The sequence below is a fragment of the Triticum urartu genome, chromosome 3A (assembly GCF_056163025.1).
Source record: "Triticum urartu cultivar PI428250 chromosome 3A, HENAU_Tu73, whole genome shotgun sequence".
Lineage (NCBI taxonomy): Eukaryota > Viridiplantae > Streptophyta > Magnoliopsida > Poales > Poaceae > Triticum > Triticum urartu.
In genome coordinates this window covers 29,888,554-29,960,642 of record NC_141875.1, presented here as the reverse complement: position 1 = coordinate 29,960,642, position 72,089 = coordinate 29,888,554, and the positions used below count along the sequence as shown (strand labels likewise).

General features: G+C 45.0%; 1 pseudogene; it reads right to left on the bottom strand.

Moving 5' to 3' along the window:
* Positions 1 to 32,433: 32,433 nt before the first annotated feature.
* On the bottom strand, positions 32,434 to 59,816 carry LOC147978177 (uncharacterized; annotated as a pseudogene).
* Positions 59,817 to 72,089: the final 12,273 nt, after the last annotated feature.

The window sequence follows — 72,089 nt, the reverse complement described above, 5'->3', positions numbered from 1 at the left end:
GCAGCAGCAGAACGCAGCAAGCAACAACAGCTGAGCAGAAGCGGCATGGGCAGCACGCGCAGTAGAGCAGTAGCGCGAGCAGTAGGCGGTCGCGGGCGCCCGGGGGTGAGGCACAGTAGCCGCGGCCATGCGTAGGAGCAGCCAGCAGCAACAACAACACGTACGCATACGCGAAAGCGGCGCTCCGGCCATGGCGACGGATCGAATGGCAAATGAAGGGAATCGGAGGAGATGCTCACTGCGAACTCTATGGTGACGTCGGGGAGGCCGGGGACGGTCCGGAGCTGTGGCAAACGATGGCGGAGGACGGCAATGTACGCGGTGAAGACATCGGCGATGGCGGGCGTACGGGCCGCCTTGGCTCGATTTGGTGCACGTGGAACACGAAGACGGCAGCTGCGGATCTCCTGGACGTCTTCCCGCGCGAGGGAGACGACGGTGGCCGCAGTAACAACGACGACGAACGTAGTCACCGCATCGAGCCCGAGCTCCATTTCGAGAAAAAGAGGAGAGGGGCGAAGGGGGATCGAGAGGGGATTGGACAAGCACATGCTAGGGTTTCGGTTGGGCGTATTTATAGGCCAAGGGAGGGCACGTGGAGGCCATCCATGGCCATGGCGGCTTGGATGCTCGCCACGCCCTACCTCTGCCCCTGTAGCGTGAGGTAGAGGATGGCCTAGGTGGGTTGGGCTGCACTCTCGCCACTAGGGCCCAGTGTAGCAGTAGGCCTCTAGTTCTTTTATTTTTCGTTGTTATTTTTCTATTTTGTAAGTTGTACACTGTTCTGCATTAAGTAGAGCCATCAATTAATTTTTGTAAAAAGTATAACTTGTCTTAATAAATAATATGCCATATTTAGCACTGCCATAAAAAGTATGAACCTTATTTGATTTCATTTGAATTTTTTTTAAATAGAAAATATTTATTTTGGGGCTGTTTGATCCAGATTAAAATATTTTAATGGCATTTTAATAAGTAAAATAATGTTGGTTTATTCATGAACATTAGTTAGCGAATTTGCGCAACATAGTGAACATTTTTGTTTTACCGTTTGAAGAAATAATAACTTAAATTTATTTTAATTTGAATTTGAATTCGGTTTAGAACAACGTGAGGTTTAGCAAAAATAATTGCGATGACATGGAACCATTAGGGTGTGATTACTGTAGCTTAGTTACTGGGGTGTTACAAATCTCCTTCACTACAGGAAATCTCGTCCCGAGATTTAAGAGGTAGTGTAAGGGGGAAAGGTTTGGTTACGAAATTCTATCGAGTCTTCTCGGTCTCGGCTTCTTTTCTTGAAGGGGTCGATCTGTTAAGTGGATGTCTTCATTTCTCTACTTCAAGTCATCATGATGAAGCCGGGATCCTTTCTTCAGGATCTCCATTGTACTTACGAAAAGACAAGGGGTAAGACTTGGGAAGGGTGAAGCTGAATACATGTTAGGTACCTTGGGGCTATCTCCATGGACGAGCCATAGAGGCATCTCTCGAGTTGATATTCAAGAAGGTCCTCGAGAGAAAGGTAATAAGGTGCAGTATGATGTCTCAAGCGGATAGGCAACCGTTCGTTGCCTGAAATAGAGTGGAAGGGGTTCATAGTGATTGGAATAAGTATTGTGTCTGATACCAGAATTGGTGATCTCTCATAAGGTGGCTCATGAATTACATACAAAGCCACACGTGAGGAATAACTTTGGAAACAAGGGTGTACAGGGGAGTCAGGTTTCGATCCTGTGGACTTGTGGGTTATGGGCCCACCATGTGGGTTAAAAGTAGGAGGAGCGGTGACATCTTGCATGGTCATGATAGCAAGGCATGTCAGAGGGTAGCCTGTCAGTTATGTCAGCAACAACGTCGGTACCAAGGGCGAGGGACGAAGAGAACCATTTTCCTGCTCGTTGAACGAGGCGGACCAATAGGCAAATTTCTCGTCCATCGGTGGCTACCGGATTGTCATCAACAATAGTAACAGAGTCTGGCCGACAGAATTGTACACCGAGGTGTTTACATAAGCAGGAGAATATTATTGCTTAGATCATATAGATCACAAGAAAGGTTAAACCAAACAATGGAAAGGAAAATATGATTATAAGATTAAACAGAACAATGGAAAGGAAAATGTGTTTAAACACATATTTCAAGGGTATATCCTTCCCAAGGACAAGCAGAGCATGATATCCATGACAGGACACAATGTAGAAAAAAAAACTCCTTAGGTAAGGGGAGAGAAATTTCATGACATTACCCATACAACGGCGTATGGATAATTGAGCAGGAAACATTTAGAATTGGGCTTCAAATGTTCTTGTTGAAAATCGGAGTACCATAGACATGCTTCGAGATAGCGTTGGCATGGTCTTCGAGCAAAGGACAGACTTGGATATACAGAGGATTCATCAGGAACCACTTATAGAATATGTCTTACAATTTCCTCATGGAAGAATGGTTAACCTTGCTAAAATGGAAACTATAACAGTAGGTCCTCTGGCTAGTTGTGCTAGGCACGACATCACCTTACCGGGTTATACTAAGACCAATGTTGTAACTCTTGGAAATATGTTCCAACCATCATATCTGGCCGAGAGCCAGATCTGATTGATGTCAGGATACCTCAGACTCAGTATGCGTGAGACGAAAAAGGTGCAACACAAATTGACGAGATGGCATTTCAAGATTCTCCGGAAATGAACTATGGAAGCATGTTCCGAAACAAGAGTTCATCATCAAACCAAGGGGAGGGTGAGGAGGTGGCTGATGGACTCGGTGAGAATTCATTGAGACCTCCAAAAAGATGGATTTCCTCAATCATGTGAACAGGGAGATAACATTTGTTAGATCAAAATGATATAATGATGTATGCCCGAGGGAAACATACGCAAATAAACATTGATCGAAAAGTGCATAACAAAACATGGACTAAGTAGCACGATCAATGTTAGGATGACGAGTCAATAACCAACATATGAAGAAAGAAACTATCATTCTTAACTTACAAGAAATAGGGTTGCTAGAAGTTTTGAATTCACACATCTTAGTCCATTCGTCGGCATTCCGGTATTAAACAACACGGGGACCAAGAAGGAATGGTGATGGTGAAAAGTAGCACTTGTATCAAGAATTCTCAAGAGGTGGTGAAATTCTCATGACATTCCTGACATAAAAGATGGTAATACTCCAAGGTAAAGAAGAACAATTGCTGGATAGCAAGGAACTCAAAGTATAACACAAAACACGAACAAGTTTGTGTTGAACGGAAGGCAATAAAGTGGTCGATGATAACACAAATCATCGAGGGCAAATGATGGTATTTCTCATCAAGAATTAGATAGATATCTTGGAAGACCTCAGAATTTTGATGATGATCACAACACAGTTGTCGAGAGGTTTCAAGAAGATGTAACCGATCGACGATGACATCAAGTCAACAAAATGATGAAGCGAAAAATTATTCGAACCACGAGTATGACACAAACTCGAAATCAAGCTTGTTGTTCAAGGAGAAATGATATGACGAGGAAAATGTACGTAAGCTTAGCTCATCATCAAAAGTGGTGCTCCGGTAGCACAGTTAAATTCAGCACGACAAGGATATAGCCAAGCAGGCTAGCAATGACGTGATCGAGTTCAAACTCATAAGTAATGAAGGTTACCAAGATTTGTTTAATCGCGGTGCGGACTTCACTCAGTTATCGGTGTCTTTGAGTGTTTAATAACTCAGAGCCCGTGAAAATTGGAATCAGGGAGAATGTAGAACTTGATGAAGAACTCATAAGAAGTATGCAGTTCCATGATAATCTCGAGATACCATGGGGTAAGACTCGACGACAGATCATAGTAGAGGTTGGACTAGGGTAATGCTCTGCAGAAGACAAGTGCTCATACTTGCACGAGAAATGGAATCAAGGAGAAACATGGTCAGAACCATGTCCACAGATACAAGATGAACTTATAACAAGGGGATAATTATTTTAAGAGAAGCTTCCATGATAAGGTATACATCGTGTCCATGGGCATGAACACAAGGTTCAAGGTCGACTCCCACTTGTTCAATGCATAACCTTTCATTCACCTCTCATATTTCGAAAATGACAATAGTTGTCGAATTTTTTTACCCGGTGCAATACCAGATAAGTATGACCCGTGAAATCTTTCGGGTTCACACGGATTAGGGAAGACATAGGTTCAACCCATCAGGGCATCTTAGGAACATATACCACAAACGTCGGAGTAAATAATACAAGCCCGAAAGTAGAGCATGGTTCACAAAGCAGAGAATACAATTTACCAAAGGTAATATTTACATATGGAAAGGCTCACAAGGTTATTCAACATGAAGGACACGGTCGGTTAAAATACGATAAAGGTTCTGGTGGTCCACAAGGGATCTGATGTGAGCATCGGTACTCAACCAGAGGAAGAAAGAATGCAAGGAGGTCAGATTATAGAAACAACTGACTAACTTGAAGCTCAAATGCAAAGGAATTATGAATTCCAAGACAAGGGATCAGAAGCAATGCTCTGATTAGGGATGGATAAGTTTAGTAGCCTTAGGGGTACAATCGATGACAATTTGATTGGTCAAAATCCAGCTCATCCTTAAAATGATGCCTGAGACGAAAGGATAAATTCTAGGATCTGATTGAGGATTGCGAGCATTCGCAGCATATTGAATCAATGGACTCAAAATCATAGTGACAAGGGATGCCAATAAGACTACTATACTTACGAGATTAACCATAATGCAAGCAAGCAAGCAAGAATTTCAAGAGCAATAAGCTGCTAAGGATTTTTGAAAGATCGAATAGTATTTTGAAGACCTTAGTGAAACACATGAACAAGTAAGGATGAGAGATACTTGGTAAGTGTGAGGTATTATCCGTAGGGGTATTGAGGTGGCAAGGAACTGCAAGGCAGTAGGCACAAGTATTCTTGGAACAATAGAGAGAAATTCGGGGTATCTTGTAATAACAAAATCAACGGGGAATGATTGTCTGAATGGCAAGTGTATGTAGTTATCTATAGGGTTTGATGATGGAAGGGAATTGCAAACACAATGATCAAAAGCTCTAAGGATAACATCGGAGAGTAACTTCTGAATCTACTGGTGCAGCAGGCGATCATCTGTAATAAGGGGGCTCTCCGGAAGGAAGTAATTACAAGAACCTAGAGTTACAGTTAGCAAATTCGTTTAACCCGAGTAGAAGAGAGTTCAGAGTTCCAGAGTAAAGATCGAGGAGTAAAAGATCGTAATACCACCAAAATGGCGATGTGGGCCCGTAAGGCACACAGCCATGTCAGTAAAAGTTTTGTAATGTCTAGACTCGACTTCGGCCAAGGAGTGTGGAAGGGGGATTCCTACAGGCAGTCAGCTCTGATACCAACTTGTGACGCCCCTGTTTCAATCGTACACTAATCATACACGCAAACATGTACGATCAAGATCAGGGACGCACGAGAAGATATCACAACACAACTCTACAAATAAAATAAGTCATACAAGCATCATATTACAAGCCAGGGGCCTCTAGGGCTCGAATACAAGAGCTCGATCATAGACGAGTCAGCGGAAGCAACAATATCTGAGTACAGACATGAGTTAAACAAGTTTGCCTTAAGAAGGCTAGCACAAACTGGGATACATATCGAAAGAGGCGCAAGCCTCCTGCCTGGGATCCTCCTAAACTACTCCTGGTCGTCGTTAGCGGGCTGCACGTAGTAGTAGGGACCTCCCGAGTAGTAGTAGTCGTCATTGACAATGGCGTCTGGCTCCTGGGCTCCATCGTCTGGTCGTAGCAATCGGGTATAGAAGGGGGGAAAGAGGGAGCAAAGCAACCGTGAGTACTCATCCAAAGTACTCGGAAGCAAGGTGCTACATTACATATGTATGCATTGGTATCAAATGGAAAAGGGGTATCATATATGGACCGAACTACAGAATGCCGGAATAAGAAGGGGATAGCTAGTCCTTTCGAAGACTACGCTTCTGGTAACCTCCATCTTGCAGCAGGAGAACAGAGTAGATGGTAAGTTCACCAAGTAACATCACATAGCATAATCCTAACCGATGATCCTCCCCTCGTCGCCCTGTGAGAGAGCGATCACCGGTTGTATCTGGCACTTGGAAGGGTGTGTTTTATTAAGTATCTGGTTCTAGTTGTCATAAGGTCAAGGTACAACTCCAGGTCGTCCTGTTACCGAAGATCACAGCTATTCGAATAGATTAACTTCCCTGCAGGGGTGCACCACATTTCCCAACACGCTCGATCCCCTTTGTCTGGACACACGTTTCTGGGTCATGCCCGGCCTCGGAAGATCAACACGTCGCAGCCCTACCTAGGCACAACAGAGAGGTCAGCACGCCGGTCTAAATCCTATGCGCGCTGGGGTCTGGGTCCATCGCCCATTACACACCTGCACGTTGCGTACGCGACCGGTGAGCAGACCTAGCAACCTCCATTACAAAGGAAGTTGCGCTACGCGGTCAAACCCGGCGCGCGTCGCTCAGTCGCTAACGTCACGAAGGCTTCGGCTGATACCACGACGTCGAGTGCCCATAACTGTTCCCGCGTAGTTGGTTAGTGCGTAAAGGCCAGTAGCCAGACTCAGATCAAATACCAAGATTTCATTGAGCGTGTTATCTTGAAGTCACTGCGAATGCTGACCAGGGCCAGGCCCACCTCTCTCCTAGGTGGTCTCAACCTGCCCTGTTGCTTCGCCGCAAAGTAACATTCGGGGGCCGTCGGGAACCCAGGCCCAAGTCTACCGGGATGGAGCCACCTCCCCCTTCAGCCCCCATCTCCGAACATTATCATAAGTAAAGTAACAGTATAAAGTATATATCATATGCCCGTGATCACCTCCCGTAGTGATCACGGCCCAGTAGTATAGCATGGCAGATGGACAAGAGTGTAGGGCCACTAATGAAGTACTAGCAACCTATACTAGGCATGTAGGATTGCAAGTAAGGTATCAACAGTGGTAGCAACAATGACAGGCTATGCATCAGGATAGGATTAACGGAAAGCAGTAATATGCTACACTACTCTAATGCAAGCAGTATAGAGAAGAGTAGGCAATATCTGGTGATCAAGGGGGGGGGGGGCTTGCCTGGTTGCTCTGGCAAGAGAGAGGGGTCGTCAACACTGTAGTCGTACTGGGTAGCAGTGGCGTTGGTCTCGGTGTCTAGCGAGAGAAGAGGGGGGAGAAACAATAAATATTAAGCAAACAAATGAATAGCGATGCATGACATGACAAGTAGCGGTGCTAGGGGTGCCCTAACGCGGTATGAGGTGGTACCGGTGAAGGGAGGAAACATCAGGGAAAATATCCCCGGTGTTTCGCGTTTCCGGACAGATGAACCGAAGGGGGAAAGTTGCGTGTTCACTATGTTAGGAATGTGTGGCGGACGAACGGGCTGCATATCCTGGTTCGTCCCGAAATTCTGAGCAACTTCCATGTACAAAGTTTTTTCATCTGAGCTACGGATTATTTTATACTATTTTTCAAATTTTAATACATTTTCTGAAATTAATTTAATTCGAAAATGAAAATAAAAATGCCCAGTCAGCAGTTGACTGAGTCAACATTTGACTGGTCGAGGGGCGCTGGGGTCCCACCTGTCACTGACTAGGACTACCCAGTCAGCAAGTTTGACTGGTCAAAAGACCAGTGGGACCCATTTGTCAGTGAGACATTTGATTAACATATTGGTTTTGTTTTTCTTTTGAAGTAAACTAACTGGTTGTGGGCCCTGCTGCCAGTGACTAATTAATGGGGTTGTTGGATAGTACTAATTGGGGTTAGCCCCTAACTGATTTTGGGCTAGCATGGTGGCACATCCAGCCGTGAGGCTCTGCACACACTCACACATATAGCACACGCCCATACTCGGCCATGGCCTTGGTCATGGCAAACCGCAAGCAGCAACACAGCGGCAAGATGCAGGAGAGCAGAGAGTAGCGGCAACGCATAGCAGCAGCAGCGCCTTGCAGTAGCACTAGCAGGCCGAGCAGCTGCAGCGGCACAGCAGCAACAGCAGGCGCAGCAGCAGCAGAACGCAGCAAGCAACAACAGCTGAGCAGCAGCGGCATGGGCAGCACGCGCAGTAGAGCAGTAGCGCGAGCAGTAGGCGGTCGCGGGCACGCGTGGGGTGAGGCACAGTAGCCGCGGCCATGCGTAGGAGCAGCCAGCAGCAACAACAACACGTACGCATACGCGAAAGCGGCGGTCCGGCCATGGCGACGGATCGAATGTCAAATGAAGGGAATCGGAGGAGATGCTCACTACGAATGGTGAGGCCGGGGAGGCCGGGGACGGTCCGGAGCTGTGGCAAACGATGGCGGAGGACGGCGATGTACGCGGTGGAGACATCGGCTTTGGCGGGCGTACGGGCTGCCTTGGCTCGATTTGGTGCACGTGGAACACGAAGACGGCAGCTGCGGATCTCCTGGACGTCTTCCCGCGTGAGGGCGACGACGGTGGCCGCGGTAACGACGACGACGAACGTAGTCACCGCATCGAGCCCGAGCTCGATTTCGAGAAAAAGAGGAGAGGGGCGAAGGGGGATCGAGAGGGGATTGGACGAGCACATGCTAGGGTTTCGGTTGGGCGTATTTATAGGCCAAGGGAGGGCACGTGGAGGCCATCCATGGCCATGGCGGCTTGGATGCTCGCCACGCCCTACCTCTGCCCCTGTAGCGTGAGGTAGAGGATGGCCTAGGTGGGTTGGGCTGCACTCTCGCCACTAGGGCCCAGTGTAGCAGTAGGCCTCTAGTTCTTTTATTTTTCGTTGTTATTTTTCTATTTTGTAAGTTGTACACTCTTCTGCATTAAGTAGAGCCACCAATTAATTTTTGTAAAAAGTATAACTTGTGTTAATAAATAATATGCCATATTTAGCACTGCCATAAAAAGTATGAACCTTATTTGATTTCATTTGAATTTTTTTTAAATAGAAAATATTTATTTTGGGGCAGTTTGATCCAGATTAAAATATTTTAATGGCATTTTAATAAGTAAAATAATGTTGGTTTATTCACGAACATTAGTTAGCGAATTTGCGCAACATAGTGAACATTTTTGTTTTACCGTTTGAAGAAATAATAACTTAAATTTATTTTAATTTGAATTTGAATTCAGTTTAGAACAAAGTGAGGTTTAGCAAAAATAATTGCGATGACATGGAACAATTAGGGTGTGATTACTGTAGCTTAGTTACCGGGGTGTTACAATTCTCTTGGGGTGGCCCTGAGGATACAAATGTTCCTGAGTCATTTTACCTCCTCTAGTCATCATTCTAACAACATTATCATTCTTCTTATTATTTAATTCATTGAGCAAATCATTCTGAGCTTTAAGCACTTGTTTTACTTGAGTGGTAACCATAGAAGCATGTTTATTAATAAGTTTAAGTTCACCTTTAAATCTAGACATATAATCACTCAAGTGTTTAAGCATATTAGCATTATGTTTCAATTGTCTACCAGCATAAGCGTTGAAGTTTTCTTGTTTAACAATAAAATTATCAAACTCATCTAAGCATTGGCTAGCAGACTTTTAACGAGGAATATCTCCTTCATCAAATCTATAGAGAGAATTTACCTTTACTACCTGTGCCGGGTTATCAAGACCATGTATTTCTTCAATAGGTGGTAAATTCTTAACATTTTCAGCTTTAATACATTTTTCTTTCATAGATTTCTTTGCCTCTTTGCATATCTTCAAGACTGAGAAATAGAACACCCTTTTCTTCGGAGTTGGCTTAGGAGTTGGTTCAGGAAGTGTCCAATCATTTTCATTACTAAACATATTATTCAATAGCAATTCAGCTTGATCAATAGTTATTTCCCTGAAAACACAACCAACACAACTATTCAGGTGGTCTCTGGAAGCATCAGTTAGTCCATTATAAAAGATATCAAGTTTTTCATTTTTCTTGAGAGGATGATCAGGTAAAGCATTGAGTAATTGAAGAAGCCTCCCCCAAGCTTGTGGGAAACTCTCTTCTTCAATTTGAACAAAATTATATATTTCCCTTAAAGCAGCTTGTTTCTTATGAGCGGGCAAATATTTAGCAGAGAAGTAATAAATCATATCCCGGGACTACGCACACAACCAGGATAAAGAGAATTAAACCATGTTTTAGCATCACTCTTTAATGAGAACCGAAACAACTTAAGGATAAAGTAATAGCGAGTTTTCTCATCATGAGTAAACAGGGTGGCTATATCATTTAATTTAGTAAGATGTGCCACAACAGTTTCAGACTCATAGCCATAAAAAGGATCAGATTCAACCAAAGTAATTAACTCAGGATCGAAAGAGAAATCATAATCCTTGTAAGTAATAAAGATAGGTGAAGTAGCAAAAGCAGGGTCATGTTTCATTCTAGCATCCAAAGACTTTTCTTTAAGCTTAGCTAACAGTTTCTTAAGATCAGATCTATCATTGCAAGCTAAGAAGTCTCTAGCAGTTTCTTCATCCATAACATAACCCTCAGCCACAACAGGCAATTCATATCTACGGGGGAGAATCTTCATCATCACTTTCATCAATATTATCAGTTTCAATAATTTCATTCTCTCTAACCCTAGGAAGTTGTTCATCAAGAAATTCACCTAGTGACACAGTAGTATCAAGCATAGAAGTAGTTTCATCATAAGCATCATGCATAGCAGAAGTGGCATCATCAATAACATGTGTAGGTGTCTCAAGTTTACTCAAAACAGAAGGTGAATCAAGTGTAGAGCTAGATGGCAGTTTCTTACCTCCCCTCGTAGTTGAGGGCAAAATCTTGGTTCTTTGATCTTTCAAGTTCTTCACAGTGACCATCAGATATAAATACCAAGTGACTCAAAGAATAGAGCGATGCTCCCTGACAACGGCTCCAGAAAATAGTCTTGATAACCCACAAGTATAGGGGATCACAACAGTTTTCGAGGGTAGAGTATTCAACCCACATTTTTTTATTCAACACAAGGGGAGACAAAGAATATTCTCAAGTATTAGCAGCTGAGTTGTCAATTCAACCACACCTGGAAACTTAATATCTGTAGCGAAGTATTTAGTAGAAAAGTAATATGATAGTAGTGGTAATGGTGGCAAAAGTAATATTTTTGGTTTTATAGTGATTGTAACAGTAGCAACGAAAAAGTAAATAAGCGAAGAACAATATATGAAAAGCTCGTAGGCAATGGATCAGTGATGGATAATTATGTTGGATGTGATTCCTCATGCAATAGTTTTAACATAGGGTGACACAGAACGAGCTCCAGTTCATCAATGTAATGTAGGCATGTATTCTGAATATAGTCATATGTGCTTATGGAAAAGAACTTGCATGACATCTTTTGTCCTACCCTCCCGTGGCAGCAGGGTCCTATTGGAAACTAAGGGATATTAAGGCCTCCTTTTAATAGAGTACCGGACCAAAGCATTAGCACACAGTGAATACATGAACTCCTCAAACTACCGCCATCACCGGTAAGTATCCCGATTATTGTCACTTCGGGGTTAATGGATCATAACACATAATAGGTGACTATAGACTTGCAAGATAGGATCAAGACCTCACATATATTCATGAAAACATAATAGGTTCATATCTGAAATCATGGCACTCGGGCCCTAGTGACAAGCATTAAGCATAGCAAAGTCATAGCAACATCAATCTCAGACCATAGTGGATACTAGGGATCCAACCCTAACAAAACTAACTCGATTACATGATAAATCTCATCCAACCCATCACCATCCAGCAAGCCTACGATGGAATTACTCACGCACGGCGGTGAGCATCATGAAATTGGTGATGGAGGAAGGTGGATGATGACGATGGCGATGGATTCTCCTCTCCGGAGCCCCGAACGGACTCCAGATCTGCCCTCCCGAGAGAGATTAGGGCTTGGCGGCGGCTCCGTATCGTAAAACGTGATGAATCCTTCTATCCTATTTTTTTCTCCCCGAACTCGAATATATGGACTCAAGATGGACGTTAGTGCAGCATCAGGGGGCCCACGAGGTAGGGGTGCGTTCCCAGGGGGGTAGGCGCGCCCCCCACCCTCATGGACAGGGAGTGGGCCCCTGACGTGGATTCTTCTACCAGTATTTTTTATATCTGCGGGAGGTGGTGTAGCACCCTCAGGTCATTGAGATGCATGAGGGGTGCTCCACCTTCATGATGTGCCCTGTCCTAAGGGGACGGTAACCGTGGAGGCTAGGCTCGAAGTTATGGAGCAAGATATCTTCCGGTGCAAGGGGATGGTGGAGCGTGGACTCAATACCAATCAACTCATGATCACGGATGTCTCCCGTGATCTCAAGGTGGATGGCAAGCCAATGAAGGACATCATCTTCACCCTCAACCAGCAAATTAACTTTCTCCAAAGCCAGATCTATGATCTTCAAAACCAAGTCTTTGAATATGAGGCGAGGTTTAAAGGTATGAGTTTGGCTGCTAGTTGCAGGACCAGTGAGACTCACTCCTCTTCTTACGATGGTGGACCACTGCCATGGAAATCCGAGGACAATATCTCTTATTCTTCACCACCACTACCTTGTTCATCACCACCACCATCTTCTTCACCACCAAAGGAGAACTAAGTATCGGGTATGAGCACTCCCCTTGGCTTCCGCCAAGCTTGAGGAAGGTGCCCGTTATCGTATCATCCCACTATCTTTTTGTTTTTACTTACCTTAGTTCGATCTTTTTGCATTAGATGAAATAAAGTTTAGTTCGATCATTTCTTCTTTCAGATTTTTCTTAGTGATCTATCCTTGTAATCGTGTGCGAGTTATATAATAAAGTTTAGTTTGAGTTCTTGATTTCTTTACTTTCATATGGCAATTAAAGGAAATAAATAAGAAAGAAAGAAAAGTAGAAAGGAAATAAATGAAAGAAAGGAAATAAATCAATTAGATCATACGTACTAATCCTATGGTTGGTGATAGCACCATATAAGGAAATGTATAAGTAGGAAATTTTATTAGAGATTGACAAACATAGCATTAGTCAATGTTGCAACTCATGAAAGAATTAATAAGGGAAGAGAAGATTCACATATAAATATACTATCCTAGAAATCTTTTGTGATTGTGAGCCCTCGTCAAAATATTATATGCCAAAATTGTTGACGCTGGACAAGGAAGACAACTTAATGGCTTAAGTTTGTTTATATTCACATAGAAGTCATATTGTCATAGATCCTTCAACAAGTGGTTCTTGCCCCTATCTTTGCTAGACAAAAATTCCGCACTAAGTAGAGATACTACTTGCGCATCCAAAAACCCTTAAACCCAAATCTTATTTTTCAAGTGTCCACCATACCTACCTAGGGATGGAGCAAGATCCCTCAAGTAAGTTTTCATCGGTGCAAAAAGGCAATAAAAATTGCTACTAAATGTGTGAGATTGTTTATTGTAAGAGATAATTGAGCGTTGCACGAACTTGGATGACAAAGAATAAATTGACAGACTGCATAATAAAGGTTGCCATCTTAAGGGGTAATATAACGTGACATTCTATTGCACTAAGGGATTGAGCATACAAACAAATAAGCGCATGGCAACCTCTGCTTCTCTCTGCGAAGGGCCTATCTTTTACTTTTATGTATTTACTTTTATGCAAAGAGTCAAAGTTTTCTTTCTATTCCTTTTAATTTTTCTCCTTTGGCAAGCATCATGTGGTGAGGAAAGATCTAGGCACATATGTCCAGTTGAATATAGATAGCATGAGTTATTATTGTTGACACCACCCTTGAGGTGAATATGTTGGGAGGCGAAACTATAAGCCCCTATCTTTCTATGTGTTCGGTTGAAACGTTTTGCTCATGTGTACACGGTGAGTGTTAACAATCATAGAAGACTATATGATGTTTGAGTATGTGGACTTGCCTAAGGCTCTGACACGTGACTCTTCCTGAAAATATGATGAATTGTAGTTGCAAAGTTGACTGAGAACAAAGTTTGTTGGTTTCTAATAGAGTTTTTGCTTTATACTTCGATTGTGTGATGAACTGTTATTTATTCATGGGAAGTGTATGATAAAAGTTCTATCATAAAAGTATTATGTTTAAATTTGTTGTTTTTATAATAATCAACATGATGCTTCTATGTCCGTATTTTGTTTTTATAGACACCTCTCTCTCAAATCATGTGTACGTGTTTTTTTGATTTCGGTTTTCACTTGAGGACAAGCGAGGTCTAAGCTTGGGGGAGTTGATACGTCCATTTTGCATCATGTTTTCTTACTGTTATTTATAATGTCTTCATTCATAATAATGCTTTTTGGAGTAATTCTAATGCCTTTCTCTCATAATTTGCAAGGTACACACCAAGAGGGAGAATTTCGGCAGCTGGAAATCTAGACCTGAAAAAGCTACATAAGACTACCTATTCTGCACAACTCCAAACGAGTTGAAACTTATCAGAGATTTTTTATGGAATATATAGGAATTATTGGAGCAAATAACTACCAGAGGGGGCCCACTAGGTGGGCACAACCCACCTGGGTGCGCCAGGGAGCCCAGGCACGCCCTGGTGGGTTGTGCCCTCCTCCGCCCACCTCCGGTGCCCATCTTCTGGTATATTAGTCATTTTTACCTAGAAAATAATAGGAGGACTTTCGGGACGGAGCGCCGTCGTCTCGTGGCAGAACTTGGGCAGGAGCAATTTTGCCTTCCCGCGGAGCGATTCTGCCGGGGGAACTTCCCTCCCAAAGGGGGAAATTATTGTCATCATCATCACCAACAACTCTCCCATCTTGGGGAGGGAAATCTCCATCAACATCTTCAACAACCCCATCTCATCTCAAACCCTAGTTCATATCTTGTGTTCAATCTTGTTACCGGAACTATAGATTGGTGCTTGTGGGTCACTAGTAGTGTTGATTACATCTGGTAGTTGATTACTATATGGTTTATTTGGTGGGAGATTATATGTTCAGATACATTATGCTATTAAATACTCCTCTGATCATGAGCATGTTTATCATTTGTGAGTAGTTACTTTTGTTCTTGAGGTCACGGGAGAAATCATGTTGCAAGTAATCATGTGAATTTGATATGTGTTCGATACTTTGATAGTATGTATGTTGTTATTCCCTTAGTGTTGTCATGTGAACGTCGACTACATGACACTTCACCATATTTGGGCCTAAGGGAATGCATTGTGGAGTAGCAAAGACGATGTGTTGCGAGAGTGACAGAAGCTTAAACCCTAGTTTATGCGCTATTTCATAAGGGACCGGTTGTATCCATGAGTTTAATGCCATGGCTAGAATTTATTCTTAATACTTTTATCGTAGTTGCGGATGCTTGCGGGAGGGTTAATCATAAGTAGGAGGTTTGTTCAAGTAAGAACAGCATCTAAGCACCAGTCCACCCACATATCCAATTATCAAAGTAGCGAACACGAATTAAACCAACCTGATGAAAGTGACTAGATGAAATTCCCGTGCACCCTCAAGAATGCTTTGCTTATCATAAGACACCGTTTTGGCCTGTCCTTTTCCTCAAAAGGATTGGGCTACCTTGCTTCATACTTGTTACTACCATCGTTCCTTGCTCATTACAAATTATCTTGCTATCAAATTACTCGGCTACTTACAATTTCAGCGGATATTACCTTACTGAAAACTACTTGTCATTTCCTTCTGCTCCACATTGGGTTCGAAACTCTTACTTATTGAGAAGATCTACAATTGATCCCCTATACTTGTGGGTCATCAAGGCTATTTTCTGGCTCCATTGCCGGGGAGTGAAGCGCCTTTGGTATGTGGAATTTGGTAAGGAAACATTTATATAGTGTGCTGAAATTTGTTGTTACTTGTTACTATGGAAAACAATCGTTTGAGGGGTTTGTTCGGGGTATCTTCTCCTCGTCTGGAACCACAATTAGCTACCTGTCAACCTACTGCACCTACTGAAAATATTGAATATGAAATTCCTTTGGGTTTGATTGAACAACTGCTAGCTAATCCTTATGCAGGAGATGGAACCGAACATCGTGATATATATGCACTTGATATATGTATAACAAATTTGTGGATTGTTTAACCTTGCAGGTTTACCCGAAGATGAAGTTATGAAAAAGGTTTTCCCTTTATCTTTGAAGCGAAAAGCATTGACATGGTATAGGATATGCGATGATATTGGATAATGGAATTGGAATCGTTTGAAATTGGAGTTCCACCAATAATGTTATCCTATTCATCTAGTTCATCGTGATTGGAATTATATATAATTTTTGGCCTCGTGAAGGAGGAAGTATCGCTCTAGCTTGAGGAAGGCTTAAGTCAATGATATATTCATGCTCTAATCATGAGCTCTCAAGAAAAAATATTATACAGAACTTTTATGCTCTGCTTTCTCGTAATGATCAAACCATGCTTGATACTTCTTGTGTTGGTTCTTTTATGAAGAAGACTATTGAATTCTGGTGGGATCTTTTGGAAAGAGTTAAACGTAACTCTAAAGATTGGGAACTCGACGCAGGTAAAGAGTCGGGTATTAAGCTTTAGTATGATTGTGTTAAATCTTTTATGAATACCGATGGTTTTCAAAAGTTTAGCACTAAATATGGACTTGACTCTTAGATGGTAGCCTCCTTTTGTGAATCATTTGCTACTCATGTTGAACTCCCTAAAGAGAAGTGGTTTAAATATCACCCACCTATTAATGAACAAATTAAATAACCGGTACCAGTTAAAGAAGAAACTATAGTTTATAATGTTGATCCAGTTGTACCTTCTGCTTATATTGAGAAACAACCTTTTCCTGTTAGGATAAAGGAACATGCTAAAGTTTCAACTGTGGTTAACAAAACCTATATTAGAACACCTAAACTTGACGACCAAATTAAAGTTGAACCTAGCATTGCTATGGTTAAAGATCTCTTGGAAGAAGATATGGATGGGCATGCTATTTATTTCTGTGAAGAAAGCTGCTAGAATTGCCAAACTTGATAAAACGGATAAACATACACCTGTTGTGGGCATGCCTGTCATCTCAGTTAAAGTAGGAGATCACTGTTATCATGGTTTATGTGACACGAGTGATAGTGTGAGTGCTATTCCTTACACTTTATATCACGAAATTATGAAAGACATAGCACCTGTTGAGTTAGAAGAAATAGATGTTACTATTAAACTTTCTAATAGAGACACCAAATCACCTTCTGGGATTGTTAGAGATGTTGAATTCTTGTGTGGGAAAATTAAATACCCTACTAATTTTCTTGTTCTTGGTTCACCACAATATGACTTTTGTCCCATTATCTTTGGTAGACCTTTCTTGAGCATAGTTAATGCTAAGATAGATTGTAAGAAACAAACTGTGGGTGTTAGTTTTGGTGATGAGTCACATGAGTTTAATTTTCCATGTTTAGTAGAAATCTTCATGAAAAATAATTGCCTAGTAAGTATGAATTAATTGTTCTTGCTTCTATTGATGTGCCACCTACTGATCCTTTAGAATAATATTTGCTAGACCATGAAAATGATTTAAATATGCATGAACGAAATGAAATTGATAAGATTTTCTTTGAACAACGTCCTCTTCTTAAACACAATTTGCCTATTGATACTCTAGGAGGTCCACCTCCACCTAAGGATGATCCTGTGTTTGAATTAAAACAGTTGCCAGACACTTTGAAATATGCTTATCTTGATGAAAAGAAAATGTATCCTGTTATTATCAGTGCTAACCTTTCAGAACAGAAGAAGAAAGATTATTGAAAGTTTTAAGGAAGCACCGAGCTGCTAATGGATATACTCTTGATGATTTAAAGGGAATTAGTCCCACTCTATGTCAACGCAAAATTAATATGGAACCTTATGCTAAACCTCTTGTTGATCACCAACGTTGGTTAAATCCGAAGATGAAAGAGGTGGTAAGAACGGAAATATTAAAACTTTTGGAAGTAGCTATAATCTATCCTATAGCAGATAGTACATGGGTAAGTCTTGTTCATTGTGTCCCTAAGAAAGGAGGTATAACTGTTGTTCCTAATGATAAGAATGAACCTATTCCACAAAGAACTATTACAGGCTATAGAATGGTAATTGATTTTAGAAAATTAAATAAAGAAACTATAAAATATCATTACCTTCTGCATTTTATTGATCAAATGCTTGAAAGATTATCTAAGCACACACTTTTGCTTCCTTGATGGATACTCAGGCTTTTCACAAATACCTGTTTCTCAACCTAATCAAGAAAAGAGCACTTTTACTTGTCCTTTTGGAACTTATGCTTAGAGACGTATGCCTTTTGGTTTATGTAATACACCTGCTACCTTTCAAAGATGTATGACTGCTATATTCTCAGGTTTTTGTGAAAAGATTGTTGAGGTTTTCATGGATGACCTTTCTATTTATGGGAAGTATTTTGATGTTTGTTTAAGCAATCTTGATCGAGTTTTGCAGAGATGTGAACAAACAAATCTTGTCTTGAATTGGGAGAAGTGCCACTTTATGGTTAATGAAGGCATTGTCTTGGGTTATAAAATTTCTGAAATAGGTATTGAAGTGAAGAAAGCTAAGGTTGATGCAATTGAGAAAATGCCATGTCCTAATTAAGGACATTAAAGGTATTCATAGTTTCCTAGGTCATGCTAGTTTCTATAGGAGATTTATCAAAGACTTCTCTAAAATTTCTAGGCCTCTTACTAATCTTTTCCAAAGGGATATTCCTTTTGTTTTTGATGATGATTGTTTAGAAGCCTTTGAAACACTCAAGAAAGCCTTAATTTCTCCACCTATTGTTCAACCAACTGATTGGAAACTGCCTTTTGAAATTATGTGTGATGCTAGTGATTATGTTGTTGGTGTTGTTCTAGGACAAAGAGTTGATAAGAAATTGAATGTTATTCATTATGCTAGCAAAACTCTAGAGAGTTCTCAAAGAAATTATGCTACTACTGAAAAAGAATTATTAGCAGTGGTGTTTGCTTATGATAAATTTAGACCTTATATTGTTGATTCCAAAGTAACTGTTCACACAGAGCATGCTGCTATTAAATATCTTATGGAAAAGGAAGATGCTAAACCTAGACTTGTTCGTTGGGTTCTCTTATTACAAGAATTTGATTTAAATATCATTGATAGAAAAGTAGCTGAGAGCCCTGTAGCTGATAACTTGTCTAGGCTTGAAAATGTGCTTGATGACCCACTACCTATTGATGATAGCTTTCCTGATGAGTAGTTAGCTGCAATAAATGTCTCTCATAGTTATGCTTTGTATGCTGACTATGCTAATTAGGTTGTTGCTAAATATTTACCACCTAGCTTTACATACCAACAAAAGGAAAAATTATTCTATCATTTAAGACAATACTTTTGGGATGACACACATCTTTATAAAGAAGGTGTAGATGGTATTATTAGACATAGTGTACCTGAGCATGAACAGGGACAAATCCTACGGAAATGTTACTCTGAAGCTTATGGAGGGCATCATGCTAAAGATAGAACTGCTCATAAGGTATTGCAGTCTAGATTTTTTTGGCCTACTCTCTTCAAGGATGCTCGTAAGAATGTCTTATCTTGTGATGAATATCAAAGAATAGGTAATATCGATAAGCATCAAGAAATGCCTATGAACTTGCTGTTGAACCATTTGATGTTTGGGGATTTGATTACATGGGACCTTTTCCTTCCTCGAATGGGTATACAAATATTTTGGTTGTTGTTTATTATGTTACTAAATGGGTAGAAGCTATGCCAACCAGTAGTGTTGATCACAACACCTCTATTAAAATGCTTAAGGATGTTATTTTCCCAAGGTTTGGAGTCCTTAGGTATTTAATGACTGATGGTGGTTCACACTTTATTCATCGTGCTTTTCGTAAAATGCTTGCCAAGTATGATATTAACCATAGAATTGCATCACCTTATCATCCTCAGTCTAGTGGTCAAGTTGAACTTAGAAATAGAGAAATAAAATTAATTTTGCAAAAGACTATCAATAGGTCGAGGAAGAATTGGTCTAAGAAATTAGATGATGCACTTTGGGCTTATATAATAGCATATAAAAATCCTATGGGTATGTCTCCTTATAAAATGGTTTATGGAAAAGCTTGTCATTCGCCTCTTGAGTTAGAACATAAAGAATTTTGGGAAGTTAAAGAACTCAACTATGATTTCAAACTTGCTAGGGAAAAGAAGTTATTTGATATAAGCTCATTAGATGAATGGAAAACCCAAGCTTATGAAAATGCAAAATTATTCAAAGAGAAAGTTAAAAGTAGCATGACAAAAGAATCGAAAAGCGTGAGTTTAATGTCGGAGAATATATTCTTTTGTACAACTCTCGTTTTAGATTCTTTGCAGGAAAGCTTCTCTCAAAATGGGAAGGCCCATATGTCATCGAGGAGGTCTACCAGTCTGGAGCCATCAAAATAAATAATTCTGTAGGTACTAACCCGAAGGTTGTCAATGGGCAATGGATAAAGCATTATATCTCAGGTACACCAATTAATATTCAAAGTAATATTATCCAAACTCTGACACCCGAAGAACACATAAAAGAGTCCTTAAAGAACACTCCGAAATCATGAAAATAAGGAGGTACGTGATACGGTAAGTAAACAGACTCCAAAAATCCGCAAAAATATTTATTATCAATTTTGGAATATTTTAGAATTTTGAAAATAAAGGAACTTCCAGGAAGCGTCCCCTGATGTGCACAAGACACCAGGGCGCGCCAGGCTTGCCTGCCACGCCCAGGTGGGTTGTGCCCACCTGGGACACCTTCCAAACTCTGTTTTTCTACAACTTTCTTGTCCTCCAAGATAAAAAAAATCTATATATACTTCCCGAACCTATTAACCACCGTATCTCAGAGAAATCACATGATCTCTTTTTCTTGCTGTTTTTTGTCAGATCCCATCCACCATGGCTACCTCAAGCTCCTCCAAGGACAAGTTCTTCAAGAACGTCATCAACCCATATCCACGGGAGGTGGTGCAGCACCCTCAGGTCATTGAGATGCATGAGGGGTGCTTCACCTTCGCGATGTGCCCCGTCCCAAGGGGACGGGACCATGGAGGCTGGGCTGGAAGTTATGGAGCAAGACGTCTTCCGGTGTAAGGGGATGGTGGAGCGTGGACTCCATGCCAATCACCTCATGATGACGGACGTCTCCCGTTATTTCAAGGTGGATGGAAAGCCCATGAAGGACATCATCTTCACCCTCAACGAGCAAATTAACTTTCTCCAAAGCCAGATCTATGATCTTCAAAACCAAGTCTTTGAATATGAGTCGAGGTTTAAAGGTATGAGTTTGGCTGCTAGTTGCCGGACCCGTGAGATTCACTCCTCCTCTTACAATGGTGGACCACTGCCATGGAAATCCGAGGACAAGATCTCTTCTTCTTCACCACCACTACCTTATTCACCACCACCATCATCTTCTTCACCACCAAAGGAGAACCAAGTATCAGCTATGGGCATTCCCCTTGGCTTCCGCCAAGCTTGGGGGAGATGCCCCGGTATCGTATCATCCCACTATATTTTTTCTTTTTCTTATCTTAGTTCGATCTTTTTGCTTTAGATGAAATAAAGTTTAGTTCGATCCTTTCTTCTTTGAGAGTTTTCTTAGTGATCTATCCTTGTACTCGTGTCAAAGTTATATAATAAAGTTTGGTTTGAGCTTTTGCTTTCGTTACTTTCATGTTGCAATTAAAGAAAAGAAATAAGAAAGAAAGAAAAAGAGAGATAAAATAAAAGAAAGAATGGAAATAAATAAATAAGATCATATACTAATCCTATGGTAGGTGATAGCACCACGTAAGGAAAAGTACACGTAGGAAATTTTATTAGAGATTGACAAACATAGCATTGGTCAATGTTGCAACTCATGAAAGAATTAATAAGGTAAAAGAAGATTCACATATAAATATACTATCCTAGAAATCTTTTGTGATTGTGAGCCCTCGTCAAAATATTATATGCCAAAATTGTTGACGCTGGACAAGGAAGACAACTTAATGGTTTAAGTTTGTTTATATTCACATAGAAGTCATATTGTTATAGATCCTTCAACATGTGGTGCTTACTGTCGGTGTCAAAACCGGAAGATCTCGGGTAGGGGGTCCCGAACTATGCGTCTAGGATCGATGGTAACAGGAGACGGGGGACACGATGTTTACCCAGGTTCGGGCCCTCTCTACGGAGGTAATACCCAACATCCTTCTTGATTGATCTTGATGAATATGAGTGTTACAATAGTTGATCTACCACCATGGAGGTAACTCCTAAAAGCCTCTCCTGTATGACTATGGTAATGAGTATCTCCTTTCCAGACTAACCCCTCTGGTTTATATAGACACCGGTGGAGAATCAAGGGTTACATAGAGTCGGTTATATAAGAAGGAATCTTCATAGTTGGTCACCAAGCTTGCCCTCCACGCCAAGTAGAATCCAATCCGGACACGGGTACGGTCTTCGGCTGGTACGTCTGTGTAGTATCTACTTTTCCAAACACTTTTGCCCTTGTTTTGGATTCTAACTTGCATGATTTGAATGGAACTAACCCGGACTGACGCTGTTTTCAGCAGAATTACCATGGTGTTATTTATGTGCAGAAACAAACGTTCTCGGAATGACCTGAAACTTCATGGAGCAACTTTTTGGAAAATATAAAAATACCTGCAAAAGATGAAGGCTAGGGGGCCCACCACCTGTGCACGAGGGTGGGAGGCGCGCCTGCCCCCCTAGGGGGTGCCCCCTACCTCGTGGGCTCCCTGTTGCCTCTCCGACTCCAACTCCATATATTGTGTTTCGGGGAGAAAAAATCGGAGAGAAGAATTCATCGCGTTTTACGATACGGAGCCGCCGCCAAGCCCTAAAACCTCTTGGGAGGGCTGATCTGGAGTCCGTTCGGGGCTCCGGAGAGGGGAATCCGTCGCCATCGTCATCATCAACCATCCTCCATCACCAATCCATTGCCTACGAGTTTTCCATATATTGTTCTCCGCTTATTTACTTTTCTGTTGCTATTGCTATCATCACTACAAAATACCAAAAACATTACTTTTACTACTGTTACCTTTTGCTACCGTTATCACTACTATCATATTACTTTGGTACTAAAAATTTTGCTGCAGATATTAAGTTTCCAGGTGTGGTTGAATTGACAACTCAGCTGCTAATAGTTGAGAATATTCTTTGGCTCCCCTTGTGTCGAATTAATTAATTTGGGTTGAATACTCTACCTTCGAAAACTGTTGCGATCCCCTATACTTGTGGGTTCTCATCGGCCTTCATGTCATCACAGCCCATCAGTCCGGCCCATGGATAACAGGCCGGACGCCCGATGACCCCTTAGTCCAGGACTCCCTCAGTAGCCCCTGAACCTGGCATCAATGACGAGGAGTCAGGCACGCAGATTGTCTTCGGCATTGCAAGGCGGATTCCCCTTTCCGAAGTCCTAGTTGATCTTCAGATGTGATGATTGTATCCGAACATGTCACACACACCATACACAACCGCATAGAGAATATATTCTTACACGAGGTCCATCCATTGACAACTTTTTCATAGCACGATATTTCGTCTGACCGGCCATAATTCCAAACCGTTTTCATGTTTCGACGCCAAACGTCCCGAGACGCCGTTGCCATTGGCATGTCTTGACAAAGAAGAGATCGTCTCCCCCTTATCACGGGATTCTCATCAATGCGGGCATGGGTAACCCAACTGTGCCGTTTATACAACCCTTGGGAATAGGATTAGTTGCCTTTAATATTCATTGCCTTTATAAGGGGATAAGGATTCCCTGTTCCTCTCTCATGCCCTCTCTCTATCTCCGCCTTTCCAATCTCGAGCTCCAGCGCCCAAGTTCCCATCTCCTTTCCATTCAAGCAACCATGTCCGGATCCGGAGGTCACGGAAAGTGGATGGTCTCCTCCGCAGAGGAGGAGAACATTACGGAGCTTAAGGCGGCCGGATACTTGGCGAAGGAGATCACTCACCGCCTTCCGACCGAGGGACAAGTCATCCCCAAACCGAAGCCCACCGAGAGGGTAGTGTTCCTCCCCCATTTCTTCCGCGGGATAGGGTTTCCACTCCACCCTTTCGTCCGCGGGCTGATGAATTATTACGGGATAGATTTCCATGATCTGTCCCCGAATTCCTTCCTCAACATCTCAGCGTTTATCATCATGTGTGAGGCCTTCCTCCGCATCCAACCCCACTTCGGGCTGTGGCTCAAATTCTTTAACGTGAAGCCGAAGGTGGTGGATGGACAGTACGTGGGGTGTGAAGGAGCTATGGTGAGCAAGCTGTCCAACGTCTCCTGGCCTAAAGGTACTTTTGTGGACACAGTGAAGGAGTGGCAGAAGCAGTGGTTCTACATCACAGAACCTTGCGGCACCACCTGGGCCGCAGCTGCCGAATTCTGCTCTGGTGCTCCCATGTGACTCACCTCCTGAGTCGAGAAGAGTCCGGACTGGGGTTCCCCTGATGAGGTGATAGTGCTGCAGACGCGCGTTCAAAGCATGGTAACCAAGAACGTCAAGCTCGTTGACGTGATCCAGGTGATGCTAGTTCGTCGGATCCTTCCGTGCCAGCGCCGAAGCCATCCTCTGTGGGAGTTCAACTCGAAGAAGCACCAGACCCTGGTTAGGCTCTTAGAGACTACTAATGAAGGTGCATGGAAGTTGCTCTTTAAGGGCAAAGAGAAACCGCCGGCCGCAGATTCAGATCGCGGGCACAACGCTAAACACCTCGCTAGCGAGGTATGTATTTTTTTGATGCATTCTCCACTTGTTTGCTTCAAGGATGATGCCTGAGCTTCTATTGTTTCCTTTTCAGGATTGGATGGAGAGGGCGAAGCAGATCCAGTGTCCGGTTCCGCTGTCTGAAGAACCGGCAATCCCGCGTTTAGCGAAAATGCTGGTGTCGGCGCCTTATAAGGCGCTAGAGAAGAAGGCCAATAAGGATGCCAAGGGGGTAAAGAGTGGCCCCCGTTAAAAGGGCACTTCAGACGTGACGTCCGAAGACGACGAAGCTCATTCCTCCGTCCTTGAGGAAAACAACGAGGAAGAGGAGGAGGAGGAGGAAAACAACCCCCCCCCCCCCCCCCCCCGTGAGGAGAGGAAGAAGAAGAGGGCGGCTTCGGTGGTTCCGGAGGCAGAAGCGCACAAGAAGGGGAAGGGCGTCCCAATGGTCAACACCACGTGGGACATTGACAACAGTCCGAAATGACGCCCCTGTACTATGCCCCGGGCCGCATCTTAAGTGACACGGATCGCTCATGTGCGCATCCGGCCCTTTCTCTTCATTATCTTGACATAGTTAATTGTACTATTGCAGTCTGGCCCGTGACCTTATCCAGCGAACCTCATCTGGAGGTTCATTGGCTCCGTCGGAGATGGCAAGCATGTCGCCACCACCTGCTTATTCCCCCGGGGCCAGGGATGTAACACCCACAATGCGGCTATATCTCCCATGTGTCGGGGCACGGCTTGGAGGAATAGCTGCATGGTAGGCTTGTCGCAAGAGGGTTAATCTTCGCACATCCCATGTACTGAATAATAAAGGGATAAAGAGTTGTCTTACAATCGCCACTTCACACAATACATAAGTTAAACATACATCATCGAGAATACAATCAAGGTCCGACTGCGGAACCCAAAATAAAAGAAGACAACCCAAATGCTAGACCCCCGATCGTCCCAACTGGGCACCACTACTGATCAAGCGGACAAGACACAAAACAACGATCAAGATCTTCATCGAGCTCCCACTTGAGCTCGGTTGCGCCACCTTCACTGGTATCATCGGCACCTGCAACTGTTTGGAAGTATCTGTGAGTCACAACGACTCAGCAATCTCACACCCTCGCTATCAAGACTATTTAAGCTTAAAGGGTAGGTAAAGGTAGTGAGGTGGAGCTGCAACAAATCACTAAGCATATATGGTGGCTAACTTACACAAAAGAGAGCTAGAAGAGAAGCAAAGCACGGTCGAGAAGCTAATAGTGATCAAGAAGTGATCCTGAAACTACTTACGCTCAAGCATAACACGAGACCGTGTTCTCTTCCCGGACTCCGCCGAAAAGCTACACACGCGGTTGATTCATTTTAATTAAGTTAAGTGTCAAGTTCTCTACAATCAGATATTAACAAATTCCCATCTGCCCATAACTGCGGGCATGGCTTTCAAAAGTTCAAACCCTGTAGGGGTGTCCCAACCTAGCCCATCACAAGCTCTCACGGTCAACGAAGGATATTCCTTCTCCTAGGAAGACACGATCAGACTCGGAATCGCGGTTACAAGACATTTCGACAATGGTAAAACAAGACCACCAAGACCGCTCGAATGTGCCGACAAATCCCAATAGGAGCTGCACATATCTCGTTCGCAGGGCATACCGGATGAAGCATACATCGGGTTGGCATAGACCCTAGTTGCCCAGGGGGCGCCGGACATCGCTCAGGTTGGACCAACACTTAGAGAAGCATCCCCCCCCCGGGGGGGGGGGGGTTAAAATAAAGATGACCCTCGAGAGCGCGACTCCGAAGGGAAAAGTAGGTGGTGTGAGGAAAATTGTAAAACCAAGGTTGGGCCTTGTTGGAGGAGTTTTATTTAAAGCGAACTGTCAAGGGGTCCCCATAACACCCAACCGCGTAAGGAACGCAAAATCAAGGAACATAACACCGGTATGACGGAAAATAGGGTGGCAAGAGTGGACCAAAACACCAGGCATAAGGCCGAGCCTTCCACCTTTTACCAAGTATATAGATGCCTCAAAGTAAATAAGATATAATAATGATATTCCAACAAGTCCATGTTCCAACATGGAACAAACTTCATCTTCACCTGCAACTAGCACGCTATAAGAGGGGCTGAGCAAAGCCGTAACATAGCCAAACAACGGTTTGCTAGGAAAGGTGGGTTAGAGGCTTGACATGGAAATATGAGAGGCATGATAAAGCAAGTGGTAGGTATCGCAGCATAGCAATAGAGCGAACAACTAGCAAGCAAAGATAGAAGTGATTTCGAGTGTATGGTCATCTTGCCTGCAAAGTTCTCAGAGTTGTCGAAAGCTTGAACCTCGTTAGCGTACTCAATAGGTTCCTCGATCACGTACTCATGTCCCGGCTCTACCCAAAGCAATAACACAAGCAAAGGAACAACAATCAACCACGGTGCAATGCACAATCAACATGATGCAAAACTTGGCATCATATGCAAGACATGATATGCAATGCATATGCATGATTCGGAAGGGAAAGAATGAACAAGGCATCAACATGGAAAACCAAGTGTGCCAATGGAAAGATGAGATGATTTTGGTCGAAATCGATATAAAGATCACTGGAATTGGATGCACGGTTTGCAAATGGCAAGCAAAACAAGAATGGCACAATTCTGCGATTAACAGCATGATGCCATATAGAATGCAACAAGAAACTAAGCTACTGCACACCAACATATCAACAGGCCATATCCCAGTGATGTACTCAAGATGCTTGACAAAACATGAACACTGAGCTATGGCTAAATCACAGAAGAGCAGGTTCAAACAACCATGGCAAAAGTGCAAAAGATATCAAGATCACAAACTTAGTGAAAATACTAACATGCCAGAAATAACATCAGGAAGCCATGTTTGGAGCAATCAAAAAACATGCTACAGGAACATATCTTAGCAAACAAAGGCATGGCATGAATCTACTAAATACATAGATCAAAAGTCCCTTCATGATCATGAGCTAAAAAGGCACAGAAGATAACATGGCACCCATGTAAACATAGCAAGTTTTATTAACAGTTTCAGACTTAGCAGAAAACAGAGTATGGCATAAACAGAATTATGAAGGCATCTTTGCGAGCTCAAATCACTCACCACAAGGCATTGCATTACAAGATAAGCATACTAACAGCAAGAAGACATGTTCAAGAAGCTAACCATGGCAAGAGAAAGTTCATAGCATGCATGGATCACTAGCAACAACCATGGCAAAATTGATTAACATGTAAACAATCTACTAGGAACATTTTATAGCAAAAGTAGAGCAAGATAAAGACATGCTACGGCACTCCATAATTGCAAATAGGGGCATTGATGGATAGAGCATGACCATATGTCCAAAACACCCTTACTGAAGATACTCAAAACAAGCATGTATCTCACTGTAGCATCATGTTTACATGGCATAAAAATAACAGCAGGAAAATGACATGGCAATTTCACGAAGGCTACTTTGCATGCTTGTGCTAGTCACCACATTGATCACAAAAATACATGGCAAGCACCCCTTTAAAGATGGCATGGCATAGTTCGGAACACATGTAGAGCTCATGCCCATATGATGCACCCATCAAATGTGACAAAAATGACAAATAATCATAATCTGCTAAGTAACATGAGTAAACAATTTATAGCACTGTTGCGTCAATGATTTGGGCACCCAGATGATCTCAAACAATCAGGTCACAATGGAATGAAATGAAGAGAATCTCACAATGAACATTTTGATATATCATGCGCATGAAACGGAGCTACGGTCATGGAGTTATGATGCAATGAACAGGGGCATACAATGATGCAGAGAAAGGGACTTAGTGAAAAAAATAGTAGAGCGGGGAATAGCTACGATGCGCACAGGGCGGGGAATAGCACTGCTCACCAAGGGCTGAGCCCATCTAAGGAGGAGGGAGCTAGGCCGGCTGGAGATGGGCCAGCCCACGCGGGCGCTGTAGGGGAGGCGGTTGGCGCGCGTCGTCCTCCTCCCGACCGGTGACGAGGCAGGCGGTGCTAGGGCTCCGGCGAGCGGGACGAAAGCGAGGCGGCGCGGGCGGCCAGATCTACCGGATCCGGTGGAGAACGGGGCGGGGCCTCCGTTCCCGACATCGGTGATGGCCACCGGCGTCGATCGGAGCTTTACGGGGCGGCGGTGGAGGATCTTGCGGGGAGGGAAGAGAGACAGAGCGAGGTGAGAGAGGTCGGTCAGAGGAGGAAGAAGGAGATGGGGACGGGCGCGGTGGCCAGAGACCTGATGCGACAAGAGTGCATCGAGGCAGCAGCGTGCTCCGGTGGGGTCGAGGCGGCGGTGGACGACGAACGCTGATGAGTCGGCGGGGTGCTCCGGCGAAGTCCGGCAAGGGGCGCGGCGGCGACGTGCAGATATGGGCTCCGCGGGCCCGACGAAGGTGGGAGGTGTGGTGAGGTGATGTGGCGCTATGGTTGGACGAGAGGTGACTGCGGACATGTCCGGGTGGTGGGAAGATTTGTCTGGCGGCGCGAGGTGGAAGGAGATTAGGGTTTCATCCGTGAAAATTCGGAGGGAGACACACACACACATACACACACACACACAAACACACACACACACACACACACACACACACACATATAGGTAGGAGGAGGTAGGAGTGTCCAAACGAGGTGCGGTTTTCGCCCACACAACCGTGATCCGATGACGGAGGACATGGAAGTGGTTTGGAAGGGTTATTGGGCCGTTTTGGAGGGGTGTTTGGCTGCAACACACACGAGGCCTTTGCGTTTCCCCGGTTAACCGTTGGAGTATCAAACTAACTCCAAATGACACGAAATTTGACAGGCGGTATCCTGGTGGTGTACCAAGGACACTTGGAAAATCTCGTTCTATTCCAAAAACATTCAACACCCGCTCACAAAAAGAGACAAGTGGGGTGTGCCGGTGCACGTAGGAGTGTCGGATTGCAAAACGGACAACGGGGAAAAAGCTCAGATGCATGAGACGAACACGTATGCAAATGCGATGCACGTGATGACATGATATGAAATGCATGACATGAACAAAATGCAAAATAAAGACAAAACCCAACCACGAAGGTAATATCATATCGCATCTCCGGAAAAGGTGAGAGTCGGAGTTACAAATATGGAAAGTTGCATCCGGGGCGTTACAAGGGACGACACTGAAGTGTTATCCCGGAGGACCGCTCCCAACTAGGGAGGAGCCCAGGACGCTATCCGAGAGGCACGACAAGGCGAGACCTCCACTACCGGACAGATGGAGGAGCCCATCCCCATGGAGACTAGCGAAGAGGGCCACATCCAGTTCGGCCCTCCACCGGATACGATTCCGGTGGCCCACATGGCTCTGGAGTCGGAAGAGCAGCCCCCTTTGAAGAAGGGGGGTGCGCCGCTTCCGCCGGTGGCCCTTGTCCATCCAGGGGCGCCAGATAACCTGATGGAGGCGCTTTGAGGCTTCACCGTCGTGGACGAGCACCGTGTCCTTATAGGTGCAGTGATCGAGAAGATTCAGTCCGCCATGGGTGGCCTGAATGAAGCCTGCAACATCCTGTTGATAGGTTTCGAGGTAAGAAAGAGAAAAACCCCGTGTAGCCAGTAGCCCCTGAGACACTGTCCGGTGTTCGGCGAGAAGAACCGGATAGAGGATCAATCTTTTGTTATAGGAGACTAACGTAATATGGATGGATAAGAAGGCGTCGCTGTTGGCCACAACCTTGCATGCTGCCGAAGTCTCTAAACTGAGGCAGAGGCTGGAGCGGACCGAGAACGAGCTTGGGAAGGTTAAGGTTTGGCTCCAAGAGAAGCAAGGTGAGTGACGACTTGCTGTGTGTTCGGAAAGTATAAGCGCTGCATATTGACCGCAGTGTTGTGATATATGCAGGAGCCACGACCGAGGTCAAGGCCCTGAGGAAGGCCCTGGGCGAGGCCGAGGAGAAGGTTGTCCAGCAGCAGGCTGCCCGTAAGAAGCTCAAGGCCCGGGTCAAAGAAGTCCAGCAGGAGCTCCATGATGCGGTCAAGAAATGCGAAGCCTTGGAGCATGATGTGTTGGTTCAAGGGACCGTACTCGCTAAGGCTCGTCAGAGCGCGGAGACCGCACGGAATGAGGGCCAGGCCGCCCTCCAGGAGATCCAGGAGGCCAAGAAGATTACGACGGGTAAGGCATTTAAGATGCAAAGCAAGTATGCGGAGAAGCAGTACCTTTTACTAACCCGGGTTCGGAGTTCCCCAGGGGCTTTTGCGGATTTACCACACAGTGTATCAGACGATGCGGAGTTCTATCGAGCCGAAGGAGGGGGTTCTACGGAGATGCTATTCTGGTCGCAGTATGCGGCACCAGAGCATCCCGTGCCCTTCACCGATCAGCTAAAACAGCTGGTGGAGCTGCATAGGGTGGCCGAACTAGCCATGAAGGATTTCATAATCCGGCTATGGCCAGCCGAAGCTATGCCAAGCAGCTACTTCGGACTCGTGAGGCGGATGGTGAACGCATGTCCTCGGCTAGACATCGTCAAGCGCTCGGCCTGCATTGAAGGTCCACGCATGGCCTTCGCCCGGTGCAAGATGTGGTGGGTGAAGATGGACGTTGTCGAGGTGACCAGAGGGCCACCGTAGGGCAAGGAGCACCGCACACCCGAACGGTATTTTGCGGATGTCCTGGAGGGGTCTCGCCTTGCCGCAGCACAATGTTCGTAGGATGTTGTATTTGAATAAATGTATTCATGTTGCCTTTGCCTTGTATTATAAAAAATAGAGCCTGCTTTCTGATGTAATTTTGTTATGATTTAATTGTTTCCTCCTGTGCGGCTGTGTTGTATGTAATCTGAGGGTTGGCCAGTCATCGGCTTCTGCCCTCATGTAGGTAGTACGGAGGTGTTCAGGATGGAATCTAAACAATGTTTATCCAATTATATGGTCCTTGAAGGAGTTGTTTAGTGCAACGAACAAAGCAATCAGACTATATGGCTTAAACGCCCTCACTTAGCCATAGGAGTTTTATAATAAAGCAAGGGCGCAACCCCTAGTTCAAGCCAGGGTGCTGTCAGCACGCGATCGGGAAGTGCCGTTCTTTCGCATAATGCGGAAAAAATCTCCAATGATTTGTAACCCTCGAACAGCTGACTGGCTCTCGCCGTATCGTGACAGTCAGTTTTTGGCTTTCTCTACTAAGGTGCTCATCTGGTCAAGGCCATGGCATAATCGCAGTAGTTCTCCCTTTACTACCCTAGCCGATTAAGCGGAACATAGGGTAGCAAGCACAGGAGCCGAGCAACCCAACTATTGACCAAATACATGATTCGGAGCCAATGCATATAATGCTAAATTCGGGGTGCCGAACTTATCTTTAAGGATTGTTCGGACTTTGTTGCCATATCATGGGGCGATGGGGAGCCCCTGGCAAATATGAAACATACCAGAGTGTACGGTTGCTAGGAAATATGTAATAAAAGGGAAAACAGAGATAGGATCTGGAGCCCTTGAACTTGGGTCATGAACTATTTCCATTATAGTTGGGTTAATGCGTCCAAGCACATTGGTACAAAATAATGCAATAAGCAACCGGCTATTTGACATGCCATACCAGAAGGCGGGCTGCGCGTGGGTCCTGAAAACGGTTAGCCTCTAGGGCTTCTCATGTACGCCTGTGCTCCATGTCAATCCGGTGTGTTGTCCTTTGACGGGATCGTTAATTAGGCCTTCGAAGGATGCCCCCATAGGAGTAACCTGAAACAAGGGAAAAGGAGATAGTAAAGTTATATGTGTGTCCGGGATCGGTCTAGCCGAACCGTGGATCCCGGGATAGTTTGTGCCTCTATCGATGCCCATGGAATTTTGAGTGCGTAGTTATGGACGCGTGGTATGAATGCCACTACCTCATCGAGATTGGGACGGAGGCCGAATTGCTAATTGAGCTCTTGTCGAGCCGCGCTGTCCTGTTGCAGTGTAGTCTGGACCCTCTTAATGATGTCCAAGGGCTCGGTAGCCAGACTATGATGTTGCTTGGGAAGGCCGCTTTGTACCTCTGCTGCTAGGGCAGCGGTGTGCTCCTCTGTCCGGAGGGAGTGTTCTATGTTTCCGTTGACTGTTATGATGCCGCGCGGACTGAGCATCTTCAGCTTGAGATAAGCATAGTGTGGCACCGTGTTGAATCTAGCAAACGCGGTTCGTCCGAGCAGTGCGTGGTAGCCACTGCGGAAGGGGACGATATCAAAGATTAACTACTCACTTCGGAACTTGTTCGGAGAGCCGAAGACCACCTCCAGCGTGATTGAGCCCATGCAGCGGGGCTCAACGCCTGGTATGACTCCTTTAAAGGTGGTCTTTGTGGGTTTTATTCGTGAGGGATTAATGCCCATCTTCCGCACTGTATCCTGATAGAGCAGGTTGAGGCTGCTACCACCGTCCATTATGTTGGAAATATGCCCTAGAGGCAATAATAAAAGCATTATTATTATATTTCCTTGTTCATGATAATTGTCTTTTATTCATGCTATAATTGTGTTATCCGGAAATCGTAATACATGTGTGAATAATAGACACCAACATGTCCCTAGTAAGCCTCTAGCTGACTAGCTCGTTAATCAACAGATAGTCATGGTTTCCTGACTATGGACATTGGATGTCATTGATAACGAGATCACATAATTAGGAGAATGATGTGATGGACAAGACCCAATCCTAAACATAGCACAAGATCGTATAGTTCGTTTGCTAGAGTTTTCCAATGTCAAGTATCCTTTCCTTAGACCATGAGATCGTGTAACTCCCGGATACCGTAGGAGTGCTTTGGGTGTACCAAACGTCACAACGTAACTGGGTGACTATAAAGGTATACTACGGGTATCTCCAAAAGTGTCTGTTGGGTTGACACGGATCAAGACTGGGATTTGTCACTCCGTATGATGGAGAGGTATCACTGGGCCCACTCGGTAATGCATCATCATAATGAGCTCAAAGTGACCAAGTGTCTGGTCACGGGATCATGCATTACGGTACAAGTAAAGTGACTTGCCAGTAACGAGATTGAACGAGGTATTGGGATACCAACGATCGAATCTCGGGCAAGTAACATACCGATTGACAAAGGGAATTGTATACAGGGTTGCTTGAATCCACGACATCGTGGTTCATCCGATGAGATCATCGAGGAGCATGTGGGAGCCAACATGGGTATCTAGATCCCGCTGTTGGTTATTGACCGGAGAGCAATCTCGGTCACGTCTACATGTCTCCCGAACCCGTAGGGTCTACACACTTAAGGTTCGGTGACGCTAGGGTTGTAGGGATATGTATATGCAGTAACCCGAATGTTGTTCGGAGTCCCAGATGAGATCCCGGACGTCACAAGGAGTTTTGGAATGGTCCGGAGGTAAAGAATTATATATAGGAAGTGCTATTTCGGCCATCGGGACAAGTTTCAGGGTCACCGGTATTGTACCGGGACCACCGGAAGGGTCCCGGGGGTCCACCATGTGGGGCCACCTATCCCAGAGGGCCCCATGGGCTGAAGTGGGAAGGGATCCAGCCCAAAGTGGGCTGGGGCGCCACTTTCCCCTAGGGCCCATGCGCCTAGGGTAGGGGAAATCCTAAAGGGGGGCGCCCCCTTGCTTGGGGGGCAAGCCCCCCACCCCTTGGCCGCCGCCCCCTAGGAGATTACATCTCCTAGGGCCAGCGCCCCCCCTTAGGCTCCGTATATGTAGAGGGGGGAGGGAGGGCAGCTATACTTCATGCCCTTGGCGCCTCCCTCTCCCTCTCCAACACCTCCTCCTCCTCCATAGAGCTTGGCGAAGCCCTGCCGGAGTACTGCAGCTCCATCACCACCACGCCGTCGTGCTGCTGCTGGAGCCATCTTCCTCAACCTCTCCTTCCCCCTTGCTGGATCAAGAAGGAGGAGATGTTACGCTGACCGTACGTGTGCTGAACGCGGAGGTGTCGTCCGTTCGGCGTTAGGATCTCCAGTGATTCCGATGACGTCGAGTACGACTCCCTCATCCCCGTTCTTTGAACGCTTCCGCTCGCGATCTACAAGGTACGTAGATGCATCCAATCACTCGTTGCTAGATGAACTCATAGATGGATCTTAGTGAAATCATAGGAAATTTTTTGTTTTCTCCAACGTTCCCCAACAGTGGCATCATGATCTAGGTCTACGCGTAGTTCTCTTTGCACGAGAAGAACACAATTTGTTGTGGGCATAGATGTTGTCAACTTTCTTGCCGCTACTAGTCTTATTTTGCTTCAGCAGTATTGTGGGATGAAGCGGCCCGGACCAACCTTACACGTACGCTTACGTGAGACCGGTTCCACCGACTAACATGCACTAGTTGCATAAGGTGGCTGGCGGGTGTCTGTCTCTCCCACTCTAGTTGGAGCGGATTCGATGAAAAGGGTCCTTATGAAGGGTAAATAGAAGTTTACAAATCACATTGTGGCTTTCACGTAGGTAAGAAAACGTTCTTGCTAGAACCCTATTGCAGCCACGTAAAACTTGCAACAACAATTAGAGGACGTCTAACTTGTTTTTGCAGCCAGTGTTTTGTGATGTGATATGGCCAAAGTTGTGATGAATGATGAATGATATATATGTGATGTATGAGATGTTCATGTCATTGTAATAGGAATCATGACTTGCATGTCGATGAGTATGACAACTGGCAGGAGCCATAGGAGTTGTCTTTATTTTTTGTATGACCTACGTGTCATTGAGAAACGCCATGTAAATTACTTTACTTTATTGCTAAACGTGTTAGCCATAGTAGTAGAAGTAATAGTTGGCGAGAAACTTCATGGAGACATGATGATGGAGATCATGGTGTCATGCCGGTGACAAGATGATCATGGAGCCCCAAGATGGAGATCAAAGGAGCTATGTGATATTGGCCATATCATGTCACTATTATTATTTGATTGCATGTGATGTTTATCATGTTTTTGCATCTTGTTTACTTAGAACGACGGTAGTAAATAAGATGATCCCTCATAATAATTTCAAGAAAGTGTTCCCCCTAACTGTGCACCGTTGCGACAGTTCGTTGTTTCGAAGGACCACGTGATGATCCGGTGTGATAGATTCCAACGTTCACATACAACGGGTGTAAGACAGATTTACACATGCAAACACTTAGGTTGACTTGACAAGCCTAGCATGTACAGACATGGCCTCGGAACACAGAAGACCGAAAGGTCGAACATGAGTCGAATAGAAGATACGATCAACATGAAGATGTTCACCGAGGTTGACTAGTCCGTCTCACGTGATGATCGGACCCGGCCTAGTTAACTCGGATCATGTTATACTTAGATGACTGGAGGGATGTCTATCTGAGTGGGAGTTCATTGAATAATTTGATTAGATGAACTTAATTATCATGAACTTAGTCTAAAATATTTGCAATATGTCTTGTAGATCAAATGGCCAACGTAGTCCTCAACTTCAACGCGTTCCTAGAGAAAACCAAGCTGAAAGACGATGGCAGCAACTACATGGACTGGGTCCGCAACCTGAGGATCATCCTCATAGCTGCCAAGAAAGATTATGTCCTACAAGCACCGCTAGGTGACGCACCTGTTCTCCCTGCAGAAAAAGACGTTATGAACGCTTGGCAGGCACATACCGATGACTACTCCCTCGTTTAGTGCGGCATGCTTTACAGCTTAGAGCCGGCGCTCCAAAAACGTTTTGAGAGACACGGAGCATACGAGATGTTCGAAGAGCTGAAAATGGTTTTCCAAGCTCATGCCCGGGTCAAGAGATATCAAGTCTCCGACAAGTTCTTCAGCTGTAAGATGGAGGAAAACAGTTCTGTCAGTGAGCACATACTCACTATGTCTGGGTTGCATAACCGCTTGACTCAGCTGGGAGTTAATCTCCCGGATGACGCGGTCATTGACAGAATCCTTCAGTCGCTTCCACCAAGCTACAAGAGCTTTGTGATGAACTTCAATATGCAGGGGATGGGAAAGACCATTCCTGAAGTATTTGCAATGCTGAAATCAGCAGAGGTAGAAGTCAAAAAGGAACATGAAGTGTTGATGGTGAATAAAACCACTAAGTTAAAGAAAGGCAAGGGTAACAAAAACTTCAAGAAGGACGGCAAGGGAGTTGCCGTGCCCGGCAAGCAAGCTGCCGGGAAGAAGCCAAAGAATGGACCTAAGCCCGAGACTGAGTGTTTTTATTGCAAGGGAAGTGGTCACTAGAAGCGGAACTGCCCCAAATACTTAGCAGACAAGAAGGCCGGCATCACGAAAGGTATATGTGATATACATGTAATTGATGTGTACCTTACCAGTACTCGTAGTAGCTCTTGGGTATTTGATACCGGTGCAGTTGCTCATATTTGTAACTCAAAGCAGGAGCTGCGGAATAAGCGGAGACTGGCGAAGGACGAGGTGACGATGCGCGTCGGGAATGGTTCCAAGGTCGATGTGATCGCCGTCGGCATGCTACCTCTACATTTACCTACGGGATTAGTTTTGAACCTCAATAATTGTTATTTAGTGCCAAGTTTGAGCATGAACATTGTATCAGGATCTCGTTTAATACGAGATGGCTACTCATTTAAATCCGAGAATAATTGTTGTTCTATTTATATGAGAGATATGTTTTATGGTCATGCTCCAATGGTGAATGGTTTATTCTTAATGAATCTCGAGCGTAATGCTACACATATTCATAGTGTGAATACCAAAAGATGTAAGATTGATAATGATAGTCCCACATACTTGTGGCACTGCCGCCTTGGTCACATAGGTGTCAAACGCATCAAGAAGCTCCATGCAGATGGACTTTTAGAGTCTCTTGATTACGAATCATTTGACACGTGCGAACCATGCCTCATGGGTAAAATGACCAAGACTCTGTTCTCAGGAACAATGGAGCGAGCAACCAACTTATTGGAAATCATACATACTGATGTATGTGGTCCAATGAGTGTTGAGGCTCGCGGTGGCTATCGTTATGTTCTCACCCTCACTGATGACTTGAGTAGATATGGGTATATCTATTTAATGAAACACAAGTCTGAGACCTTTGAAAAGTTCATGGAATTTCAGAGTGAGGTTGAAAATCAACGTGATAGGAAAATCAAGTTCCTGCGATCAGATCGTGGAGGAGAATACTTGAGTCACGAATTTGGCACACACTTAAGAAAATGTGGAATAGTATCACCACTCACGCCGCCTGGAACACCTCAGCGTAATGGTGTGTCCGAATGTCGTAATCGCACTCTATTAGATATGGTGCGATCTATGATGTCTCTTACCGATTTACCGCTATCTTTTTGGGGCTATGCTTTAGAGACTGCCGCATTCACTTTAAATAGAGCTCCGTAGAAATCCGTTGAGATGACACCGTATGAATTATGGTTTGGGAAGAAACCTAAGCTGTCGTTTCTAAAAGTTTGGGGATGCGATGCTTATGTCAAGAAACTTCAACCTGAAAAGCTCGAACCCAAATAGGAAAAATGCGTCTTCATAGGATACCCTAAAGAAACTATTGGGTATACCTTCTACCTCAGATCCGAAGGCAAGATCTTTGTTGCCAAGAATGGGTCCTTTCTGGAGAAAGAGTTTCTCTCGAAAGAAGTAAGTGGGAGGAAAGTAGAACTTGATGAAGTATTACCTCTTGAACCGGAAAATGGCGCAACTCAAGAAAATGTTCCTGAGGTGCCTGCACCGACTAGAGAGGAAACTAATGATGATGATCATGAAACTTTAGATCAAGTTGCTACTGAACTTCGTAGGTCCACAAGGACGCGTTCCGCACCAGAGTGGTACGGCAACCCTATCTTGGAAATCATGTTGTTAGACAACGGTGAACCTTCGAACTATGAAGAAGCTATGGCGGGCCTGGATTCCGACAAATGGCTAGAAGCCATGAAATCCAAGATAGGATCCATGTATGAAAACGAAGTATGGACTTTGACTGACTTGCTCGTTGAGCGGCGAGCCATAGAAAATAAATGGATGTTTAAGAAGAATACAGACGCAGATGGTAATGTGACCATCTATAAAGCTCGGCTTGTCGCTAAGGATTATTGACAAGTTCAAGGGGTTGACTACGATGAGACTTTCTCACCGGTAGCGAAGCTAAAGTCCATCCGAATCATGTTAGCAATTGCCGCATTCTATGATTATGAGATATGGCAAATGGACGTCAAAACGGCATTCCTTAATGGTTTCCTTAAGGAAGAATTGTATATGATGCAGCCGGAAGGTTTTGTCGATCCTAAGAATGCTAACAAGGTGTGCAAGTGTTGGGGAACGTTGCAGAGTGATCGGATGCATCTACAAACCTTTGTAGATCGCGAGCGGAAGCGTTCAAAGAACAGGGATGAGGGAGTCGTACTCGACGTGATCCAAATCACCGGAGATCCTAGCGCCGAACGGACGGCACCTCCGCGTTCAACACACGTACGGTCAGCGTGACGTCTCCTTCCTCTTGATCCAGCAAGGGGGAAGGAGAGGTTGAGGAAGATGGCTCCAGCAGCAGCACGACGGCGTGGTGGTGATGGAGCTGCAATATTCCGGCAGGGCTTCGCCAAGCTCTATGGAGGAGGAGGATGTGTTGGAGAGGGAGAGGGAGGCACCAAAGGCGTAGGTAAGATGTCCTCCATCCCCCCCACTATATATAGGGGGCCTAGGGCGGGGGGCGCCGGCCCTAGGAGATGCAATCTCCTAGGGGGGTGGCGGCCAAGGGGTGGGGGGCTTGCCCCCCAAGCAAGGGGGCGCCCCCCCTTTAGGGTTTCCCCCACCCTAGGCGCATGGGCCCTAGAGGAAGTGGCGCCCCAGCCCACTTTGGGCTGGATCCCTTCCCACTTCAGCCCATGGGGCACTCCGGGATAGGTGGCCCCACCTGGTGGAGCCCCGGGACCCTTCCGGTGGTCCCGGTACAATACCAGTGACCCCGAAACTTGTCCCGACGGTCGAAATAGCACTTCCTATATATAATTCTTTACCTCCGGACCATTCCGGAACTCCTCGTGACGTCCAGGATCTCATCCGGGACTCCGAACAACATTCGGGTTACTGCATATACATATCCCTACAACCCTAGCGTCACCGAACCTTAAGTGTGTAGACCCTACGGGTTCGGGAGACATGTAGACATGACCGAGATCGCTCTCCGGTCAATAACCAACAGCCGGATCTGGATACCCATGTTGGCTCCCACATGCTCCTCGATGATTTCATCGGATGAACCACGATGTCAAGGATTCAAGCAACCCCGTATACAATTCCCTTTGTCAATCGGTATCCTACTTGCCCGAGATTCGATCGTCGGTATCCTAATACCTCATTCAATCTCGTTACCGGCAAGTCACTTTACTCGTACCGTAATGCATGATCCCGTGACCAGACACTTGGTCACTTTGAGCTCATAATGATGATGCATCACCGAGTGGGCCCAGTGATACCTCTCCGTCATACGGAGTGACAAATCCCAGTCTTGATCCGTGTCAACCCAACAGACACTTTCGGAGATACCCATAGTATACCTTTATAGTCACCCAGTTACGCTGTGACGTTTGGTATACCCCAAGCACTCCTACGGTATCCGGGAGTTACACGATCTCATGGTCTAAGGAAAGGATACTTGACATTGGAAAACTCTAGCAAACGAACTATACGATCTTGTGCTATGTTTAGGATTGGGTCTTGTCCATCACATCATTCTCCTAATGATGTGATCTCGTTATCAATGACGTCCAATGTCCATAGTCAGGAAACCAGACTATCTGTTGATCAACGAGCTAGTCAACTAGAGGCTTACTAGGGACATGTTGGTGTCTAAGTATTCACACATGTATTACGATTTCCGGATAACACAATTATAGCATGAATAAAAGACAATTATCATGAACAAGGAAATATAATAATAATCCTTTTATTATTGCCTCTAGGGCATATTTCCAACAGTCTCCCACTTGCACTAGAGTCAATAATCTAGTTACATTGTGATGAATCGAACACCCATGGAATTCTGGTGTTGATCATGTTTTGCTCTAGGGAGAGGTTTAGTCAACGGATCTGCTACATTCAGGTCCGTATGTACTTTACAAATATCTATGTCTCCATCTTGAACATTTTCACGAATGGAGTTGAAGCGACGCTTGATGTGCCTTGTCTTCTTGTGAAACCTGGGCTCCTTGGTAAGAGCAATAGCTCCAGTGTTGTCACAGAAGAGCTTGATCGGCCCCGACGCATTGGGTATGACTCCTAGGTCGGTGATGAACTCCTTCACCCAAATTTCTTCATGCGCTGCCTCCGAGGCTGCCATGTACTCCGCTTCACATGTAGATCCCGCCACGACGCTCTGCTTGCAACTGCACCAGCTTACTGCCCCACCATTCAAAATATACATGTATCCGGTTTGTGACTTAGAGTCATCCAGATCTGTGTCGAAGCTAGTGTCGACGTAACCTTTTACGACGAGCCCTTCGTCACCTCCATAAACGAGAAACATTTCCTTAGTCCTTTTCAGGTACTTCAGGATATTCCTGACCGCTATCAAGTGTTCCTTGCCGGGATTACTTTGGTACCTTCCTACCAAACTCACGGCAAGGTTTACATCAGGTCTCGTACACAACATGGCATACATAATAGAACCTATGGCTGAGGCATAGGGGATGACACTCATCTCTTCTATATCTTCTGCCGTGGTCGGACATTGAGCTGAGCTCAATTTCACACCTTGTAACACAGGCAAGAACCCCTTCTTAGACTGATCCATATTGAATTTCTTCAATATCTTATCAAGGTATGTGCTTTGTGAAAGACCTATGAGGCGTCTTGATCTATCTCTATAGATCTTGATGCCTAATATATATGCAGCTTCTCCAAGGTCCTTCATTGAAAAACTCTTATTCAAGTAGGCCTTAATGCTGTCCAAGAGTTCTATATCATTTCCCATCAAAAGTATGTCATCTACATATAATATGAGAAATGCTACAGAGCTCCCACTCACTTTCTTGTAAACACAGGCTTCTCCATAAGTCTGCGTAAACCCAAACGCTATGATCATCTCATCAAAGTGAATGTTCCAACTCCGAGATGCTTGCACCAGCCCATAAATCGAGTGTTGGAGCTTGCACACCTTGTCAGCTTTCTTAGGATCGACAAAACCTTCCGGCTGCATCATATACAATTCTTCCTTAAGGAAACCATTAAGGAATGCCGTTTTGACGTCCATTTGCCATATCTCATAATCATAGAATGCGGCAATTGCTAACATGATTCGGACGGACTTTAGCTTCGCTACCGGTGAGAAAGTCTCATCGTAGTCAACCCCTTGAACTTGTCGATAACCCTTAGCGACAAGCCGAGCTTTATAGATGGTCACATTACCATCCGCGCCTGTCTTCTTCTTAAAGATCCATTTATTTTCTATGGCTCGCCGCTCAACAGGCAAGTCAGTCAAAGTCCATACTTCGTTTTCATACATGGATCCTATCTTGGATTTCATGGCTTCTAGCCATTTTTCGGAATCCGGGCCCGCCATCGCTTCTTCATAGTTTGAAGGTTCACCGTTGTCTAACAACATGATTTCCAAGACAGGGTTGTCGTACCACTCTGGTGCGGAACGTGTCCTTGTGGACCTGCAAAGTTCAGTAGCAACTTGATCTGAAGTTTCATGATCATCATCATTAACTTCCTCTCTAGTCGGTGCGGGCACCTCAGGAACATTTTCTTGATTTGCGCCATTTTCCGGTTCAAGAGGTAATACTTCATCAAGTTCTACTTTCCTCCCACTTACTTCTTTCGAGAGAAACTCTATCTCTAGAAAGGATCCATTCTTGGCAACAAAGATCTTGCCTTCGGATCTGAGGTAGAAGGTATACCCAATAGTTTCTTTAGGGTATCCTATGAAGACGCATTTTTACGACTTGGGTTCGAGCTTTTTAGGTTGAAGTTTCTTGACATAAGCATCGCATCCCCAAACTTTTAGAAATGATAGCTTAGGTTTCTTCCCAAACCATAATTCATATGGTGTCGTCTCAACGGATTTTGACGGAGCCCTATTTAAAGTGAATGCGGCAGTCTCTAAAGCATAGCCCAAAAAGATAGCAGTAAATCGGTAAGAGACATCATAGATCGCACCATATCTAATAGAGTGCGATTACGACGTTCGGACACACCATTACGCTGAGGTGTTCCAGGCGGCGTGAGTTGTGAAACTATTCCACATTTTCTTAAGTGTGTGCCAAACTCGTGACTCAAGTATTCTCCTCCACGATCTAATCGCAGGAACTTGATTTTCCTGTCACGTTGATTCTCAACCTCACTCTGAAATTCCTTGAACTTTTCAAAGGTCTCAGACTTGTGTTTCATTAAGTAGACATACCCATATCTACTCAAGTCATCATTGAGGGTGAGAACATAACGATAGCCACCGCGAGCCTCAACACTCATTGAACCGCACACATCAGTATGTATGATTTCCTATAAGTTGGTTGCTCGCTCCATTGTTCCTGAGAACGGAGTCTTGGTCATTTTACCCATGAGGCATGGTTCGCACGTGTCAAATGATTCGTAATCAAGAGACTCTAAAAGTCCATCAGCATGGAGCTTCTTCATGTGTTTGACACCTATGTGACCAAGGCGGCAGTGCCACAAGTATGTGGGACTATCATTATCAACCTTACATCTTTTGGTACTCACACTATGAATATGTGTAGCATTACGCTCGAAATTCATTAAGAATAATCCATTCACCATCCGAGCAAGACCATAAAACATATCTCTCATATAAATAGAACAACCATTATTCTCGGATTTAAATGAGTAGCCATCTCGAATTAAACGAGATCCTGATACAATGTTCATGCTCAAAGCTGGCACTAAATAACAATTATTAAGGTTTAAAACTAATCCCGAAGGTAAATGTAGAGGTAGCGTGCCGACGGCGATCACATTGACCTTGGAACCATTCCCGACGCGCATCGTCACCTCGTCCTTCGCCAGTCTCCGCTTAATCCGCAGCTCCTATTTTGAGTTACAAATGTGAGCAACCGCACCGGTATCAAATACCCAGGAGCTACTACGAGTACGGGTAAGGTACACATCAATTACATGTATATCACATATACCTTTCGTGATGCCGGCCTTCTTGTCCGCTAAGTATTTGGGGCAGTTCCGCTTCCAGTGACCACTTCCCTTGCAATAAAAGCACTCAGTCTCGGGCTTGGGTCCATTCTTTGGCTTCTTCCCGGTAGCTTGCTTGCCGGGTGCGGCAACTCCCTTGCCGTCCTTCTTGAAGGCTTTCTTACCCATGCCCTTCTTGAACTTAGTGGTTTTATTCACCATCAACACTTGATGTTCCTTTTTGACTTCTACCTCTGCTGATTTCAGCATTGCAAATACTTCAGGGATGGTCTTTTCCATCCCCTGCATATTGAAGTTCATCACAAAGCTCTTGCAGCTTGGTGGAAGCGACTGAAGGATTCTGTCAATTACCGCGTCATCCGGGAGATTAACTCCCAGCTGAGTCAAGCGGTTATGCAACCCAGACATAGTGAGTATGTGCTCACTGACAGAACTGTTTTCCTCCATCTTACAGCCGAAGAACTTGTCGGAGACTTGATATCTCTCGACCCGGGCATGAGCTTGGAAAACCATTTTCAGCTCTTCGAACATCTCATGTGCTCCGTGTCTCTCAAAACGCTTTTGGAGCCCCGGCTCTAAGCTGTAAAGCATGCCGCACTGAACGAGGGAGTAGTCATTGGTACGTGCCTGCCAAGCGTTCATAACGTCTTGTTCTGCAGGGAGAATAGGTGCGTCACCTAGCGGTGCTTGTAGGACATAATCTTTCTTGGCAGCTATGAGGATGATCCTCAGGTTCCGGACCCAGTCCGTGTAGTTGCTGCCATCGTCTTTCAGCTTGGTTTTCTCTAGGAACGCGTTGAAGTTGAGGACTACGTTGGCCATTTGATCTACAAGATATATTTTATAAAAAATTTAGACTAAGTTCATGATAATCTAAACAAATTATTCAATGAACTCCCACTTAGATAGACATCCCTCCAGTAATCTAAGTATAACATGATCCGAGTTAACTAGGCCGTGTCCGATCATCACATGAGACGGACTAGTCAACATCGGTGAACATCTTCATGTTGATCGTATCTTCTATACGACTCATGCTCGACCTTTCGGTCTTCTATGTTCCGAGGCCATGTCTGTACATGCTAGGCTCGTCAAGTCAACCTAAGTGTTTGCATGTGTAAATCTGTCTTACACCCGTTGTATGTGAACGTTGGAATCTAACACCCGATCATCACGTGGTGCTTCGAAACAACGAACTGTCGCAACGGTGCACAGTTAGGGGGAACACTTTCTTGAAATTATTATGAGGGATCATCTTATTTACTACCGTCGTTCTAAGTAAATAAGATGCAGAAACATGATAAACATCACATGCAATCAAATAATAATAGTGACATGATATGGCGAATATCACACAGCTCCTTTGATCTCCATCTTGGGGCTCCATGATCATCTTGTCACCAGCATGACACCATGATATCCATCATCATGATCTCCATCATCGTGTCTCCATGAAGTTGCTCGCCAACTATTACTTCTACTACTAAGGCTAACACGTTTAGCAATAAAGTAAAGTAATTTACCTGGCGTTTCTCAATGACACGCAGGTCATACAAAAATAAAGACAACTCCTATGGCTCCTGCCGGTTGTCATACTCATCGACATGCAAGTCGTGATTCCTATTACAATAGCATGAACATCTCATACATCATTCATCACAACTTTGGCCATATCATATCACAAAGCACTTGCTGCAAAAACAAGTTAGACGTCCTCTAATTATTGTTGCAAGTTTTACGTGGCTGAAGTAGGGTTCTAGCAAGAACATTTTCTTACCTACGTGAAAGCCACAACGTGATTTGTCAACTTCTATTTACCCTTCATAAGGACCCTTTTCATCGAATCCGCTCCAACTAAAGTGGGAGAGACAGACACCCGCCAGCCACCTTATGCAACTTGTGCATGTTAGTCGGTGGAACCGGTCTCACGTAAGCGTACGTGTAAGGTTGGTCCGGGCCGCTTCATCCCACAATACCGCTGAAGCAAGATAAGACTAGTAGCGGCAAGAAAGTTGACAACATCTACGCCCACAACAAATTGTGTTCTACTCGTGCAAAGAGAACTACGCATAGACCTAGCTCATGATGCCACTGTTGGGGAATGTTGCAGAAAATAAAAATTTTCCTACGGTTTCACCAAGATCCATCTATGAGTTCATCTAAAAATGAGTGATCGGATGCATCTACATACCTTTGTAGATAGCGAGCGGAAGCGTTCGAAGAACGGGGATGAGGGAGTCGTACTCGACGTGATCCAAATCACCGGAGATCCTAGCGCCGAACGGACGGCACCTCCGCGTTCAACACACGTACGGTCAGCGTGACGTCTCCTTCCTCTTGATCCAGCAAGGGGGAAGGAGAGGTTGAGGAAGATGGCTCCAGCAGCAGCACGACGGCGTGGTGGTGATGGAGCTGCAATACTCCGGCAGGGCTTCGCCAAGCTCTATGGAGGAGGAGGATGTGTTGGAGAGGGAGAGGGAGGCACCAAAGGCGTAGGTAAGATGTCCTCCATCCCCCCACTATATATAGGGGGGCCTAGGGCGGGGGGCGCCGGCCCTAGGAGATGCAATCTCCTAGGGGGGCGCCGGCCAAGGGGTGGGGGGCTTGCCCCCCAAGCAAGGGGGCGCCCCCCCTTTAGGGTTTCCCCCACCCTAGGCGCATGGGCCCTAGAGGAAGTGGCGCCCTAGACCACTTTGGGCTGGATCCCTTCCCACTTCAGCCCATGGGGCCCTCCGGGATAGGTGGCCCCACCCGATGGACCCCCGGGACCCTTCCGGTGGTCCCGGTATAATACCGGTGACCCCGAAACTTGTCCCGACGGCCGAAATAGCACTTCCTATATATAATTCTTTACCTCCGGATCATTCCGGAACTCCTCGTGACGTCCGGGATCTCATCCGGGACTCCGAACAACATTCGGGTTACTGCATATACATATCCCTACAACCCTAGCATCACCAAACCTTAAGTGTGTAGACCCTACGGGTTCGGGAGAGATGTAGACATGACCGAGATCGCTCTCCGGTCAATAACCAACAGCGGGATCTGGATACCCATGTTGGCTCCCACATGCTCCTCGATGATTTCTTCGGATGAACCACGATGTCGAGGATTCAAGCAACCCCGTATACAATTCCCTTTGTCAATCGGTATGCTACTTGCCCGAGATTCGATCATCGGTATCCCAATACCTTGTTCAATCTCGTTACCGGCAAGTCACTTTACTCGTACCGTAATGCATGATCCCGTGACCAGACACTTGGTCACTTTGACATCATAATGATGATGCATTACCGAGTGGGCCCAGTGATACCTCTCTGTCATACGGATCAAGACTGGGATTTGTCACTCCGTCTGACGGAGAGGTATCACTGGGCCCACTCGGTAATGCATCATCATTATGAGCTCAAAGTGACCAAGTGTCTGGTCACAGGATCATGCATTACGGTACGAGTAAAGTGACTTGCCAGTAACGAGATTGAACGAGGTATTGGGATACCGACGATCGAATCTCGGGCAAGTAACATACCGATTGACAAAGGGAATTGTATACGGGGTTGCTTGAATCCTCGACATCGTGGTTCATCCGATGACATCATCGAGGAGCATGTGGGAGCCAACATGGGTATCCAGATCCCGCTGTTGGTTATTGACTGGAGAGCAATCTCGGTCATGTCTACATGTCTCCCGAACCCGTAGGGTCTACACACTTAAGGTTCGGTGACGCTAGGGTTGTAGGGATATGTATATGCATTAACCCAAATGTTGTTCGGAGTCCCGTATGAGATCCCGGACGTCACGAGGACTTTCGGAATGGTCCGGAGGTAAAGAATTATATATAGGAAGTGCTATTTCGGCCATCGGGACAAGTTTCGGGGTCACCGGTATTGTACCGGGACCACCGGAAGGGTCCCGGGGGTCCATCGGGTGGGGCCACCTATCCCGGAGGGCCCATGGGCTGAAGTGAGAAGGGATCCAGCCCAAAGTGGGCTGGGGCACCACTTTCCCCTTGGGCCCATGCGCCTAGGGTAGGGGAAACCCTAAAGGGGGGCGCCCCCTTGCTTGGGGGGCAAGCCCCCCACCCCTTGGCCGCCGCCCCCTACGAGATTGCATCTCCTAGGGCCAGTGCCCCCCCTTAGGCTCCCTATATATAGAGGGGGGGAGAGAGGGCAGCTATACTTCATGCCCCTGGCGCCTCCCTCTCCCTCTCCAACACCTCCTCCTCCTCCATAGAGCTTGGCGAAGCCTTGCCGGAGTACTGCAGCTCCATCACCACCACGCCATCGTGCTGCTGCTGGAGCCATCTTCCTCAACCTCTCCTTCCCCCTTGCTGGATCAAGAAGGAGGAGACGTTACGCTGACCGTACGTGTGTTGAACGCGGAGGTGCCGTTCGTCCGGCGCTAGGATCTCCGGTGATTCGGATCACGTCGAGTACGACTCCCTCATCCCCGTTCTTTGAACGCTTCTGCTCGCGATCTACAAGGTACATAGATGCATCCAATCACTCGTTGCTAGATGAACTCATAGATGGATCTTGGTGAAACCGTAGGAAAATTTTTGTTTTCTGCAACGTTCCCCAACACATTAGTACTCGTGTTAGGTGAAATCCTTCGATGATTGGGTTGAGGACTAGTGCGGCTGAACTGCCATGCTGGATACTAGTTGTATGATCTCGAAAATCGAAGGTGATCGGGAATGACGACCACAGATTGAATTTTAGGGCGACTAGCTCTACCGCGTAGACGTCCCTAAGTGCTCGCTTGCGCTCCCTTTTGGGGATGTGTGTAGCGTATATCATGTTCACCGTTTTGACTTGAGGGGAAAATTTCTTCTGCCCTCCAGTGTTCGAATGTCGGGGCTCTTCGTTCTCGTCCTCACTTTGTGATCCCTTTTCTTTGTTTTCGGCATTTAACTTGGCAGCCTGTTTGAAAACCCAACAGTCTCTGTTCGCGTGATTGGCTTGTTTATCTGGGGTACCATGTATCTGGCACGGACGATCGTGTATGCGATCCAGGCTGGATGGTCCCTCATAGTTCCTTTTATAGGGCTTCTTTCGCTGGCCGGACTTGGATCCACTGAATCCGGCATTAACGGTGGTGCGATCGATGTTGACGCCATTGCTTCGGCATTTGTGTCTGTTTCGCCGGAGCTTGTCCGAGCTGTTCTTTCGCTCGGAGGGGACTGTCTCGCTGGCTGTGTGTAGGATCTAGAAGTAGATGTGTCTAGAGGGGGGGTGATTAGACACTTAGTGCTAAAGTTGCAATTTTTTTAAGCTTTTTCGATTTAAGTGGAGTTTAGGCACAATTTCAACACACACAATACATATCAAGCAAGCATGCAAAGAGTATATGAGCAGCGGAATGTAAAGCATGCAACTTGCAAGAATGTAATGGGAAGGGTTTGAAGAGATCAAACGCTATTGGAGATACGGATGTTTTTCCCATGGTTCGGATAGGTGGTGCTATCCTACATTCACGTTGATGGAGACTTCAACCCACGAAGGGTAACGGTTGCGCGAGTCCACACAGGGCTCCACCCTAGGGCAACGGTTGCGTGAGTCCACACAGGGCTCCACCCACGAAGGGTCCACGAAGAAGCAACCACCCACAAAGGGTCCACGAAGAAGCAACCTTGTCTATCCCACCATGGCCATCGCCCACACAGGACTTGCCTCACTAGCGGTAGATCTTCACGAAGTAGGCATCTCCTTGCCCTTACAAACTCCTTGGTTCAACTCCACAATCTTGTCGGAGGCTCCCAAGTGACACCTAGCCAATCTAGGAGACACCACTCTCCAAGAAGTAACAAATGGTGTGTAGGTAATGAACTCCTTGCTCTTGTGCTTCAAATGATAGTCTCCCCAACACTCAACTCTCTCTCATAGGATTTGGATTTCGTGGAAAGAGGGTTTTAGTGGAAAGCAACTTGGGAAGGCTAGAGATCAAGATTCATATTGTAGGAATGAAATGTCTTGATCTCAACACATGAGTAGGTGGTTCTCTCTCAGAACATATGAGTTGGAATGGTGTGTGTGTTCTGATGGCTCTCTCATCGAATGAGAAAGAGGTGGAGGGTTATATATAGCCTCCACACAAAATCCAACCGTTACACAGTTTTCCAATCTCGGTGGGACCGAGTCAACAAGCTCGGTCGGACCGAAAATGTAAACCTAGTGACCGTTAGTGATTTTCGGTGGGACTGATATGCAACTCGGTAGGACCGATATGGTTAGGGTTTGGGCATAACGTAATCTCGGTGAGACCGATTACACAAACTCGGTGAGACCGAATTTGGTAATTAGCTAACCAGAGAGTTGGTCAGGAAAACTCGGTGGGACCGATTTGCTCTTTCGGTGAGACCGAGTGGAACTCGGTGAGACCGAAAAGTTACAAAGGGGAAACACTGAGTTTACATTGCAATCTCGGTGGGACCGATTCGCTCTTTCAGTAAGACCGAAAAGTTACGAAAGGGAAACAGAGAGTTTGCAACCCCATCTCGGTGAGACCGAGATCCTTATCGGTAGAACCGAATTGCTAGGGTTTGGCAGTGGCTAATGACAAGTGAAACTCGGTGGCGCCGGATAGGAAGAATCGGTAGGACCGAGTTTGGCTTAGGGTTTAGGTCATATGTGGAAGTGGGAAAGTAGATGAGGATTTTGGAGCATATCATTAAGCACATGAAGCAAGAGGCTCATTAAGCAACACCTCATCCCTCCTTGATAGTATTGGCTTTTCCTATGGACTCAATGTGATCTTGGATCACTAAAATGTAAAAGTGAAGAGTCTTGAGCTTGAAGCTTTAGCCAATCCCTTGTCCTTAGCATCTTGAAGGAGTTCCCACAACCTTTAGTCCATGCCACTCCATTGTTGATCTTATCTGAAACATGCTAGATAGAAGTGTTAGTCCAACAAGAGATATGTTGTCATCAATTATCAAAACCACCTAGGGAGCACTTGTGCTTTCAATCTCCCCCTTTTTGGTAATTGATGGCAACATACATCAAAGCTTTAGATAAAGATATAAAGAACAGCAAGTAAAGCTTTGGAAGAACATGTAGCAAGCATAGGCTCCCCCTACATGTATGCACTCACGTAAATATGAAATATAGAGGCATGTGAGAGCATAATCATGACAGAGTAGGCAATGTGTTACATGTATCTTGGCCATATGCATCAGAGCAAAAGATTATCAAGGAAAATACCTTCATGCTCATGAGTCCTTCTTGCAAACAGTATGTACATAAGCAAGAACTCCTCATACTCATGATTTTGATGCATATACTTACCTTGTGGTCTCGAGTTGGCTTAGGATGGAATGAACCTGCACAGACAAGGTTAGATAACACAGGTACGTCCACTAGCTAGAGCAAACAAAAGAAACCAAAAGAATACCAAGACTGGGATGACATGTAGAGAGTGAGTACAAGGTACCACATTGGATTCAACATGTCCCCAAGAATAAAGATATGCAATGAATTTGGCTGATTTCTTTTCCCTTAGGTGTCTTGCTCCCCCTGAATCTTACATGGGATATTGGGAGAAGATAGGAAACAGAAAATCAGAGCTGAAGGATATGAATAGAACTTAATTCAAATGAGTTCATATGAACATGTCTTTCCCCCAAAAAGACATGTGGCATCTCTCCTCTTGAACATCAAGCATCTGGGATCCTTGAGTATTTTCTCTCCCTGGAAATCCCTCTCTCCCCCTTAACAACATCTGGGATCCTTGAGACTTTCTCTCGCCCTTGAGGTCTCTCTCTCCCCCTTAATACTTTCTCTCTTGTAGGTTTGGTCCTTGAGACTGTTTCTCTCCCTTGATGTGATCTCTCTCTCCTACAAGCTTTGATGTGATCTCTCTCTCCCCCTTTGACATCAATTTCCAAGAAGGTTTTTCCTGGAATCCGTCGAATAGGTTTGGTCCTTGAGATTCAGCACAAAGCAGAGGATAAAATTGTGATGCTTGTGGAGGACAAGATTCATTGAGTGGAGCTGGATCAGAAGAAATGTAGAACAAGTGGCAAACTGTTTTTCTGATTGCAAAGTCGGTGGCACCGAGTGGCATATTTCGGTGGTACCGAAAAGATTCGGTTGGACCGAAATTTGCAAGTCGGTGAAACCGAGTTTACACAGAGAAAAACACTTGTCACCTCAGCTCACTAGTCAAGTAAGATCTCACAAAGATTTGCAATGAATTAGCTGAAGGATTTGCAAGGAATTTGATGCAGAAATATGCAGAACAAGAACAAAAAGGAAAAGAGTGAAAGTTTCTAGATGAAGTTTTTTTTTGTTTGAGAGAGAAGGAAACAAATATGCAAGGAACAAATGCAATAACTCAGAAAAGAACACAAGAGAACTTCATCTAGAATTGGGCGGTGACATAGTCACCTATGTTAGAGTATATTGACTTAGGAATCAAGTGAGGACACTTGATCATAGGTCATACTCATCGTTTAAGCTCAAAATGGGGTTACCATTTTTCGTTTAAGCATCTTGATGTATTCACATCTTGTTGAGTTGCTTTGACTCATGTCTTGGAGTGAAGCTTCTCTAAGATGTAATGACATACCTTGGGTGGTGATGTAGTTCTTGCTCATGTAGTTGAACTTGTGTGGGTGCTCAGGGTTGATGTAGTTCATCAAGAGTTGGGAGCACCACTTGGAGTTTGAGTTCATCTACCTACATGGGTTAGTTCTTGCAAGGAAGAGCACTTGTGTATCCAAAAATGACAATCATGAAGCTTAATATAGAATTTGTCAAAGGATATGTTTGAATGGTTTTGTGCTTCCTTGTCTTCAACCACTATTGTGTAGAGTCTTGGTCTTGTAGAGATTGCTCAAGATGTGAGTGAGTCGCAATCTCATGGAATTAGATTCAACCAAGCACCTACATGGGTTAGACAACATGCAAGGTGCAAATATATCCAAGACATAAGATAGTTATCATAAGAGGTACATCATGGATTAGTCATAAGCTCATGTCTTGCATGTATCCAATGGAGTTTCTACTCCAAGTTCGAAGCATCAATGATGTTCAATTCTCCTCTCAACCTGCAAAACACTTTCTCATCAAGCGGTTTAGTGAATATATCTGCTAATTGCTTATCGGTGCAAACATGCTTAAGATTGATGTCACCCTTAGCAACATGATCTCGAATGAAATGATGACGAACTTCAATATGCTTAGTTCGAGAATGTTGTACAGGATTATGACCAATTTTGATAGCACTTTCATTGTCACAAAGCAGTGGAACATGTTTCACATAAATCCCATAATCTTTAAGAGTTTGGGTCATCCAAAGTAATTGAGCACAACATGAACCAGCGGCAATGTATTCCGCTTCGGCGGTGGATAAGGATACCGAGTTTTGTTTCTTGGAAGACCAAGACACAAGAGATCTGCCAAGAAATTGACAAGTACCCGAAGTGGACTTTCTATCAACCTTGTCTCCGGCATAATCTGAGTCGGAATAGCCAACAAGATCAAAAGAAGACCTCTTAGGATACCAAATGCCAAAATTTGGTGTATGGATTAAATATCTCACTATCCTTTTCACAGCCTTAAGATGACAATCTTTAGGAGCAGCTTGATATCGTGCACACATGCACACACTTAGCATAATATCGGGACGTGAAGCACATAGGTATAACAATGAACCAATCATAGAGCGATAAACCTTTTGATCAACAGGTTCACCATCTTTGGTCAAATCATTATGTCCACTAGTAGGGATGGGTGTAGACATACCTTTGCATTCTTGCATATTGAACTTCTTGAATAAGTCCTTGGTGTACTTTGTTTGAGAGACAAATGTACCTTCCTTAGTTTGCTTTATTTGCAACCCGAGAAAGAATTTGAGTTCACTCATCATAGACATCTCAAACTTCTCTGACATTAGCTTTCCAAACTTTTCACTAAAGAGAGGGTTAGTTGAACCAAATATGATGTCATCAACATAAAATTTGGCATACAAATAGTTCTCCATTAACCCTTTTAGTAAAAAGAGTAGAATCAATTTTACCAATTTCAAAACCACTTGTAGTAAGGAACTTGGTCAAGCATTTATACCATGCTCTAGGAGCTTGTTTAAGACCATAAAGAGCTTTGTGAAGTTTGTAAACATGATTTGGTTTCTTAGGATTGACAAAGCCGGGAGGTTGTTTGACATAAACTTCCTCCTCTATTTCTCCATTTAGAAAAGCACTTTTAATGTCCATTTGGTACAAGGTGATATTATGGTGATTAGCATAGGCAAGTAAGATGCGAATGGACTCAAGTCTAGCAACGGGAGCATACGTCTCACCATATTCCATACCTTCGACTTGTGTGTACCCTTGGGCGACGAGACGTGCTTTGTTGCGAACCACTTGTCCATCTTCATCTTGCTTGTTGCGAAACACCCATTTGGTACCAATGATGTTGTGGTTGTTGTCGGGCTTCTCAACCAATGTCCAAACTTGGTTTCTCTCAAAATTATGTAGCTCTTCATGCATAGCGTTTATCCAATCCAGATCTTCCAATGCTTCTTCAACCTTCATTGGTTCAATGCTAGAGATGAATGAATAGTTTTCACAAAAGTTAGCTAAACGAGGTTTTGAGCGAGTGATTCTCCCGGTTTGTATATCATTGAGGATTTGCTCGACGGGATGATCTTTGGCAATTCTTGCTCGAACTCGTGAGAGCTTTTGCTTGGGTCTTCGTTGAACATCTTCTTCATCTTGTTCTTCTTCTTGGCCTTCTTCATTGTTGATGTCGTCGTTCTCTTGTCATGGTGGAGAAGGAGGTTGTTGATGTTCATCTTGACGTACTTCCTCGTTTTCTTCATCTTGGTGTGTCCCACTTGTGGATGCTTCCGTGTCGATTCTTGGTTCACCTTGTCGTGAAGTGGAAGCTTCCACTTGGACGGATGAAGTACTCTCCTTCACCTCTGTTGGATGAATTTTTCCAATGGACAAGTCTTGAATTGCTTCTGAAGGGTCTTTGTCTCCTACATCAATTGGCAATTTCTCTACTTGCGAGCCATTAGATTCATCAAACTTCACATCTACCGTCTCTTCAACCTTTTGGGTGAAATTGTTGTAGACACGGTAAGTGTGGTAGTTTGATCCCTAACCAAGTAGAAAACCTTCATGAGATTTAGGAGCAAACTTTGAACGACGATGCTTATCAAGAATGTAGCACTTTGAGCCGAATAGTCGAAAGTATCCAACTTGAGGCTTGTTACCGGTGAGGAGCTCGTATGCCGTCTTGCCGAGTAGCTTGTGAAGATATAAGCGATTTGTTGCGTGACAAGCTGTCTCAACCGCTTCTGCCCAAAAGTGCTTTGGCGTCTTGTATTCATCAAGCATCATTCTTGCCATTTCAATGAGCGTCTGGTTCTTCCTCTCAACAACTCCATTTTGTTGAGGTGTGTATGTAGCCGAGAACTCGTGTGAAATCCCTTCTTCGTCAAGAAAGGTGTCCACATTTGCGTTCTTGAACTCCGTTCCGTTGTCACTCCGAACCTTCTTGATCTTCACATCAAACTGATTTTGGGCTTTCCTAGCGAAGTTTCTGAAGATCTTCTGGACCTACGACTTGTCATTAAGAAAGAACACCCACGTAAATCTTGAAAAATCATCAACTATAACTAGACCAAAAGAATTTCCACCGAGACTCTTGTAGGCATTGGGACCAAAAAGATCCATGTGTAGCAGCTCGAGTGGCCTCCTTGTGGTCATGATGTTCTTCACGGGATGTCTTCCTCCAACCTGTTTACCTGCTTGACAAGCACTGCAAAGTCTATCCTTATCAAATATGACATCGTTAACTCCAAGGATATGATTTCCTTTAATAAGCTTGTCAAGGTTTCTCATGCCAACGTGACCTAGTCGTCTATGCCACAACCAACCTTTTGAGGATTTAGCAACAAAGCAAGTTTTAGGTTGTGCCTTTTTAGAGAAATCGACAATGTAAAGATCACCTCTACGCATACCCGTAAAGACCATTTTATGATTGTCTCGACGAAATACTTGGCAATCTACCTCAGTAAATAGGACATTCAAACCGAAATCAGCAAGTCTAGATACTGAAAGTAAGTTGTAGCCAAGAGATTCAACGAGCATGACATTTTGAATGGAACTATCATGTGAGATGGCCACCTTACCAAGGCCAACCACTTTACCCTTTGAATTATCACCAAAGGTGACATATTTTCGAGGGCCGTTGTTTTCAGCAAGCTCAGGAAACATCTCTTCATCTCCGGTCATATGATCAGTACATCCACTATCAAGAACCCATTCCTTTCCTCCTGATTCATATCCCCGAAGATTAGCCATAAGACCAAAATGTCTCATTGCATCATCAAGATCGAAGTCACTATCATCATCATCATAATATTCATGTTCATCATGATCTTGTGACTCATCATTTCAATTGGAGAGGGTAATTCATTAGCTAAATGATCAAAGTGGTTACTTTTATGAATTCTTATAGCTTTGAATATGATATCATTAATTATTCCAACATCTCCTTTAGCATGCTTAAGATTGGCATGTTCAAAAAGACATTTACCAAAACTAGGATCACTAGAGTTCATCTTACTCAAGGCAATAGATTTATGGAGAATTTCATCCAAAGTTTTCAAGGAATAATCGGGAAATCGTTCCTCAAGAAATTTCCATATGGTATAGGCACAATTGTGAGTAGGCAAACTAGCAATCAAATTTTTGGGCAATCCTCTAATGATGAGCTCATAGTTCTAAGATTGCGAATCATGTCAATATCTTCATCTAGGGTAGGATGCAAGGGATCAATATGGGGTGCACAAGGGCTAGCAATATACTTGTTCAAATGATATTGATTGAAGATTACAAGCATCTCATTTTCCACTCATGAAAAAACTTTCCATCAAGAATAGGCACTCTATGTCTAAGACTCCCTAGAGTAGACACATCCATCTTCCTCCAATGGTGATTAAACCAAGGCAATGGAGACCAAAGCTCTGATACCACTTGTAGGATCTAGAAGTAGATGTGTCTAGAGGGGGGGTGATTAGACACTTAGTGCTAAAGTTGCAATTTTTTTAAGCTTTTTCGATTTAAGTGGAGTTTAGGCACAATTTCAACACACACAATACATATCAAGCAAGCATGCAAAGAGTATATGAGCAGCGGAATGTAAAGCATGCAACTTGCAAGAATGTAATGGGAAGGGTTTGAAGAGATCAAACGCTATTGGAGATACGGATGTTTTTCCCATGGTTCGGATAGGTGGTGCTATCCTACATTCACGTTGATGGAGACTTCAACCCACGAAGGGTAACGGTTGCGCGAGTCCACACAGGGCTCCACCCTAGGGCAACGGTTGCGCGAGTCCACACAGGGCTCCACCCACGAAGGGTCCACGAAGAAGCAACCACCCACAAAGGGTCCACAAAGAAGCAACCTTGTCTATCCCACCATGGCCATCGCCCACACAGGACTTGCCTCACTAGCGGTAGATCTTCACGAAGTAGGTGATCTCCTTGCCCTTACAAACTCCTTGGTTCAACTCCACAATCTTGTCGGAGGCTCCCAAGTGACACCTAGCCAATCTAGGAGACACCACTCTCCAAGAAGTAACAAATGGTGTGTAGGTAATGAACTCCTTGCTCTTGTGCTTCAAATGATAGTCTCCCCAACACTCAACTCTCTCTCATAGGATTTGGATTTCGTGGAAAGAGGGTTTTAGTGGAAAGCAACTTGGGAAGGCTAGAGATCAAGATTCATATTGTAGGAATGAAATGTCTTGATCTCAACACATGAGTAGGTGGTTCTCTCTCAGAACATATGAGTTGGAATGGTGTGTGTGTTCTGATGGCTCTCTCATCGAATGAGAAAGAGGTGGAGGGTTATATATAGCCTCCACACAAAATCCAACCGTTACACAGTTTTCCAATCTCGGTGGGACCGAGTCAACAAGCTCGGTCGGACCGAAAATGTAAACCTAGTGACCGTTAGTGATTTTCGGTGGGACTGATATGCAACTCGGTAGGACCGATATGGTTAGGGTTTGGGCATAACGTAATCTCGGTGAGACCGATTACACAAACTCGGTGAGACCGGATTTGGTAATTAGCTAACCAGAGAGTTGGTCAGGCAAACTCGGTGGGACCGATTTGCTCCTTCGGTGAGACCTAGTGGAACTCGGTGAGACCAAAAAGTTACAAAGGGGAAACACTGAGTTTACATTGCAATCTTGGTGGGACCGATTCGCTCTTTCGGTAAGACCGAAGAGTTACGAAAGGGAAACAGAGAGTTTGCAAGCCCATCTCGGTGAGACCGAGATCCTTATCGGTAGAACCGAATTGCTAGGGTTTGGTAGTGGCTAATGACAAGTGAAACTCGGTGGCGCCGGATAGGAAGAATCGGTAGGACCGAGTTTGGCTTAGGGTTTAGGTCATATGTGGAAGTGGGAAAGTAGCTGAGGATTTTGGAGCATATTATTAAGCACATGAAGCAAGAGGCTCATTAAGCAACACCTCATCCCTCCTTGATAGTATTGGCTTTTCCTATGGACTCAATGTGATCTTGGATCAGTAAAATGTAAAAGTGAAGAGTCTTGAGCTTGAAGCTTTAGCCAATCCCTTGTCCTTAGCATCTTGAAGGAGTTCCCACAACCTTTAGTCCATGCCACTCCATTGTTGAACTTATCTGAAACATGCTAGATAGAAGTGTTAGTCCAACAAGAGATATGTTGTCATCAATTATCAAAAACACCTAGGGAGCACTTGTGCTTTCACTATGTTTTTGCTACGAGCCAGCCAACTGTCCTCACCCACGCAAAAGTGGGTCATGAGTGCCGTAAGGGGTGCCATGGATTTCGGCTTTTCTTGGCCGAGGTGGCGTGCTAGCCATTCGTCATGGATGCTGTGTTTAAAGGCCGCTAGGGCTTCGGCATCCGAACAGTCCACGATCTGGTTCTTTTTGGTTAGGAATCTAGTCCAAAATTTTCTGGCTGATTCTCCTGGTTGTTGAACTATGTGGCTTAAGTCATCGGCATCGGGTGGCCGGACATATGTACCTTGGAAGTTGTCAAGGAAGGCCTCTTCCATGTCCTCCCAGCTCCCGATGGAAGTCTCGGGAAGGCTATTCAGCCAGTGTCTAGCTGGCCCTTTGAGTTTCAGTGGGAGGTATTTGATGGCGTGGAGGTAGTCTCCACGGGCCTTGTGGATGTGTAGAATAAAGTCCTCAATCCATACTACGTGGTCGGTTGTTCCATCGTATGATTCAATATTGATGAGCTTGAACCCCTCAGGGAATTCATGAGCCAGCACCTCATCTGTGAAGCAGAGAGGGTGTGCGGCGCCTCTATATCAGGCCGCATCACGGCGCACCTCCGATGGAGTCCATCTACGGTTATCGGCCTGGGTGTGACTAGGTTTGTCACGCCCAAATCGGTAGCCGCCATCCCGAGTCAGGAAGCGTCCTCGCGATCCTTAGATTGATCTGGTGTGTTCTGCTCTACTGTCCAGCTCCTGTCGAAGGTCGTATGTATGGTCCCGAGCTGTTCTGTCCCTGTTTTTGTGAGTTCGTGGGGCGGGCTGTTGTTCCGCCTGACTTGCCGCTTTATCCCGGCCGCGGGGTGGTCAGTCCGCCGCACTATCCTGACCGCGTGGTGGTCGGTCCGCATTGCGTGAGGGAGGTATGGGATCTGGTACCTCCTCATCGAACTGAGGTAGCAGTCTGTGCTTTGGGTAACTCTTGGCTGGGCGCTTGAGGCCGTATTCTTCGGCTACCAGGACATCAGTCCACCTATCAATGAGCAGGTATTGATCAGCTTGGAGCTGCTGCTTCTTCTTCTTCAGGCTTCTTGCAGTGGCTATTAGCTGGCGCTTGAAGTGCTCCTGATCGAGGGGTGCCTCAGGCACAATGAAGTCTTCATTGCCAAGGCTCTCATCATCCTCGGAGAGTGGGCGATGACTATCATCATCTGGGTCATTGGGCATGGCCTGTTTATCAGGGTTTTCTTGCCCGTTGTCTTGTTCCTCCTGTTCGGATGCAGCCCTGACAGGGTCTTCATTATTTTCGGCGTCGTCCGGATTACTATTTTCTCCGGTGCCAGTGGTGCCATCGTTTGAGCAACGAGGCTTAGAGCGGCGTTTACGGCACCGGCGCTTGAATTGCGTCTCAGAAGGTTTATTCGCAACTTGATCTCCTTTGTCATCATCGCTAGCTTTTTTAGGTTTGTCGACCATGTGCACATCGTACGAAGAGGTGGCCGTCCAACGTCCAGTAAATGGCGGGTTTTGGCCTTGCTCCTGGTCAGCGTCGTCGTCCATACAGTTGATGTCTTCGGAGCCGTAATCAAGCATGTCGGTTAAGTCATTCACAGTGGCTATGAAGTGGGTAGTGGGTGGGAAGCGAAATTTCCCATCGTCAGCCTCTGGCTCGAACGGAACATAGTTCGGCTGTGAGTCCTTATCCAAGGACAAATTCTTTAAAAAGTTTAACACATCACCCAAACGTGAGTGTTGGAAGATGTCTGTGGCGCTAAATTCAAAAATCGATAACCAATCGAGCTTGGTGTCCGCAGGCGTACCCGGTCCGGGACTTATGGCCGGAGACGAATCCGGAGTTCCATTGACGCAAATATTGCGGGGTGCCAAGTCCGTGTGCAGCTGCAACGCCACAGACTCTGTGGCCTCGGATGGCATGATCTGCTCCGGTTCTAAGGCCGTTGCAGCAACAGGGACCATCTCCTCGATGTGATTCGATGACAGATTTAAGTCATGTTCATCGGGGCGAGGGGGAGCGATCGCTACGGTCTCAAATCCATTGAAGATCAAGTCTCCACGGATATCCATGACGTAGTTCAAGCTTCCAAATCTGACCTGGTGGCCAGGGGCGTAGCTATCGATCTACTCCAGATGGCCAAGCGAGTTGGCCCGCAGTACGAAGCTGCTGAACAAGAACATCTGTCCGGGAAGGAAGGTTTCTCCTTGGACAGCGTCACTATAGACGATTTAAGGGGCCATCGAACCTTTCGTCGACGGCATAGTGGAACTGTCAATGAAAGCACCAATGTCGGTGTCAAAACCGGCGGATCTCGGGTAGGGGGTCCCGAACTATGCGTCTAGGATCGATGGTAACAGGAGACGGGGGACACGATGTTTACGCAGGTTCGGGCCCTCTCTACGAAGGTAATACCCTACATCCTGCTTGATTGATCTTGATGAATATGAGTGTTACAAGAGTTGATCTACCACGAGATCGTAATGGCTAAACCCTAAAAGCCTAGCCCGTATGACTATGGTAATGAGTATCTCCTTTCCTGACTAACCCCTCTGGTTTATATAGACACCGGGGGGGGGATCTAGGGTTACATAGAGTCGGTTAGATAAGAAGGAATCTTCATAGTCGGTCGCCAAGCTTGCCCTCCACGCCAAGTAGAATCCAATCCGGACATGGGTACGGTTTTCGGCCTTCATGTCTTCACAGCCCATCAGTTCGGCCCATGGATAACAGGCCGGATGCCTAAGGACCCCTTAGTCCAGTATTCCCTCACTTGCCCCCTATCTTTGCTAGCCAAAAATTCCGCACTAAGTAGAGATATTTGATAACCCACAAGTATAGGGGATTGCAACAGTTTTTGAGGGTAGAGTATTCAAGCCAAATTTATTGATTCGACACAAGGGGACCCAAAGAATATTCTCAAGTATTAGCAGATGAGTTGTCAATTCAACGAGACCTGGAAACTTAATATCTGCAGCAAAGTGTTTAGTAGCAAAGTAATATGATAGTAGTGGTAACGGTTGCAAAGGTAACGGTAGCAAAAGTAATGTTTTTGTTATTTTGTAGTGATGATAACAATAGCAACGGAAAAGTAAATAAGCGAAGAACAATATATGGAAAGCTCGTAGGCAATGGAGAATTATGCCGGATGCGGTTCATCATGCAATAGGCATAACCTAGGGTGACACAGAACAAGTTCCAGTTCATCAATGTAATGTAGGCATGTATTCCGAGTATAGTCATATGTGCTTATGGAAAAGGACTTGCATGCCATCTTTTGTCCTACCCTCCCGTGGCAGCGGGGTCCTATTGGAAACTAAGGGATATAAAGGCCTCCTTTTAATAGAGTACCGGAACAAAGCATTAACACATACTAAATACATGAACTCCTCAAACTACACTCATTACCGGTAAGTATCCCGATTATTGTCACTTCGGGGTTAACGGATCATAACACATAATAGGTGACTACATACTTGCAAGATAGGATCAAGAACTCTCATATATTGATGAATTCATAATAGGTTCAAATCTGAAATCATGGCACCCGGTCCCTAGTGATAGGCATTAAGCATAGCAAAGTCATAGCAACATCAATCTCAGAACATAGTGGATACTAGGGATCAAACCCTAACAAAAATAACTCGATTAAAAGATAAATATCATCCAACCCATCACCGTCCAGCAAGCCTAAGATGGAATTACTCACGCACGGCGGTGAGCATCATGAAATTGCTGATGGAGGATGGTTGATGATAACGATGGCGACGAATTCCCCTCTCCGGAGCCCCGAACGGACTCCAGATCAGCCCTCCCGAGAGAGTTTAGGGCTTGGCGGTGGCTCCGTATCGTAAAACGCGATGAATCCGTCTCTCCCGGTTTTTTCTCCCCGAAAGTGAATATATGGAGTCCAGGTTGAGGTCGGTGGAGCGTCAAGGGGCCCACGAGGAAGGGGGCCGCGCCCCCACCCTCGTGGACAGGTGGGGCACCCCCTGACGTGGATCTTCCTTCCAATATTCATTATATATTTCCAAATAATGATTCGTTGATTTTCAGGTCATTCCGAGAACTTTTATTTCTGCACAAAAATAACACGATTGCAATTCTGCTAAAAACAGCGTCAGTCCGGGTTAGTTCCATTTTAATTATGGTCTTCTCCTCTCGACCCCCAAAGAACAAGAAAAGAAATAAAACTATTTACACGAGAAAGCTCCCAACAAGGAAAACAAGAACGAGAAATCTTTTTAAGTTTTCTTTTTAATTCCTACTACAAGCATGGAAAGTAAACTAATTAAAAACTACAACCAATTTTTTTTGTTTTTCTTAGAATTGATTAGACACACAAGAAGAAAGCATACAAAAGAAAAATAAACTAGCATGGATGATACAATGAAAAAGTATGAGAACCGACAACTAGCACTGAGTGTGTGAACGTGAATGTAATGTCCGTGAGAAATACGTACTCCAACAAGCTTATGCTTTTGGCCTAAGTTGGTCTATGGCCACGGCTGGCCTGGCGGATATTCAAAGTGATAGTTGGGTTCATACTATGATGCAGCAGCTATTGCCTCATGAGCTGCCGCTTGGAGACGGGCCGTCTCCATCCTCCTCTTATACTCGTCCGCTTTCTCCCTGGTTATAACATATCTCCCTTTTGCCTAAAAGTCAAAGAAAGCAGGAGCAGGGTGAGCGACGTGATAGGTGCATCGTCTGTCAAAAGATTAGTCGGTACGGGAGGAACTGATCGTTCCTCTCAACAAACTGATGACGAACCATGGCCTCACAATCCAAATAAACAGGAGGCAACTCAATATCATACCCACGTATGGGTACACCAAGAAAATTAGCTAGACTGGTTGCATAAATTCCACCGAAGAAATCTCCACTAAATCTATTATTATGCAACCTACATGCAACAATGGCTCTCAAATTATAATGTCTATCTTCTAATACAGCACTCCTGAGAACACTAAGGTCTGGGACACACATGTGACATGCTACATCCTTACCATTTATGCACCTACCTATGAAGAAAGCAAAATAATGTATAAAAGGAAATTGAATGCTCTCTATGGTAGCTTGCGTTGTGTCTCTAGATTCCCCCACAGTTATACTAGCAAGAAAATCTCTAAATTCAGATATGCGAGGTTCATTAGGACTAACCCATTGAGGAAGTTTGCAAGCAGTGTTAAAATCCTCTAACTCCATAGTATAAGAATTTTCACAGAGATCAAACATGACAGTTTGAGAATTGCGTGATGATGAAAATTCAAACCTCCTCACAAAGGAATTAGTGAGATGGTCGTACTAGCAGCATTTGTCGGCCTCAAAGCTCTCAAGATCAGCATTACGCACATATGCGTTAAATTCTTCCTTGATTCCTGCTGTATCCATAAAGTCCTTTGAAGGCCATTCACAAGCCCGCACTTGAGCTTCCCTCGGTGGTTCTTCGTCGGCATCGCACATTGCAAGCCTGGGTCCTTGCTTCCTTGAAGGACCACCTTGGTACATTTTCCTAAACATATTTCTTCCTTTGAAAAATTTATGAAATTTTAGCAACTTCAAAATAAAAGTGAACCAAACTCAACAATATTGATAGCAACTACTCCTACAAGTGCCAAGAGGCAATATCATGCATCAAAACTACTTTTGACCACAAAAATTTGACATGCAAGCTCAAGAACAAGGTCACCTAAGCAGCAAAAACAAGCAATGAATAAAGCACTAGAACAAAAACTAATTAGACCATTGGAGGAGTCACATACCAAGGAACAATCCCCCAAAGCAGTTTTGTGAGAGGTGTTTTCAGCAAGGAGATCGAAAATGGCAGCAAAATGAGCTTGGACTCGGGTTTGAGCTGGGTAGTGGTGTTTGTGGGAGGAAGAAGGAGTGTGTGGTAGCTGGAATAAGTGGAGGGGAGGCACCATGGGCCCACGAGGCAAGGGGGCACACCCTCCACCCTCCTGGCCCGATGCTTGCTCCCCCTGCTGTGTTCTCAGTGCCAGATATTCTCAAATATTCTAGAAAAAATCATATTTAAATTTCAGGGCATTTGGAGAAATTTATTTTCGGGGTATTTTTAATTGCATTGATAATTCAGAAAACAGACAAAAATTACTATTTTTGTTTTATTTAATATAAATAACAGAAAGCAAAAAGAGGGTACAGAGATTTGTGTTTTCTAAATTCATCCATCTCATGCTCATCAAAAGGAATCCACTAACAGGTTGATCAGGTCTTGTTAACAAACTCATTCCGAATAACATGGAACCGGAGAGTTTTCGAATCACACTAGGTTACCTCAACGGGGATATGCATGTCCCCAACAATAGGGATATCATATTTCTTCTTGACAGTAGGAAGAGGAAATTCAAAACCTCCAAAAATAATCGATGGAATTTTTCCAATAGAATTAATATTGTGGACTTGAGGTTGTTTCCTCGGAAAGTGTACCGTATGCTCATTACCATTAAAATGAAAAGTGACATTGCCTTTGGTGCAATCAATAACAGCCCGTACTGTATTCAAAAAGGGTCTTCCAAGAATAATAGACATACTATCGTCCTCAGGAATATCAAGAATAACAAAGTCTGTTAAAATAGTAACATTTGTAACCACAACATGCACATCCTCACAAATACCGACAGGTATAGCAGTTGATTTGTCAGCCATTTGAAAAGATATTGCGGTAGGTGTCAACTTATTCAAATCAAGTCTACAATATAAAGAGAGAGGCATAACACTAACACCAGCTCGAAGATCACATAAAGCAGTTTTAACATAGTTTCTTTTAATGAAGCATAGTATAGTTGGTAGTCCTGGATCTCCTAGTTTCTTAGGTATTCCACCCTTAAAAGTATAATTAATAAGAATGGTGGAAATTTCAGCTTCCGGTATCTTTCTTTTATTTGTAACGACATCTTTCATGTACTTAGCATAAGGATTCATTTTAAGCATATCAGTTAATCGCATACGCAAAAAGATAGGTCTAATCATTTCAGCAATGCGCTCAAAATACTCATCATCATTTTTCTTGGATGGTTTAGGAGGAAAAGGCATGGGTTTCTGAACCCATGGTTCTCTTTCTTTACCGTGCTTCCTAGCAACAAAGTCTCTCTTATCATAACGTTGATTCTTTGATTTTGGGTTATCAAGATCAACAGCAGGTTCAATCTCTACATCATTATCATTTCTAGGTTGAGCATCAACATGAACAACATCATTAACATTATCACTAGGTTCATGTTCATTACCAGATTGTGTTTCAGCATCAGAAATAGAGATATCATTAGGATTCTCAGGTTTGTCAATAACAGGTTCACTAGAAGCATGCAAAGTCCTATCATTTTTCTTTTTCTTCCTTTTAGAAGGACTAGGTGCATCAATAATATTTCTGTAAGAATCTTGCTCAATTCTCTTAGGATGGCCCTTAGGATACAAAGGTTCCCGAGTCATTTTACCACCTCTAGTCATAACTATAACATCATTATCATTTTTCTTACTATTTAATTCATTGAGCAAATCATTCTGAGCTTTAAGTACTTGTTCTACTTGAGTGGTAACCATAGAAGCATGTTTACTAGTAATTTTAAGTTCACCTTTACCATTAGCCATATAATCACCGAAGTGTTCAAGCATATCAGCATTGCATTTTAATTCTCTACTAAAATAAGCATTGAAGTTTTCTAGTTTAACCATAAAGACATCAAACTCGTCCAAACATGGGCTAGCAAACTTCATAAATGGGATTTCAGCTTTATCATATCTATAGAGAGAATTTACCTTTACTACCTATGTCGGGTTATCAAGACCATGTACTTCTTCAACGGGCGGTAAATTAAGACAATGTATTTCTTCAATAGGAGGAATTCTCAACATCTTCAGCTTTAATGCTTTTTTCTTTCATAGATTTCTTTGCCTCTTGCATATCTTCATGACTGAGAAATAGAATACCCATTTTCTTCGAAGTTTGCTTAGGAGTTGGATCAGGAATTGGATCAAGAAGTGTCCAATTATTTTCATTAGTCAACATATTATTCAGTAGAATTTCAGCTTCATCTGGTGTTCTTTCCCTAAAAACACAACCAGCACAACTATTCAGGTGGTCTCAGGAAGCATCGCTTAGTCCATTATAAAAGATATCAAGTATTTCATTTTTCTTAAGAGGATGATCAGTCAAAGCATTAAGTAATTGGAGAAGCCTCCCCCAAGCTTGTGGCAGACTCTCTTCTTCAATCTGCAAAAAATTATATATTTCTCTTAAAGCAGCTTGTTTCTAATGAGTGGGGAAATATTTAGCAGAGAGGTAATAAATCATATCCTGGGGACTACGCACACAACCAGGATCAACAGAATTAAACCATATCTTAGCATCACCCTTTAATGAGAACAGAAATAATTTAAGGATATAAAAGTAGCGAGTTCTCTCAACATTAGTGAATAGGGTGGCTATATCATTTAATTTAGTAAGATGTGCCACAACAATTTCAGATTCATAGCCATAGAAAGGATCAGATTCAACTAAAGTAATTATCTCAGGATCAACAAAGAAATCATAATCCTTATTAGTAACAAAGATAGGTGAAGTAGCATAAGCAGGATCATATCTCATTCTAGCATTCAAAGTTTTTAGTTTCAGCATAGATAATAATTTCTTAAGATCACTCCTATCATTGCAAGCAAGAAAATCTCTAGCAGTTTATTCATCCATAACATAGCCCTGAGGCACAATAGGTAATTCATATCTAGGGGGAGAGTCTTCATTATCACTTTCATCAATGTTATCAGTTTCAATAATTTCATTCTCCCTAGCCCTAGCAAGTTGTTCATCAAGAAATTCACCAAGTGGCACAGTAGTATCAAGCATAGAAGTAGTTTCATCATAAGTATCATGCATAGTAGAAGTGGCATCATCAATAACATGCGACATATCAGAATGAATAGCAGGTGTAGGTGTCGCACGCTTACTCAAAACAGAAGGTGAATCAAGTGCATAACTAGATGTCAGTTCCTTACCTCCCCTCGTAGTTTAGGGATAAATCTTGGTTTTAGGATCTTTCAAGTTCTTCATAATGATAAGCAGATATAAATCCCAAGTGACTCAAAGAATAGAGCTATTGTCGTGGTTCTAACTCTGACAGTGATGTAGGGGTGTGTGTATGGAGGGCTAGATCTTAGCTATTGGGAAGTTGTAAACACACCAAGATGTACGAGTTCAGGCCCTTCACGGAGGAAGTAACAGCCCTACGTCTCGGTGCCCGGACGCGGTCGATTGGATTATTGGCGTGTGAATAACAGAGGTGCGAACCCTCCATACTGAGGAGGGGGGTGGCTTATATAGAGTTCGCCGGCCCTCTCCTGCCCTCAGTGATGCAGGGTTTAAGGTACATTTAAGGTTGGGCGTTACTGGTAACGCCCCTAATAAAGTGCTATAATGACCATAAGGACTACTTAATAGCCGACCGTTTGCCTGCGGAGTGTCTTTAGGTCTCCTGGCAGTCGAGTGGTTGGCTTCATGGTTGAGTGATAGCTTCTTGGTCGAGTGTCTTGAACCCGTCGAGTGGGATACCTTCAAGTCGATTGAAAGGTGACTTCTTCTAGGGATGTCCTAGGGTAGGGCTCTTTGGACAGGTCCGTGCCCCTACCCTAGGTACATAGCTTCATCATTAGCCCCCGAATGGATCGAGGTTTGAGTGGGGAAAGAGTTGGAGATCCTTCCGACTGCTCCTTTGGGCTACATGAGTGCCTCGTTTTGGGTCAATCGTCACGGATGACGTCATCAACCTCTTCTAGTCGCCTCGATCCATTCCAGGCCTTTCGTCGAGTGAATTTCCTTACTTGTGACATACCGAGTGTTGGCGCGAGCGGGGTCTTCTGTTTTGACAAGTTGTTTTGCAGCCCGCGGATGTCGTGGGATTCGGATTTCGGGAAGCGCGCGGGACGGGAGCGGCCGCAGTAATCGGAAGCGGTAAAGCGGAAGCTCCTCGATTTCCGCGCCACCTTTTTCGCCACATACTGCGCGCGCGTCCGCTGCGGGATTTGACTGGACTGCCTGGGCCTACCAGTCAGCCACTCGGGAGCGGCATCTTATAAGTAGCCGGCTCGGGGTTTCGAAACAGTGTGCTCTCTTCTTCCTCTCTCCCTTCGCAAGCTCCTCCGCACCTCCGCTCTCGCCCTAGCGCCGCAGACCCGTGCGAGATTTGCCGACGACGATGGCGAAGGACAAGACATCCGCTCTGGAGCGCGCGAAGAAGGCGGCGGCGTAGGGGAAAGGGAAGAGATCTGCTCGGGGTGGATCTTCCTCAAGGTCTGCTCTGCCCCGCGGCTGGATCCAGGGCGACTGGATGCCGTCGGTGATCCGGCAAGAAGACCTCGACGACATGGTCGAGGGGGGAGTCATTACCCCCGAAGCTGCGCGTCTCCCGGGGAGAGAGATCGAACCTCAGCCTCGCGACAGTGAGTGTGTGCTCCTAGCCACCCATATCGACCGAGGGTTTTCTCTGCCGCCCCATCCTTTTTTCCGGAGCTTTCTGAACTTCTTCGGAGCGCAGCTCCACCACTTCACTCCCAAATCCATCGTATATCTTGCTGCTTTCATTTCCATGTGTGAGGGTTTCTTGGGTTGCCGCCCCCATTGGGGACTCTTCAAGCACATTTTTACCTGCCGTTCTCAATCGGTCAAGAAGGCCAAGTCGAGTGACGAAAGGACGCAGGTGATTCAGCTGTGCGGGGGCCTGGCGATCCAGACGAGGGGAAAGAGTTGTTTTCCATCTATCATTTTCCCGGAGTCGGTCCGCGGTTGGCAGGCGACCTGGTTTTACTGTCAAGACCAGGCGACCCCAGGGCAGTCGACCGGACTTCCCCCTTTCTCACTCGACCGAGCTGAAAAACCTGCTTCTCTGAAAGTGATGCCGGAGGAAAAGGCCCAAGTCAAAGTACTGTCTGGTCGAGTGGTTGAGCTTGTCCGTGAGGGCGTGACTGGTATGGACTTGCTGGAGGTCTTCCTCCGGAGGCGCATCCAACCGCTCCAGGCTCGTGACCACCCGATGTGGCTGTACTCGGGTCTCGACGACACCACTCGGGTCCACCCGGAGGAGGTTACTGACGAGATGCTGGAGGGGTGGCTGTCGAGCATCACGGGGAACAAAGACAACCGCCGAGGAGCCAGGAGGGTAATTCCACTCGACAACTCGTATGACATGGGCCAGGTATGTCTTTATGCTCCTGACTGAGATCTTGTTTTCTTCATTGGTCTTCTTTGAGTAGGTCGATTGACTTTCGTCTTGTCTGTTGTTTTCCAGGCGACTACCGAGATGTACTCGACGCCCAACGGGGCACAAGGGCCAACTGAGGAAGGGGAGGCGAGCGGAGGTGAGAGCGGAGACGATCAAGGCGAGTGGGAGTCCGACGGTGAAGGAGAGGGAGGCGACGACGTCGACTCCAGCGAAGAGGAGGAGGAGGAGGTTGAACCCCCCTGCCCGAAGGGGCGATCCAAGCTCACACACGACCCAGCGCGGGAGCGTGGTAGGGCGACTGCTCCTGTTGGGCAGTCGTCGAAACGCCCTCGGACCTCTTCTCCTACGCCGACTGGAAAGGCTCCCAAGCACCCACGCGCAACACCGTCAAAGCCGCCCAAGGCTCTGTCCAAGATGAAGATGGCCGTCCCCACCATTTCTGGGTAATAATAAAACTTGTTATCCTTTGTCGACCGTGGACAGATCCTTGCTCGATTCATTGAGCCAACTGACTGACTTTCGAGACTTGCATTGCTGCTACTTCTGAGATCTCCGCCAAGGACGAAGACCAAGAGATGGAGGATGTTGTTACCTCCAACCCTGGTACGATTACTGACCTTCCGCTTTGAGTCGACTGAACATTTATTGCAACTCTGGTCGATTGAATGTTTCCCTTGTAGCCCCTCCTCATGTTATCGACCTCCCGGATGACGACGACAACGAACCGTTGAGAGTGAGGAGGAACAAGAGGGCGTCGGTTGACAAGACCCCCCAATCTGCTCCGGCGTCTGAGGCCGTAGCTCGGGATGGTGGTGACACCACTCGGGCTTCTGTGACCTTCGCCATTCCTCTGACGAGTGTGTGGCCCTCGACGTCGACTGCGGATCCGTCTTCGCTTTTTGCCACATACCCCGTCCCTGAGGACCAAGCGGCTGCTGCAAAAGAGGCTATACGCCAGGCGGGGATCATGATGGAGCAAGTGAAGGTGGCTCGGGAGGCCAGCCAAGCAGCTTACGACGCAAGTTCGGCTCTTCAGAGTAATGTCCAGGTCAGTCGACTCAACACTTGGCCTGTTCACGATATGCTGTTTGAAGAACCTCTTTTCCGAAGATCTTTGTATCTGTACACCCACTGGGTGTGTCTGCCAATTCTTGGACGAGTGGGGGCACGCTAAGTGCACCCACCGGGTGTAGTCCCCGAGACTACGGAGGGCTGCTGGCAGTCGACTGTAGTCTTTATATTGTGTTGCTGTAGCTGTATTTCTTCACTCGGTCTGGTCAGGCCATGTCGAGTGGGACTGTATCCGGTCGACTGCGGGCAGTCGACTCTTTTTTTTATAGTGGGGGCACGCTGAGTGCACCCACTGGGTGTAGTCCCCGGGACTACTGTCGAATGTTCTTCATTCGGCTGTAGTCTTAGAAACGTCATCATTGTCTCTTAGTTGCTCGGAAGCAACTTGTCTTGGACGTCTGTCGACTGATTTTTCTTTTTACAGAAATCCTGCGACCTTGTAGCTCGCTATACTGAGTTGGAGAATCAGCAGATCTAGCTCAACCTTAACTTGAAGCTTGCTCAGGAGAATTTGAAGAAGGCGCAAGAAGAAGCAAAAGGTACGGCTGGTGAGGTTCTCCATTCTTGACGAGTGGCTTTTCTTTCTTGATGTTGATTTCGCTCGACGCGCCGCAGATAAACTGGAGGAAGCTCTGAAGAAGAAGGATCAAGATCTTGCGGAGGCACAGAAGGAGGTCTTGGATAAAACGAGGCTTGCCGAAGAGAAAATAGCCTTGGTCGGAGCTCTTGAGCAGGAGAACTCCAGACTGAAAGCTGCTCTCGAGGTAGCCAATCAAGAGGTCAGCCGACTGAAGAACGACAACGTGGCTCTGCACGACAAGGCAGGTGAGCTAGCGGGGAAGAGGAACGATCTGGAGGCTTATCTTGGTGGACTCGCCAAGAAGCTGTTCGTCGTGCTCGAAGGTAATTACTCTGCCCCGACTGTCTTGAAGTTACCAAGTCTGTGTAGGGTCACTGTCTTATTCTTGAATCGTGTTTGCAGAATTCTATCAGAACTTTGAAGAGGATACCAGTCGAGTGGAGCCAGGCTTGGACCCTGCTAACTCCCTTGTGAAGGACGAGGCTGCAATGAACGTGCTCCGTCTAGAGTCTCGCATTGCCAGCATAGTTGACTATCTTGCTCGAATGAAGGTTGCGATGTCGCGGATCGACACATCACTCTGGCCTGGGACGACGCTTCAG